Source organism: Triticum urartu, chromosome 5A, assembly GCF_056163025.1.
Source record: "Triticum urartu cultivar PI428250 chromosome 5A, HENAU_Tu73, whole genome shotgun sequence".
NCBI lineage: Eukaryota > Viridiplantae > Streptophyta > Magnoliopsida > Poales > Poaceae > Triticum > Triticum urartu.
In genome coordinates, this window is record NC_141877.1 from 581,465,157 (window position 1) to 581,537,245 (window position 72,089).

The 72,089-nt window shown below is 46.7% G+C and overlaps 3 protein-coding genes and 1 pseudogene across 4 annotated transcripts; 3 read left to right on the forward strand and 1 right to left on the reverse strand.

The window, feature by feature from the left end:
- Positions 1-13,896: 13,896 nt before the first annotated feature.
- LOC147973043 (uncharacterized) lies at positions 13,897-14,925 on the reverse strand (annotated as a pseudogene).
- A 17,088-nt stretch (positions 14,926-32,013) lies between these two features.
- On the forward strand, positions 32,014-32,825 carry LOC125506031 (uncharacterized). 2 transcript variants are annotated; one of them, XM_048670915.2, is made up of 2 exons: positions 32,014-32,169; positions 32,277-32,825. In XM_048670915.2, exon 2 carries the CDS (start codon positions 32,288-32,290, stop codon positions 32,663-32,665), a length of 378 nt encoding a protein of 125 aa, XP_048526872.2. In that variant the 5' UTR covers positions 32,014-32,169; positions 32,277-32,287; the 3' UTR covers positions 32,666-32,825. The 2 variants fall into 2 exon arrangements, with proteins under 2 accessions (XP_048526872.2, XP_048526871.2); XM_048670914.2 differs by having other exon boundaries at positions 32,017-32,169; positions 32,272-32,825.
- A 12,535-nt stretch (positions 32,826-45,360) lies between these two features.
- LOC125510766 (mitochondrial import inner membrane translocase subunit TIM14-3-like) lies at positions 45,361-47,056 on the forward strand. The gene is made up of 3 exons (XM_048676026.2): positions 45,361-45,630; positions 46,337-46,515; positions 46,653-47,056. The coding sequence occupies exons 1-3, from the start codon at positions 45,376-45,378 to the stop codon at positions 46,804-46,806; spliced, it is 588 nt and encodes a 195-aa protein (XP_048531983.2). The 5' UTR covers positions 45,361-45,375; the 3' UTR covers positions 46,807-47,056.
- Positions 47,057-63,913: 16,857 nt separating this feature from the next.
- Positions 63,914-66,004, forward strand: LOC125506032 (transcription factor JUNGBRUNNEN 1-like). Its single transcript, XM_048670916.2, has 3 exons — positions 63,914-64,288; positions 64,410-64,726; positions 64,852-66,004. Exons 1-3 carry the CDS (start codon positions 64,042-64,044, stop codon positions 65,419-65,421), a joined length of 1,134 nt encoding a protein of 377 aa, XP_048526873.1. The 5' UTR covers positions 63,914-64,041; the 3' UTR covers positions 65,422-66,004.
- Positions 66,005-72,089: the final 6,085 nt, after the last annotated feature.

Consider the following 72,089-nt stretch of genomic DNA (forward strand, 5'->3'; position numbering starts at 1 on the left):
ATTATAAAGGAGTACTACAGGTGTCTCCAAAGGTACATGTTGGGTTGGCGTATTTCGAGATTAGGTTTTGTCACTCCGATTGTCGGAGAGGTATCTCTGGGCCCTCTCGGTAATGCACATCACATAAGCCTTGCAAGCATTGCAACTAATGAGTTAGTTGCGGGATGATGTATTACAGAACGAGTAAAGAGACTTGCGGTAACGAGATTGAACTAGGTATTGGATACCGACGATCGAATCTCGGGCAAGTAACATACCGATGACAAAGGGAACAACGTATGTTGTTATGCGGTCTGACCGATAAAGATCTTCGTAGAATATGTAGGAGCCAATATGGGCATCCAGGTCCCGCTATTGGTTATTGACCGGAGACATGTCTCGGTCATGTCTACATTGTTCTCGAACCCGTAGGGTCCGCACGCTTAAGGTTACGATGACAGTTATATTATGAGTTTATGCATTTTGATGTAACGAAGGTTGTTCGGAGTCCCGGATGTGATCACGGACATGACGAGGAGTCTCGAAATGGTCGAGACATAAAGATTTATATATTGGAAGCCTATGTTTGGATATCGGAAGTGTTCCGGGTGAAATCGGGATTTTACCGGAGTACCGGGAGGTTACCGGAAACCCCCGGGAGCTATATGGGCCTTAGTTGGCTTTAGTGGAAAAGAGAAAGGGGCAGCCCAAGGTGGCTGTGCGCCTCCCCCCTTCCCCTAGTCCTATTAGGACTAGGAGAGGTGGCCGGCCCCCTCTCTCTCTTTCCCCCCTCAAGGAGTCCTACTCCAACTAGGATTGGGGGGGGAATCCTACTCCCAGAGGGAGTAGGACTCTCCTGGCGCGCCTCCTATGGCCGGCCAGCCTCCCCCCTCTAGTCCTTTATATACTGAGGTAGAGGCACCCTAGAACACACAAGTTGATCCACGTGATCTATTCCTTAGCCGTGTGCGGTGCCCCCAGCCACCATATTCCTCGATAATACTGTAGCGGAGTTTAGGCGAAGCCCTGCTGCTGTAGTGCATCAAGATCGTCACCACGCCGTCGTGCTGACGGAACTCTTCCCCGACACTTTGCTGGATCGGAGTCCGGGGATCGTCATCGAGCTGAACGTGTGCTCGAACTTGGAGGTGCCGTAGTTTCGGTGCTTGATCGGTTGGATCGTGAAGACGTACGACTACTTCCTCTACGTTGTGTCAACGCTTCCGCAGTCGGTCTGCGTGGGTACGTAGACAACACTCTCCCCTCTCATTGCTATGCATCACATGATCTTGCATGTGTGTAGGAATTTTTTTGAAATTACTACGAAACCCAACAAGAAATGCTACAGAGCTCCCACTCACTTTCTTGTAAATACAGGCTTCTCTGAAAGTCTGTATAAAACCAAATGCTTTGATCACACTATCAAAGCGTTTATACCAACTCCGAGAGGCTTGCACCAGTCCATAAATGGATCGCTGGAGCTTGCACACTTTGTTAGCTCCCTTTGGATCGACAAAACCTTCCGGTTGCATCATATACAACTCTTCTTCCAGAAATCCATTCAGGAATGCAGTTTTGACATCCATTTGCCAAATTTCATAATCATAAAATGCGGCAATTGCTAACATGATTCGGACAGGTTTAAGCATCGCTACGGGTGAGAAGGTCTCATCGTAGTCTACCCCTTGAACTTGTCGAAAACCTTTCGCGACAAGTCGAGCTTTGTAGACAGTAACATTACCGTCAGCGTCAGTCTTCTTCTTGAAGATCCATTTATTCTCAATTGCTTGCCGATCATCGGGCAAGTCAACCAAAGTCCATACTTTGTTCTCATACATGGATCCCATCTCAGATTTCATGGCTTCAAGCCACTTTGCGGAATCTGGGCTCACCATCGCTTCTTCATAGTTCGTAGGTTCATCATGATCTAGTAGCATGACTTCCAGAACTGGATTACCGTACCACTCTGGCGCGGATCTCACTCTGGTTGATCTACGAGGTTCAGTAGTATCTTGATCTGAAGTTTCATGATCATTATCATTAGCTTCCTCACTAGCTGGTGGAGGTGTCACTGAAACAGTTTTCTGTGATGTACTACTTTCCAGTAAGGGAGCAGGTACAGTTACCTCGTCAAGTTCTACTTTCCTCCCACTCACTTCTTTCGAAAGAAACTCCTTCTCTAGAAAGTTCCCGAATTTAGCAACAAAAGTCTTGCCTTCGAATCTGTGATAGAAGGTGTATCCAATAGTTTCCTTTGGATATCCTATGAAGACACGTTTCTCCAATTTGGGTTCGAGTTTATCAGGTTGAAGCTTTTTCACATAAGCATCGCAGCCCCAAACTTTCAGAAACGACAACTTTGATTTCTTGCCAAACCACAGTTCATAAGGCGTCGTCTCAACGGATTTTGATGGTGCCCTATTTAACGTGAATGCGGCCGTCTCTAGAGCGTATCGCCAAAACGATAGCGGTAAATCAGTAAGAGACATCATAGATCGCACCATATCTAGTAAAGTACGATTACGACATTCGGACACACCATTACGCTGTGGTGTTCTGGGTGGCGTGAGTTGCGAAACTATTCCACAATTTTTCAAATGTACACCAAACTCGTAACTCAAATATTCTCCTCCACGATCAGATCGTAGAAACTTTATTTTCTTGTTACGATGATTTTCAACTTCACTCTGAAATTCCTTGAACTTTTCAAATGTTTCAGACTTGTGTTTCATTAAGTAGATATACCCATATCTGCTTAAGTCATCTGTGAAGGTGAGAAAATAACGATATCCGCCACGAGCCTCAATATTCATCGGACCACATACATCTGTATGTACGATTTCCAACAAATCTGTTGCTCTCTCCATAGTACCGGAGAACGGTGTTTTAGTCATCTTGCCCATGAGGCACGGTTCGCAAGTACCAAGTGATTCATAATCAAGTGGTTCCAAAAGTCCATCAGTATGGAGTTTCTTCATGTGCTTTACACCGATATGACCTAAACGGCAGTGCCACAAATAAGTTGCACTCTCATTATCAACTCTGCATCTTTTGGCTTCAACATTATGAATATGTGTATCACTACTGTCGAGATTCAATAAGAATAGACCACTCTTCAAGGGTGCATGACCATAAAAGATATTACTCGTATAAATAGAACAACCATTATTCTCTGATTTAAATGAATAACCGTCTTGCATTGAACAAGATCCAGATATAATGTTCATGCTCAACGCTGGCACCAAATAACAATTATTTAGGTCTAATACTAATCCCGAAGGTAGATGTAGAGGTAGCGTGCCGACCGCGATCACATCGACTTTGGAACCGTTTCCCACGCGCATCGTCACCTCGTCCTTAGTCAATCTTCGCTTAATCCGTAGTCCCTGTTTCGAGTTGCAAATATTAGCAACAGAACCAGTATCAAATACCCAGGTGCTACTGCGAGCATTAGTAAGGTACACATCAATAACATGTATATCACATATACCTTTGTTCACCTTGCCATCCTTCTTATCCGCCAAATACTTGGGGCAGTTCCGCTTCCATTGACCAGTCTGCTTGCAATAGAAGCACTCAGTTTCAGGCTTAGGTCCAGGTTTGGGTTTCTTCTCTTGAGTAGCAACTTGCTTGCTGTTCTTCTTGAAGTTCCCCTTCTTCTTCCCTTTGCCCTTTTTCTTGAAACTAGTGGTCTTGTTGACCATCAACACTTGATGCTCCTTCTTGATTTCTACCTCCGCAGCTTTCAGCATCGCGAAGAGCTCGGGAATAGTCTTGTTCATCCCTTGCATATTATAGTTCATCACGAAGCTCTTGTAGCTTGGTGGCAGTGATTGAAGAATTCTGTCAATGACGCAATCATCTGGAAGATTAACTCCCAATTGAATCAAGTGATTATTATACCCAGACATTTTGAGTATATGCTCACTGACAGAACTGTTCTCCTCCATCTTGCAGCTATAGAACTTATTGGAGACTTCATATCTCTCAATCCGGGCATTTGCTTGAAATATTAACTTCAACTCCTGGAACATCTCATATGCTCCATGACGTTCAAAACGTCATTGAAGTCCCGATTCTAAGCCGTAAAGCATGGCACACTGAACTATCGAGTAGTCATTAGCTTTGCTCTGCCAGACGTTCATAACATCGCGTTGCTCCTGCAGGAGGCCTGGCACCCAGCGGTGCTTCCAGGACGTAATTCTTCTGTGCAGCAATGAGGATAATCCTCAAGTTACGGACCCAGTCCGTGTAATTGCTACCATCATCTTTCAACTTTGCTTTCTCAAGGAACGCATTAAAATTGAACGGAACAACAGCACGAGCCATCTATCTACAATCAAACATAAACAAGCAAGATACTATCAGGTACTAAGTTCATGATAAGTTTAAGTTCAATTAATCAAATTTCTTAAGAACTCCCACTTAGATAGACATCCCTCTAATCCTCTAAGTGATCACGTGATCCAAATCAACTAAACCATGTCCGATCATCACGTGAGATGGAGTAGTTTCATTGGTGAACATCGCTATGTTGATCATATCTACTATATGATTCATGCTCGACCTTTCGGTCTCCGTGTTCCGAGGCCATATCTGTATATGCTTGGCTCGTCAAGTATAACCTGAGTATTCCGCGTGTGCAACTGTTTTGCACCCGTTGTATTTGAACGTAGAGCCTATCACACCTGATCATCACGTGGTGTCTCAGCACGAAGAACTTTCGCAACGGTGCATACTCAGGGAGAACACTTCTTGATAATTTAGTGAGAGATCATCTTATAATGCTACCATCAATCAAAGCAAGATAAGATGCATAAAAGGATAAACATCACATGCAATCAATATAAGTGATATGATATGGCCATCATCATCTTGTGCTTGTGATCTCCATCTCCGAAGCACCGTCATGATCACCATCGTCACCGGCGCGACACCTTGATCTCCATCGTAGCATCGTTGTCGTCTCGCCAATCTTGTGCTTCCACAACTATCGCTACCGCTTAGTGATAAAGTAAAGCATTACAGCGCGATTGCATTGCATACAATAAAGCGACAACCATATGGCTCCTGCCAGTTGCCGATAACTCGGTTACAAAACATGATCATCTCATACAATAAAATTCAACATCATGCCTTGACCATATCACATCACAACATGCCCTGTAAAAACAAGTTAGACGTCCTCTACTTTGTTGTTGCAAGTTTTACGTGGCTGCTACGAGCTTAAGCAAGAACCAATCTCACCTACGCATCAAAACCACAATGATAGTTTGTCAAATAGACTCCGTTTTAACCTTCGCAAGGACCGGGCGTAGCCACACTCGGTTCAACTAAAGTTGAAGAGACAGTCGCCCGCAAGCCACCTATGTGCAAAGCACGTCGGGAGAACCGGTCTCGCGTAAGCGTACGCGTAATGTTGGTCCGGGTCGTCTCGTCCAACAATACCGCCGAACCAAAGTATGACATGCTGGTAGGCAGTATGACTTATATCGCCCACAACTCACTTGTGTTCTACTCGTGCATATAACATCAAACCATAAAACCTAGGCTCGGATGCCACTGTTGGGGAACGCAGTAATTTCAAAAAATTTCCTACGCACACGCAAGATCATGGTGATGCATAGCAACGAGAGGGAAGAGTGTTATCTACATACCCACGCAGACCGACTGCGGAAGCGTTGACGCAACGTAGAGGAAGTAGTCGTACGTCTTCCCGATCCGACCGATCCAAGCACCGTTACTCCGGCACCTCCGAGTTCTTAGCACACGTACAGCTCGATGACGATCCCCGGGCTTCGATCCTCAAAGCGTCGGGGAAGAGTTCCGTCAGCACAACGGCGTGGTGACGATCTTGATGTTCTACCGACGCAGGGCTTCGCCTAAGCACTACAACGATATGATCGAGGTGGAATATGGTGGCAGGGGGCACCGCACACGGCTAAGGACGATCTCAAGGATCAACTTGTGTGTCTAGAGGTGCCCCCTGCCTCCGTGTATAAAGGAGCCAAGGGGGAGGGGTTCGGCCGGCCCTATGGTGCCCCCCCCAATCCTAGTTGGAATAGGAATCCCCGAAGGGGGAGAGAGAGAGAGGGGGGGGGGCGGCCACCTCTCCTAGTCCTAATAGGACTAGGGGAGGGGGGAGGCGCGCGACCACCTTGGGCTGCCCCTTTCTCCTTTCCACTAAAGCCCACTAAGGCCCATATAGTTTCCGGGGGGTTCCGGTAACCTCCCGGTACTCCGGTAAAATCCCGATTTCACCCGGAACACTTCCGATATCCAAACATAGGCTTCCAATATATCAATCTTTATGTATCGAACATTTCGAGACTCCTCGTCATGTCCGTGATCACATCAGGGACTCCGAACTAATTTCGGTACATCAAAATGCATAAACTCATAATAATTGTTATCGTAACGTTAAGCGTGCGGACCCTACGGTTCGAGAACCATGTAGACATGACTGAGACACATCTCTGGTCAATAACCAATAGCGGGACCTGGATGCCCATATTGGCTCCTACATATTCTACGAAGATCTTTATCGATCAGACCGCATAACAACATACGTTGTTCCCTTTGTCATCGGTATGTTACTTGCCCGAGATTCGATCGTCGGTATCCAAAACCTAGTTCAATCTCGTTACCGGCAAGTCTCTTTACTCGTTCTGTAATACATCATCCCGCAACTAACTCATTAGTTGCAATGCTTGCAAGGCTTATGTGATGTGCATTACCGAGAAGGCCCAGAGATACCTCTCCGACAATCGGAGTGACAAATCCTAATCTCGAAATACGCCAACCCAACATCTACCTTTGGAGACACCTGTAGAGCTTCTTTATAATCACCCATTTACTTTGTGACGTTTGGTAGCACACAAAGTGTTCCTCCGGCAAACAGGAGTTGCATAATCTCATAGTCATAGGAACATGTATAAGTCATGAATAAAGCAATAGCAACATACTAAACGATCGGGTGCTAAGCTAATAGAATGGGTCATGTCAATCAGATCATTCAACTAATGATGTGACCTCGTTAATCAAATAACAACTCTTTGTTCATGGTTAGGAAACATAACCATCTTTGATTAACGAGCTAGTCAAGTAGAGGCATACTAGTGACACTCTGTTTGTCTATGTATTCACACATGTATTATGTTTCCGGTTAATACAATTCTAGCATGAATAATAAACATTTATCATGATATAAGGAAATAAATAATAACTTTATTATTGCCTCTAGGACATATTTCCTTCAGCCAGATCCCTTTTCCCTGTGAAAAAAAACGAACAAAAAGCCCACTAACAACAAATTAAATGAAAAGGCCCAGTTTTAGGTTTTTTCTGTACAAATAAAAGCCCAGATTATTCTCAGATACTAAAAAATGCCATAAAAATGCCATCAGCTGCTTTGAAAATAGCAGAAAAATGCCATTCGAGTTTAACCAAACTATTTGCCATTATATTTGTTTTTTAACAATGGCAAAGGTTTATGAACACATATATAATGCCCAAAATGAAATATGGCAAATCTGCCATGACAAGAAAAATCAATATTGCCATGTAAAAAAAATGCAAAAAGTTAAAAAATTCATGTGCAAAGAACACATAAATTTGACAAGACAATAAAGATAAAAATGCAATTGCATTTTTAATTAAAAATGCCATGAAAGTTTAATCAAAATTGCCGTGTTTTGAAGGAGAATTTTGCCGTGTGTGAGAAAAAACACAAAATGTTGAAAATCAAGTATAAACAAAGAGATTTGCCATGGCAGATTGGTATCAAAGAATTGTCGTGTTTTGTATGATGAATTTAATGTGTTGAAAAACACAAAAAATTTGGAATTCAACTATGAACAAGAAACTTGTCATGGAAAATTCGTATCAAAACTTGCCACGACGAAATTCACGTAAACTAAATTTTCCATGAACAAGAAAAATTGCCATGGCAGATTCATATTGAAACTTGCCATGGCAGAAAAAATCATTTAAACTAAATTGCCATGATCAATAAAATAAAATTTCCATAAATTGTAAACTAAGTTTGCCATGAACCAATAAACTAAAATTTGCCATGATCAATAAACCAAATTTGTATCAAAACTAGGCACGGCAGACTTATATCAATAATTGCCATGTTCTGGTATGATGAATTTGCCATGTGTGTAAAAAACAGAAAAGTTAAAAAATCATAAATATGAACAGAAAAAATTGGCACGGCAGAAATTCACGTACACTGATTTTGCCATGACCAAGAAAAATTGCCATGGCAGATTCATATTGAAACTTGCTATGGCAGAAAAGAATCATGTAAACTAAATTGCCCCGATTTGAAAACGTATCAAAACTTGGCATGGCAGATTTGTATCAAGAATTGCCATGTTTTGGTATGATGAATTTGCCTTGTGTGTAAAAAACACAAAAGGTTGAAAATCAAAAAATATGAACGAGAAAATTGCCATGGCAAATTCGTATCAAGAATTGCCGCTTGTTTGTATGATGAATTTGCCGTGTGTGAAAAAAAACACAAAAAAGTTGAAAGTCCAGTATAAACAAGAAAAGTGCCATGGTAGATTCATATCAAAACTTGCCATGGCGAAATTCACGTAAACTAAAATTTGCCACGATTTGAAAACTAAATTCTCCATGACTAGTAAACTAAATTTGCCATGAACCAAATAAACAAAATTTGACATGATCAAATAAAAATCAGTTTGCCATGATCAATAAACTAATTTTGCCATGGCCAATGAACTAAATTTGCCATTATCAACAAACTAAAATTGTCGTGGTTAACTAAGAAACAAAAGCATAAAGATTGTCATGGGCGTGTTTAAAAAAAACTAAATTTGCGATGACTAGTAAACTAAATTTGCCATGAACCAAATAAACTAAATTTGACATGATCAAATAAAATCAGTTTGCCATGATCAATAAACTAAATTTGCCTTGGTCAATAAACTAAATTTGCCATTATCAACAAACTAAATTTGCCGTGGTTAAGTAAGAAACAAAAGCATAAACATTGTCGTGGGCGTGTTAAAAAAACGAAATTTGCCATGACTAGTAAACTAAATTTGCCATGAACCAAGTAAACTAAATTTGCCATGAACCAAATAAACTAAATTTGACATGATCAAATAAAATCAGTTTGCCATGATCAATCAACTAAATTTGCCATGGTCAATAAACTAGATTTGCCATGGTGTTTTGCTTATAAATAGAAATATATGTTATAGAATTGCCATCGATAAAAGTTTAACAACTGCCATGATTTCTGACCTCAATCTGACCACATGTATTCTGTAAATAACAACACCAGATAATTAACAAGCCTCGTGACCTGGGGTACTACTATAGGTACACATGTTTAAGCTATGTGACCAACTTAAAATGCCATGGGTGTTAAATTTGCCATGTCTCTGAAATTTACCATGGCATCATCAAAAATTGCCATGACTCTGAAGTTGCCATCACTGCATGCTCGAAAACTGCCCATGGAAACTACAGACTATCCATCCAATTCTAAACAAAATGCTAAATTATCAGATTCAAAACTGTACTGAGATGATTGGTCAAACAAAAATCATCGCCCTGCTGCCGTGTGCATGAACACACAACACACGAAACTGAGAGAGGGAAAATCAAACCTCCATGGCATCGGGTGCCGGAGGAGCACGGAGCAGATGGGCCTTCCTGAAGATCACATCGAGCACACGGATGTCGCCGTGATTGCAGTAGTTGCTGGGCTGCCGCGACGCCCTGACGAACAAGCCGTTGCCTCCCACGACCACAAACCCATCGATGCTGACGACGAACACGGGGTGGCGCTTGCCCACCGGGTCGAGTAGCTCCGGCCCGCGCCTGCGCCCACCACGGAGGCCGAGCCCCACCAGGGATACCCGCCGGCCCGCCGCCGTCGTTCCCGGGGCAGGAGTTGGCGAGTAGCGCGGCGGCAGCACGCAGATAGACTGGCGCGCGGCGGAGCTCGAACCTCAGAAGTAGCCGCGCGCGCTTGCCTCCTCCGCTTCAGCCATCCGCCCCCCTGACCTCCCCCTCACAGCCGGGAAAACCACGCAACTCTCCCTCAACGCCACCCAAGTCGCCATGGGAGAAGGGGGATCCACCCGGTGCTCACCACCAACGCGCCCCTCACGCCTGCCACCGCCCATCTCGCCGGCCACCTACTGGTCACCACAAAGATACATATGAGAGGGGATTACGAGCAGAGGGGAAGAAGAGGAGCGACACGGGGCGGTGGGAAGAAACCTGGCTGCGCTAGTGTGGGAGAGGCGCCGGGGTCGCTCGGGGTTGAGCTCCTTGGCGCGTGGCCACCGTCGATGCGGGGGAAAGGCTCCGCCACAGCTGCTCTAGCGAGTGGAGTGGGGATGGGGGGCCTGAGGCGAGAGGATAAGGTGCGATGGACTCGGCAGATGCATTAAGATTCGACATTTAACGCGTTCGGGCCGAATTGTCAACTGCCACACGCGTTCGGGCGAGTAGTGTTTCGCCCGCACAACACCGTTTGCTTACGTGGCTTTTGACCCGGATGGTAATTGCTGTAAAATTCGTGCAAACAGATCGAACGGCATCGAGTGCATGTGGGCAGGTTTTTAAATACCACACATGTGGGCGTCAGTATTTTCCATAAAATAAAAACCTATACTGTACCTAGATTAGATTCTCCAAAAACCCTGCCTAGCTAGGCTGGATTACAACAAGCCGACGATGTCGTCCAAACGACGCCGTCGCAAGTGCAGCAGGACGGCGCCGGCGAGGGAACCCCTCCGGGTCGATCTCCTGCTCGAGATAGTCGTGTGCACCGACGCCATAACCGTCGTCCGCTGCGCCGCCACCTGCAGGATCCTCCGCCACGCCATCGTCGACCTGGCCTTCCGCCGCCCCCTGGCGCTCCTGTCTGCGACCGATGGCCGCGGCTTCGACCCCTCCCTCCTCCTCGGTGTTTCCTACCTGCGACGGCGACACATCCCTCGTGTGATCCCCACCCCAACTCCGCCCCAGATCCACATCCGCCCGGGCACCCACAGCCTCCCGGACTCATTCGAGCCCCGGACGTCTCGCGACGGCCTGCTCCTTCTCTGCCGGTACGGGCGGTCAGGTAACCTCCAGCTGCGCGTCTGCAACACCTTCACCGGAGACGTAACCTCCTGTCCCAAATTCGACGAGACGTACGCGCCCGTCTTCCTCAGCGTCGGCGACGCCGGTGGCTCCTACGAGCTGCTCGTCTACAGCAGGAACATGCGGTTCCGGACCTTCTCCTCGAAGCATGGCCAATGGGGCGTCATCCGCCAAGCCTCCGTCGCCGAGCACCACCAAAAGCCGAAACGGCTGCTTGTCTCCCGTCCCGTCGTCATCGGCCGCACCGTCTTCTGCCTCTGCTGCCTCCTAAACGCCCAGATTGGGTACCAGCCGGACGGCATCGTCGCTCTGGACGTCGACGCGGCAGAGGCGACGACCATGAAGCTCCCGCCAGGCTGCACCTCCACAACCACAAGGATCCTCCGTGACGAAGACGAGCACCTCCTCTTGGCCTCCGTGCGTGGCCGTCTGAGCTTGCTCGTCGCCGTGAGAGGTGGGATATCGATGTGGACCTTGACGCCGGCCTCGTCGCCTGAGTCCCTGGCGACCTGGAACTGGCGGCTGGGGATCGGTAGGGTGGAGTTTGAGAAGCAGGTGGATCAGGTCGGCTCGCCTCCTCGATATGTTATTGAGGGGTTCGGAGAGAGGAGCGGCACAGTTATCGTGCGGGGCAGCAGCGACCTCCTCCGGGTTGATCTAGGAACCAAGGTCGTCACCAAGCTCCATTGCTCGCGAAATGCGTTGGTCGCGTACCCGTTTTTGTTATGGCACGAGGAAGATTTGGTCTCTTTGCTTCAAGCCATGAAGTATTTCTGAACATGCATGTAGCTAGGTCATGCGCTCTGTCAATTCCATTATTTACTGCATTATTTGTACTACGTTATTATGGGTATATATAGAGTGCTAATTGAGGTGATGGCCTTTTCTTTCGCAAACCGTGTAATTCGGGAACAGTGATATTCGAATTGTTGCCGAAACTGTGTAATGTTTTAATACCCAATTTTGCACATTCATACACAGTGATGGCCTTTTCTTTCGAAACCCTCAAAGTGGGCTCTACTTTATTAATATCAACATCGCAAACAATGTAGTACAAAAAGGAATGTCCCTAAGGCCTCGTTGGACAAGGGAGGTTTTGCAGCCCCGGAGTGGAGGGGGATCTGAGAGGATTTGGTTAATCCCTCACTTTCACCCAATCCCTTCAATTCCCCATTAATCCCTCCCCCTCATAAACTCCTCTATTTGGTTAAACCTTCTACAACAGCAGCAGCAAAGCAAACGTTGGTTAGCTAGAGATACCTTGGAGAATAGGAATCCTAGAGATACCTTGGTTAGCTAGAGCTTCCATTACCTTAAAAAACGGAAAAACTAACGCCCACACGTGTGGTCGTTTGCACATCACTCACACGCCTTCATCATCATTTATTTTGTCACGTATAATCAGATGACATCAACAAAAATCTTTTTGGTTTTCGACTTAAAAATATTTTATCTCCTAATTTAAAAAGAGAATTAAAAATCCGTTTTCACCATTAAATCAGTCTCGGCGAGATCTTCAAAACTAGACCTCATGTCGAAATATATTTAATGGTGAAAACGGATCTTCAATCAGATTTTCATTTAAAAGATAAAACATTTTAAAAACTAAAACATGCATGTATGCGCTGACATGTCGTAGTCTGTATGTTATATGGCGTGTGGGCGGTTTGGCTCCCACCACACGTGTGGGCTTTAGCGTTGTCCAAAAAAAAGCTACAGCTTCCAATGATCCTAAAAAAAAAGCTAGAGCTTCCAATATTCTACGAGTCATGAGTCGTGACTGCTGGAAGGAAAAAGAGAGTCCAACGATCTCACGCCTAACAAGCCAACGACGATGTCGACCGAACGACGCGCTCGCAGGTGCAGCAGCACGGAGAGCACGACAGCGCCGGTGACAGGAGCCCTCCCGATCGATCTCCTGCTCGAGATCGTCGCGCGCTCCGACCTGACAACCTCGTCCGCTACGCCGCGACCATCAGGATCGACCGTTGCGCCATCCTCGACCCCGCCTTCCGTTGCCGCCTCGCGCTCCGGCTTCGACCCCGCCCTCCTCCTTGGACTCTCCTTCCTTCGGTGGACCAAATACAGCGTGGTGCCCGCCCGTCGCGTGATCCACACCCCGTCTCCATCCAAGCACTGCGTCCACCTCGACACCGACAGCAGCCTCTGGAAACCGTTCGAGTCCCTGGCGGCGCGCGACGGCCTACTCCTCCGCCGCCGCTACAAAGTTCCTTCCATCGACCCCGAGTCTCCCGGCCTCTTAGAGCTGCACGTCTACAATACCGTCACCGGCCGCATCGCCCATCTCCCTCCCACCAGCGTGCGCGACGACTACCACGCGTTCCTCAGCAGCGGCGACGGCGGCAACGCCGGGTTTGGATTTTTAGAACACATGCACCCCGGTTCTGTTATCTTAGACCAACTCCATCGCGCGATCTTAAACGGACGTCCGAATTGGCCTGAATCTGTCCCTTTGGGGCGCCGATGGGTACGCCCGTGTCCGGCTGTGTCCATTGGGTCATGCGTGCGCCCATCGCGCGGCCGCACCCCAAATCATGTCCGGGGTGCACGGGATTAAAAATAATAATTAAATGACTAAAAAAGTAAATAAACGCATTTTAAAAAAACATAAAACATATATATAGGTTGGCCACAAAACGGCCCAGTTTCAACGGCCACTTAAAAGGCCCAGATTCATAATTAACATAAGAAGAAAATAAAAAAAACTCCTCCCGCGCGCTCCTGCCGCGCCCGTCGGTGCCGTGGCCGTGGCCGTCTTCACTGGCCGCCGGTGTCGTCGTCGTCGCTGACGAGGTCGACGTACTCCGGCGGCGTCCAGAGGTGGGCCGGCGGTGCGTGGTGGACGGGGGCGGGCTGGACGGCCGGAGGTGCCTGCACCACCTCCTCCCGCGGCGACGCGTCCCGCTCCGGAGCGGGGCACCAGTTCACGCCCAAGTCGGCGGCCATCTCCGGCGCAGTGCACGACCAGCCCCACTCCTGGACCAGGAGCTTGTCGAACGCGGGCGAGTCCTCCTCCATCGGCTCTTCCTTGGCGGCCGCCGGCTGCAGCTCCGGGAATGCGACGTCCCTGGCGGCAGAGAGGGCCATGGCCTCCTCCAGGCCGTCCCACTGCCGCTCGTCGTGCGTGTTCATGGAGTCGTCCATGACACGCTGCAGGAGGCGGGCCTCCTCCTCCGCTGTCATGCGAGGAGGGGGAGGGGGCGACGGAGACGGGGAAGGCGGCGGCGTGGGCGTCAGGCCACGCACCCGCGTACGCCTGCGCGGCTCTGCACGTGGCCTCCGCGGCCCCGACATGGTGCTGGCGAAGTAGGACGCGCGCCGCACGTCGTGCTCGTCCTAGAGCCATGTGTCCCAGAGCGGCGAGTCGGGGGCATACCTGTGGTCGTAGTACAAATCGTCGGGGAGGAGGCGGCGGCGGCGGTTGATCTCATCACGCCGTGCACGGCCAGTCGCCGGCACTGGCGGGATGGGGACCCGGTCCGCGGAGAGGTGCCACCTGTTGGGGAGGTGGGCGTCGCTCCACGGGACCGGCGTCCTCGTCTCCCAGTACCTCCGGCACACGTCCGCGCAGATGTACTGCCGGTCGCGCTCGCCGGAGGGCCTAGGGGCAATGGTGAAGGGGGCCAGTGCGGGGGCTCGACGGGAGGAGTGCCGCGGTGGCGCGGGGGCCCGACGGGAGGAGCGCGGCGGAGACGCGGGCTCCTCCTTCTTCATGGAGCCGCGGTGGCGCCCCGAGGAGGAGCCGGCCTCGCGGTCGTGCTTACCCTTGCCGTTCCAGAAGCCCATGGCGAGGTGGGCGGCCGGCGAGCTCGAGGAGGAGTCAGGCTAGGGTTTCTGCGCTGTCGGGGTTCGAGGAGGCCGCTGGGTGGCGTGGGGCAGTGTGGACGACGACCCGTCCACGCTTCCTACTTAAAGAAGGACGGCGACCGCTCGACGTGCGGATGACAGGTGGGGCCGCCCGCTCGTGCGCATTGATGTGGGTGGGTGGAAGGTGGGTGGCCGCCTGCCACGTGGCCCCGATGCGGACGAGCGCGCGTCCGTTTGGTGTCCGCCGCGACCCAAACCCGACGCAAGTTTGCGCTCGAAATGGGTCGGCCCGGATACAAAACGGACAAGATGGGTCCGGGCCGTCGCGCGCTGGGCCGCCTCCTTTGTCCCTTTTACCCCAAACGGACGGGGCCGGACAGGATAGGGTCGCGCGGTGGAGTTGGCCTTAGATCTTCAATATCGCTTTAAGATCCGTGCGACACAACTAACTTTCTATATGAATTTTTTCTTTTTTGTTTCTCCCGCATAAATCATATCTTGAAGTTCAAATCTGTGCAGCGTGGCAAAGCTTTCTAAGTAGAATCTAGGATAAATCTTTAAGAATTATTTATTCGACATAAATACTAAAAATATGATTTTTTTTAATCAAACAAAATGTATTTTCTATATTTATGTTTGACAAAAAAATCTGAAAGATTTATCCTAGATTGTACTTAGAAAGATTTGTCACGCTGCATAGGTTTTTACTTTAAGATATGTTTTTGTTGGGGAACGTTGCAGAAAACAAAAATTTTCCTACTCGTTTCACCAAGATCCATCTAGGAGTTCATCTAGCAACGAGTGATCGGATGCATCTACGTACCTTGTAGATCGCGAGCGGAAGCGTTCAAAGAACGGGGATGATGTAGTCGAACACGACGTGATCCAAATCACCGATGACCAAGTGCCGAACGGACGGCACCTCCACGTTCAACACACGTACGGAACGGATGACGTCTCCTCCTTTCTTGATCCAGCAAGGGGGGGGGAGAGGTTGATGAAGATCCAGCAGCACAACGGCGTGGTGGTGGATGCAGGGCGTCACAGTAGCAGGGCTTCGCCTATACTACAAGAGAGAGACGTAACGGGGAGAGAGGGAGGCGCCAGGGGCTGGTGTGTCAAGTCCCTCCTCTCCCCCACTATATATAGGAGGGCCAAGGGGGGGTGGTGTGCAGCCTAGGAGATCCAATCTCCTAGGTGCGGCGGCCAAGGGGAGGTTTCCCTCCCCCCCAAGGCACCTAGGGGTGCCTTCCACTAGTGGGACTCCTCCCTCATGGAAACCCTAGGCGCATGGGCCTAGTAGGGCTGGTGCCCTTGGCCCATGTAGGCCAAGGAGCACCTCCTGCAGCCCATGTGGCCCCCCGGGACAGGTGGCCCCACCCGGTGGGCCCCCGGGACCCCTCTGGTGGTCCCGGTACAATACCGATAACCCCGAAACTTGTCCCGATGGCCGAAACAGCACTTCCTATATATAATTCTTTACCTCCGGACCATTCCGGAACTCCTCGTGACGTCCGGGATCTCATCCGGGACTCCGAACAATATTCGGGTTACTGCATACACATATCTTCATAACCCTAGCGTCACCGAACCTTAAGTGTGTAGACCCTACGGGTTCGGGAGACATGCAGACATGACCGAGACGACTCTCCGGTCAATAACCAACAGCGGGATCTGGATACCCATGTTGGCTCCCACATGCTCCACGATGATCTCATCGGATGAACCACGATGTCGAGGATTTAATCAACCCCGTATACAATTCCCTTTGTCAATCGGTATGTTACTTGCCCGAGACTCGATCGTTGGTATCCCAATACCTTGTTCAGTCTCGTTACCGGCAAGTCACTTTACTCGTACCGTAATGCATGATCCCGTGATCAACCACTTGGTCACCTTGAGCTCATAATGATGATGCATCACCGAGTGGGCCCAGTGATACCTCTCCGTTATATGGAGTGACAAATCCCAGTCTCGATCCGTGTCAACCCAACAGACACTTTCGGAAATACCTGTAATGCACCTTTATAGTCACCCAGTTACGTTGTGACGTTTGATACACCCAAAGCATTCTTACGGTATCCGAGAGTTACACGATCTCATGGTCAAAGGAAAAGATACTTGACATTGGAAAAGCTCTAGCAAACGAACTACACGATCTTGTGCTATGCTTAGGATTAGGTCTTTTCCATCACATCATTCTCCTAATGATGTGATCCCGTTATTAATGACATCCAATGTCCATAGCCAGGAAACCATGACTATCTGTTGATCAACGAGCTAGTCAACTAGAGGCTTACTAGGGACATATTATGGTTTATGTATTCACACGTGTATTACGATTTCCGGATAATACAGTTATAGCATGAATAAAGACAATTATCATGATCAAAGAAATATAATAATAATACTTTTATTATTGCCTCTAGGGCATATTTCCAACAGTCTCCCACTTGCACTAGAGTCAATAATCTAGTTACATTGTGATGAATCAAACACCCATGGAATTCTGGTGTTGATCATGTTTTGCCCTAGGGAGAGGTTTAGTCAACGGATCTGCTATATTCAGATCCGTATGTACTTTACAAATCTCTATGTCTCCATCTTGAACATTTTCACGAATGGAGTTGAAGCGACGCTTGATGTGCCTTGTCTTCTTGTGAAACCTGGGCTCCTTGGCAAGTGCAATAGCCCCAGTGTTGTCACAAAAGAGTTTGATTGGCCCCGACGCATTGGGTATGACTCCTAGGTCGGTGATGAACTCCTTCACCCATATTGCTTCATGTGCTGCCTCCGAGGCTGCCATGTACTCCGCTTCACATGTAGATCCCGCCACGACGCTCTGTTTGCAGCTGCACCAGCTCACTGCTCCACCATTCAACATATACACGTATCCGGTTTGTGACTTAGAGTCATCCAGATCTGTGTCGAAGCTAGCGTCGACGTAACCCTTTATGACGAGCTCTTCGTCACCTCCATAAACGAGAAACATTTCCTTAGTCCTTTTCAGGTACTTCAGGATATTCTTGACCGCTGTCCAGTGTTCCTTACCGGGATTACTTTGGTACCTTCCTACCAAAATTACGGCAAGGTTTACATCAGGTCTGGTACACAGCATGGCATACATAATAGAACCTATGGCTGAGGCATAGGGGATGACACTCATCTCTTCTATATCTTCTGCCGTGGTCGGGCATTGAGCCGAGCTCAATCTCACTCCTTGCAAAACAGGCAAGAACCCTTTCTTGGACTGATCCATTTTGAACTTCTTCAAAATTTTATCAAGGTATGTGCTTTGTGAAAGACCTATGAGGCGTCTTGATCTATCTCTATAGATCTTGATGCCTAATATATAAGCAGCTTCTCCAAGGTCCTTCATTGAAAAACTCTTATTCAAGTAGGCCTTGATGCTGTCCAAGAGTTCTATATCATTTCCCATCAAAAGTATGTCATCTACATATAGTATGAGAAATGCTACAGAGCTCCCACTCACTTTCTTGTAAACGCAGGCTTCTCCATAAGTCTGCGTAAACCCAAACGCTTTGATCATCTCATCAAAGCGAATGTTCCAACTCCGAGATGCTTGCACCAGCCCATAAATCGAGCGTTGGAGCTTGCACACCTTGTTAGCATTCTCAGGATCGACAAAACCTTCCGGCTGCATCATATACAATTCTTCCTTAAGGAAACCATTAAGGAATGCCGTTTTGACGTCCATTTGCCATATTTCATAATCGTAGAATGCGGCAATTGCTAACATGATTCGGACGGACTTTAGCTTCGCTACCGGTGAGAAAGTCTCATCGTAGTCAATTCCTTGAACTTGTCGATAACCCTTAGCAACAAGCCGAGCTTTATAGATGGTCACATTACCATCCGCGTCTGTCTTCTTCTTAAAGATCCATTTATTTTCTATGGCTCGCCGTTCAACGGGCAAGTCAGTCAAAGTCCATACTTCGTTTTCATACATGGATCCTATCTCGGATTTCATGGCTTCTAGCCATTTGTCGGAATCTGGCCCGCCATCGCTTCTTCATAGTTCGAAGGTTCACCGTTGTCTAACAACATGATTTCCAAGACAGGGTTGCCGTACCACTCTGGTGCGGAACGTGTTCTTGTGGACCTTCAAATTTCAGTAGGAGCTTGATCAGAAGTATCTTGATCATCATGAATAACTTCCTCTCTAGTCGGTGCTAGCACCTCAGGAACATTTTCTTGAGTTGCGCCATTTACCGGTTCAAGAGGCAATACTTCATCAAGTTCTACTTTCCTCCCACTTACTTCTTTCGAGAGAAACTCTTTCTCTAGAAAGGATCCATTCCTGGCAACAAAGATCTTGCCTTCGGATCTGAGGTAGAAGGTATACCCAGCAGTTTCTTTAGGGTATCCTATGAAGATGCATTTTTCCGACTTGGGTTCGAGCTTTTCAGGTTGAAGTTTCTTGACATAAGCATCGCATCCCCAAACTTTTAGAAACGACAGCTTAGGTTTCTTCCCAAACCATAATTCATACGGTGTCGTCTCAACGGATTTCGACGGAGCCCTATTTAAAGTGAATGCGGCAGTCTCTAAAGCATAGCCCCAAAAAGATAGCGGTAAATCGGTAAGAGACATCATAGATCGCACCATATCTAATAGAGTGCGATTACGACGTTCGGACACACCATTACGCTGAGGTGTTCCAGGCGGCGTGAGTTGTGAAACTATTCCACATTTTCTTAAGTGTGTGCCAAATTCGTAACTCAAGTATTCTCCTCCACGATCTGATCGTAGAAACTTGATTTTCCTGTCACGTTGATTTTCAACCTCACTCTGAAATTCCTTGAACTTTTCAAAGGCTTCAGACTTGTGTTTCATTAAGTAGACATACCCATATCTACTCAAGTCATCAGTGAGGGTGAGAACATAACGATAGCCACCGCGAGCCTCAACACTCATTGGACCGCACACATCAGTATGTATGATTTCCAATAAGTTGGTTGCTCGCTCCATTGTTCCTGAGAACGGAGTCTTGGTCATTTTTCCCATGAGGCATGGTTCGCACGTGTCAAATGATTCATAATCAAGAGACTCTAAAAGTCCATCTGCATGGAGCTTCTTCATGCGTTTGACACCTATGTGACCAAGGCGGCAGTGCCACAAGTATGTGGGACTATCATTATCAACCTTACATCTTTTGGTACTCACACTATGAACATGTGTAGTAATACGCTCGAGATTCATTAAGAATAAACCATTGACTATCGGAGCATGACCATAAAACATATCTCTCACATAAATAGAACAACCATTATTCTCGGATTTAAATGAGTAGCCATCTCGTATTAAACGAGATCCTGATACAATGTTCATGCTCAAACATGGCACTAAATAACAATTATTGAGGTTTATAACTAATCCCGTAGGTAAATGTAGAGGTAGCGTGCCGACGGCGATCACATCGACCTTGGAACCATTCCCGACGCGCATCGTCACCTCGTCCTTCGCCAGTTTCCGTTTATTCTGCAGCTCCTGCGGTGAGTTACAAATATGAGCAACGGCACCGGTATCAAATACCCAGGAGTTACTACGAGTACTGGTAAGGTACACATCAATTACATGTATATCAAATATACCTTTGGTGTTGCCGGCCTTCTTGTCCGCTAAGTATTTGGGGCAGTTCCGCTTCCAGTGACCCTTCCCTTTGCAATAAAAGCACTCTGTCTCAGGCTTGGGTCCATTCTTTGACTTCTTCCCGACAGCTTGCTTGCCGGGTGCAGCAACTTCCTTGCCGTCCTTCTTGAAGTTCTTTTTACCCTTGCCCTTCTTGAACTTAGTGGTTTTATTCATTATCAACACTTGATGTTCCTTCTTGACTTCTACCTCTGCTGATTTCAGCATAGCAAATACTTCAGGAATGGTCTTTACCATCCCCTACATATTGAAGTTCATCACAAAGCTCTTGTAGCTTGGTGGAAGCGACTGGAGGATTCTGTCAATGACCGCGTCATCCGGGAGATCAACTCCCAGCTGAGTCAAGCGGTTATGTAGCCCAGACATAGTGAGTATGTGCTCACTAACAGAACTATTTTCCTCCATCTTACAGCTGAAGAACTTATCGGAGACTTCATATCTCTCGATCCGGGCATGAGCTTGAAAAACCATTTTTAGCTCTTCGAACATCTCATATGCTCCATGTCTCTCAAAACGCTTTTGGAGCCCCGGCTCTAAGCTGTAAAGCATGCCGCACTGAACGAGGGAGTAGTCATCAGTACGTGTCTGCCAAGCGTTCATAGCGTCTTGGTTCTGTGGGACGGATGGATCACCTAGCGGTGCTTGTAGGACATAATCTTTCTTGGCAGCTATGAGGATGATCCTCAGGTTCCGGACCCAGTCCGTATAGTTGCTGCCATCGTCTTTCAGCTTGGTTTTCTCTAGGAACGCGTTGAAATTGAATACAACGTTGGCCATTTGATCTACAAGACATATTGTAAAGGTTTTAGACTAAGTTCATGATAATTAAGTTCATCTAATCAAATTATTAATGAACTCCCACTCAGATTAGACATCCCTCTAGTCATCTAAGTGTTACACGATCCGAGTCGACTAAGCCGTGTCCGATTAACACGTGAGACGGACTAGTCATCGTCGGTGAACATCTTCACGTTGATCGTATCTTCCATACGACTCGTGTTCGACCTTTCGGTCTCTGTGTTCCGAGGCCATGTCTGTACATGCTAGGCTCGTCAAGTTAACCCTAAGTGTTTTTGCATGTGTAAAACTGTCTTACACCCGTTATATGTGAACGTAAGGATCTATCACACCCGATTAACACGTGGTGCTTCGAAACGACGAACTGTAGCAACGGTGCACAGTTAGGGGAGAACACTTCTTGAAATTGTTGTAAGGGATCATCTTATTCACTACCGTCGTTCTAAGTAAACAAGATGCAAAACATGATAAACATCACATGCAATCAAATAATAATAGTGACATGATATGGCCAATATCACATAGCTCCTTTGATCTCCATCTTGGGGCTGCATGATCATCCTGTCACCGTCATACTCATCGACATGTAAGTCGTGATTCCTATTACAAGAACATGATCAATCTCATACATCACATATATCATTCATCACATCCTTTTGGCCATATCACATCACATAGCATACCCTGCAAAAACAAGTTAGACGTCCTCTAATTGTTGTTTGCATGTTTTACGTGGCTGCTATGGGTTTCTAGCAAGAACGTTTCTTACCTACGCAAAGACCACAACGTGATATGCCAATTGCTATTTACCCTTCATAAGGACCCTTTTCATCGAATCCGATCCGACTAAAGTAGGAGAGACAGACACCCGCTAGCCACCTTATGCAACTAGTGCATGTCAGTCGGTGGAACCTGTCTCACGTAAGAGTACGTGTAAGGTCGGTCCGGTCCGCTTCATCCCACGATGCCACCGAATCAAGATAAGACTAGTAACGGCAAGCATATTGAACAAAATCAACGCCCACAACTACTTTGTGTTCTACTCGTGCAAGAGAACTACGCATAAACCTAGCTCATGATGCCACTGTTGGGGAACGTTGCAGAAAACAAAAATTTTCCTACTCGTTTCACCAAGATCCATCTAGGAGTTCATCTAGCAACGAGTGATCGGATGCATCTACGTACCTTGTAGATCGCGAGCGGAAGCGTTCAAAGAACGGGGATGATGTAGTCGAACACGACGTGATCCAAATCACCGATGACCAAGTGCCGAACGGACGGCACCTCCGCGTTCAACACACGTACGGAACGGATGACGTCTCCTCCTTTCTTGATCCAGCAAGGGGGGGGAGAGGTTGATGAAGATCCAGCAGCACGACGGCGAGGTGGTGGATGCAGGGCGTCACAGTAGCAGGGCTTCGCCTATACTACAAGAGAGAGACGTAACGGGGAGAGAGGGAGGCGCCAGGGGCTGGTGTGTCAAGTCCCTCCTCTCCCCCACTATATATAGGAGGGCCAAGGGGGGGTGCGCAGCCTAGGAGATCCAATCTCCTAGGTGCGGCGGCCAAGGGGAGGTTTCCCTCCCCCCCAAGGCACCTAGGGGTGCCTTCCACTAGTGGGACTCCTCCCCCATGGAAACCCTAGGCGCATGGGCCTAGTAGGGCTGGTGCCCTTGGCCCATGTAGGCCAAGGCGCACCCCCTGCAGCCCATGTGGCCCCCCGGGACAGGTGGCCCCACCCGGTGGGCCCCCGGGACCCCTCCGGTGGTCCCGGTACAATACCGATAACCCCGAAACTTGTCCCGATGGCCGAAATAGCACTTCCTATATATAATTCTTTGCCTCCGGACCATTCCAGAACTCCTCGTGACGTCCGAGATCTCATCCGGGACTCCGAACAATATTCGGGTTACTGCATACACATATCTTCATAACCCTAGCGTCACCGAACCTTAAGTGTGTAGACCCTACCGGTTCGGGAGACATGCAGACATGACCGAGGCAACTCTCCGGTCAATAACCAACAGCGGGATCTGGATACCCATGTTGGCTCCCACATGCTCCACGATGATCTCATCGGATGAACCACGATGTCGAGGATTTAATCAACCCCGTATACAATTCCCTTTGTCAATCGGTATGTTACTTGCCCGAGACTCGATCGTTGGTATCCCAATACCTTGTTCAGTCTTGTTACCGGCAAGTCACTTTACTCGTACCGTAATGCATGATCCCGTGATCAACCACTTGGTCACCTTGAGCTCATAATGATGATGCATCACCGAGTGGGCCCAGTGATACCTCTCCGTTATATGGAGTGACAAATCCCAGTCTCGATCCGTGTCAACCCAACAGACACTTTCGGAAATACCTGTAATGCACCTTTATAGTCACCCAGTTACGTTGTGACGTTTGATGCACCCAAAGCATTCTTACGGTATCCGGGAGTTACGCGATCTCATGGTCAAAGGAAAAGATACTTGACATTGGAAAAGCTCTAGCAAACGAACTACACGATCTTGTGCTATGCTTAGGATTAGGTCTTGTCCATCACATCATTCTCCTAATGATGTGATCCCGTTATCAATGACATCCAATGTCCATAGCCAGGAAACCATGACTATCTGTTGATCAACGAGCTAGTCAACTAGAGGCTTACTAGGGACATATTATGGTCTATGTATTCACACGTGTATTACGATTTCCGGATAATACAGTTATAGCATGAATAAAGACAATTATCATGATCAAAGAAATATAATAATAATACTTTTATTATTGCCTCTAGGGCATATTTCCAACAGTTTTGTGTGGGAGAAATAAAAAATAAAAATATACTTGCACGAATTACAATGCGAAAAATGGATGGCTAGGGTGCAGGTGCTCTATTATATATTTTTCCAACGTCGGGAGCTCCTATGAGCTGCTCCTCACGGACAATCACATGAAGTTCTAGATCTTCTCCTCGAAGAACTTCTTCGAGGGTCAATGGGGAGCTGTCCGAGAAGCCCCCCTCCCTAAGCAGTGCCCCGCCCCATCTGCGTGCCTCCTCCCGCCTGGTCGTCGTCATTGGCCGCACCGTCTACTGGCTCTGCCCTGCCAACTTCTAAGAATGGGAGGGGTCCTACGGGATCTTCGCTTGCGCTCTGGACGTCGACGCGGCGGAGGAGACGACTATACAGCTCCCGCCAGGCTGCTTGTCCAGAAATTCTGAATCAGAATGATGCTTCACAAGAAAGACAAGCACCTCCTCTTGGCCTCCGTGCGTGGCCGTCTTAGAGCATCTCCAATAGCATGTGCATATTTGGATGTCTATATATTCATATAGATAATGGTCTAAAAAGATCCCCTCATATACACGTCTAGTTTTGCATCAGAACGTCTATATACAGGGACTATGACAGGTGGACCGTTGCCGGGGAGAGAAAAAAAATCACGACTGCAGCTGAGTTTAGACCACGCCTTCACATTGTCCAGGCATGGACATTGTCACTGTCGATTTAGAGGATGTGTATATTTGGACGACCATATAGACAAGCTATTGGACGTCTGTTTTGGGCTCACATCGTGAAAAACGAGTATAGACAAGCTAGCAGCTGCTAGTCAGAGATCGAGAAGGCGGTGGGGCTGGTCAGCTCAACTCTGCCATTCGTTCTCGAGGGGTTCGGGGAGAGGAGCGGAGCTCAACCTGGCAGTCGGGTCAGGTTTGACCAGATCGGATCTCAAATTAGTCCCATACCCGAACCCATCAAGTTACCAGACCTAATCAGGCACCCATCGGGCAGGACTAAAATTATTATTAGTTTAAACTAACAAAAATGCCCGTGCGTTGCAACGGGAGAGAAAAAATTGCACGCTCCTGTTTCAAGACCCCATAGGTCAAATCCTTTTCTCAACATGACGCCCATCCGTGACAATGGACGTCCTCCTTCCCACTGTCACCGACAATGGTTGCAGTGCCCGAGACTACACCCATGCTTTGGTACAGAGCAAAGCAAATACTGCTAACCATATGTTTATTAACATAACTTCCTATCATTAATAATAAGCACAAAGATTATTAATAGTACATACCATCAAATTTATGACCTTTTAATGTAACTAACAAATTAGGCTAGCTAACAAAATCACTTTAAGATTATTAAGAAAATTAATAAATTTCCTCAGTAAAGAATCAAATCATTACATGAGCATTTGGATTTGTCTATTATATAGTTGAATTACTATTACTAATTTTAATCCACTGTACATTTTTTCCATATTTATTAATCAAAGTGCATGTGTTAATTCTTTACTTTAACTGGCAATGCATTATCTTTTAATCTTTGCGAGTGACCAATTTTTTGGCACCGGTGTAGCCATAAGCTCCACTTATTATATTTGTGCTTATAAAAAATAACATGGTATTTTACCTCATAAATATATATTGTTGTAAACTGAAACAAAGTCCAGTGAAGACATTGCCACACGATGGAGTTTGGAGACATGTACTAACTTTTCTTCTGAATGGTCGTACCTTCAAAATTCGGGGTCTTCTGCAAAATCAAAATTAGGCCCTATATTTAAAAATATAAATTAAAATATCTGTATAAATTATTGCGGTGCTACATATTTTTTCAGGGAGTTCACATTTTATCTTAAAATTTAAATCTACCCAAATTAATGATGTATCAGAAAGAACAAAAATTATGACAGTAGAAACTTTAGAGGGGTGAAAGGTTGGAGACCATGAATGGCAGGCATCACATGGGATGGGGTCGCTCTACTAAGAACCATGCAGTGAATGAGAAACAAAAATACAGGGAGAGAGAGAGAGACGTGAGGTTGGCCTGTATTTTAGGGCGAGTCCTTTTCATTTATTTCGCTCTTAAAAGCCGATTAGCACCTAATCACTTGACCAGTAGTTGTTTTTCTTTGAACAATATGTCTTGACCTAGTAATATCAATCTCTGATTTTGGCACCCCTGGAATTTGGATGGGGTCCGTCTCGCGTGCATGCAGTCTCAGCAGCTAGCTTGCCAAGGCTCATTTCACCATTACAGAGGCTATAAAATAAATAATTAACACATGATATAACTTCAGATGCAATGCATCAAGTGTCTATATTATCTTGTACCTATATTTGCATATTAATTCCCCACAAAAATATGTTTCATGTCTACTGTTTTATAGTATTATGTTTTAGAAGTGCCTGCCGCTCATTTCCTTAGGAATGCCAACTTCTTTTTTATTTCCCTACCTATTGGTGTGTGCGATCTATTATTAAGAGCATGGCCGGATGGGTGTAAAAGGTTGGCCCTGGTGGATGCCTTTGATTTCTTTCTTGCATGTTTCCTTGGATCCGTTTATAGCCGACCACATATATAGAATGCGAATTAGCTTCTATTTTCTTTCCCGTTTATAATATAGCCCATCACATATATAGAATGCCAATTAGTCTCTCTTTCCTTCCTTATTCCCTGAGCTACTTTTTCCTTCCTTATTTTGATCACGTTGGAAATCCTCTTTTAAATGGGCGTGCAGTAATAATTAGCCTCTCTTTCTTTTGTAATATCTTTCTCATGATTCACCGCTTCCTAATACCCAAAAAACTCAAAGACATATTTAAATTGGGTGAGTTGGATGTAAAGCAGCGAGGCGGTACTATTTAGTAGGAAAGTAAACTTTGGATTGAACATGCAAGGTGTGCTGGATGGGTTGGTCGCTACAATATTTATCAAACTGCAGGTCCCGAGTTCGAACTCTGGTAACCTGCATGTTTTTTACCTCGTTTCCTTTGTATTACAACCGGGCTTGCATGGGCCTATTTTGGAGTGCGGATGGGCTGCATGATATGGCCTAGCCGGGATGGGTGAGCGTAATGATGCCACTTTATGTACAAATATTTTAATAGGTTTGAAGAAGTTAGTACAGAAAATTAGTACCACCTTGGTTAGAAACTTAGAGTCCAAACTGAAAGCGTAAATTCACATGAAGAAAGCGTATTGTGACGGTGAACCCACGGAGTCAATCCGTGCTTTATTATTATTAGGGATAGATTTTCGCTTACAGTAATATTCTTATAGTGGCGAACCAAGCTCGCGTATAGTACTACGTATATTGACACGGCAGAGCGCAAGGAACCAGGTGTCCACCTGCTACCTTTATAGTGATGCCGAAGCCGCACTTCTCCTTAGCTAGGCGAGGTGATACTAAACTTGGATGCATCTATCCACTTTTGCCAATGCTAACCCATGGGTGAATATAGCAAACCATACCTTACTCATTCGGGTCGGATGCCCATAAGCATGATCACCTATGGATCGGATTGCCGGGTTGAAGCGGAGCTGTTATTCTGCGGGTGGACGGAAGCAAGCTCGTCCGGCTCGACCTAGGAACCAAGTCCGTCACCAGGATCCCTAACTGGACGGATGGGTCCATCACGTGCGTCTTCTTGCCCATAATGATAGGGTTATAGTCCAGTGGCAGTGGTGCCTCAATACACGGAGGACCACGGTGTAGCCATACAACAGTAGTATATTCATATCGACTATAACTAGCCAAACGATCTGCTATCCTATTTTGTTCACGGGAAATTTTTGGGGAATAAACTCCCTATCAATTATCAAAAACTTTATCTCAGCAACTAGATGACATACGCAGAGTGATCCAGATTATCGCCTTTGAGAGAAGCCAATGCTGTCGAGGAATCAGACTGCACAATGATCGGGCCTTCTAAGTGTTGTTTCGCTAGTTCCATACCTTGCATCAAAGTGTGAATCTCAGCCTCCAACGCATCATTACAGTTAAATAAAAACATGTATGCCGCGAAAATAACACTCCCGTCATGTCTTCGTAGGACCATACTGGCGGCCGCCGACCCGTCAGCCTCTGAAAATGCTCCGCCACCGAGAGGGCCACATGATCTACAGGGGGTTGTAGCCATAGCGGGGGGCGGCGGTGAGACCTTGATTACAGGAGATGGAAGTAAATCTTCACATATCATTTTCCCCTTAATGATTTCCTCTATAGTATATATCCTTGACAGCCGCAACGAATTAAAGCAACTATGTAAAAAATCAACAGATATTTGAGTGGAGGAGCTTCTTTACCATGAACCATGTCTATACGTAAGTTCAAGATCCTCCAAATCAACATGATTATCATATCCCGAACGGTGCCGTTGCATGAAGAAAGCAAACTCAGAAGCCAATCTCCTCCCGTATTAATCAACAAGTCGCGGCCGGGCAGCGGCCAGATCCTACGCATTAAGTCCCATAGTACTGCAGCGTGATTGCATGTAACAAGTGCGTGGAATGATGTCTCCACCTCCAGGGCACAATCGAACATGAACTACGCATGGGCAAGTGCCGATAGGATTTGCATTGATTTGTTGCCAGCGCCCTTGATACAGTTTTCCACGTCATTATTTTCATTTTTTGTGGTACTGATGAACTCCAAATGCAGCGCCATAAAGAGCGGTCTCCCTCTGGAAAATTGCTCGATGCGCCCCCAACAAATAGATCATCATGTTCAGTAGATGCTAGCTTGTACGCACTCTTAACAATGAAACAACCGTTCCTCTCAGGGAACCAAGCCAAGAAATCCTGCCGGTTTCTTGGGGAGGTTCTGATTTTTACAATTTCCAGTATATCCATATGCCAAAAATGTTCTTGGAGCCGTTGCATATTCCAGGCGCCATGTTCGTCTAGGAAATCCACAACCCAATTAAATCAACAATTTCTCTTAGGAGTAATAGGATGACAGCCTTTACCACGAGGAATCCATGGGTCTCTTCAAATACGGATCAGAGACCCATCACCCACTCGCCATATTAATCCTTTTTTGACAAGATCAAGGCCATGCTCAATTCCCTTCCACACCGCTGACGCATTACCAGAGAAAACCGTGTCAAGCAGGTTACCTCGGGGATAGTATCTAGCCTTCAGTAAACGTGCACATAAACTGTCTGGGCTGTCAATTAATCGCCACGCCTGCTTAGCAAGCAAGGCCTGGTTAAATGCCCTCATATCTTTGAATCCTATGCCACCCTTCGACTTAGGAAGCCTCATTTTATCCCAGCTCAGCCAAGCCATTTCTATTTCTACTAAACCACGGGTAAGAATCATTCAATAGAGATCATGTTTGTTTGGACTTTTACTTCTGCTTTTGCAGCTTTTTTACTTTGACAAAAAAACAAAAAGCTTCTAAATAGGTGTTTTTTGCTTCGGCTTCTGGCATATATACCATCATATAATAATATTGATTCATAAGCCAAACAACCTTTGACAAAAGGTGCCCTCTTCTAGGAGTAATAATTTTTCTATTTGCACAATTAGGGATCCATGCATCTCTTCGAATATCAATATTTTATTCATTTTCAACTCGCCAGATATAGCCATTTCTTAAGGAGTTGACTCCCGCCATAATGCTTTGCCAAGTAAAAGAGGACCCCTTCTTTAAACTAGCATTCATCAAATCGCCCTTAGCGAAATACTTAGCTCTCAAGATAGTGGCACGTAAAGAATCAGGATTATCAAGAAGATGGCACGCTTGTTTAGCTAACAATGCCAGATTGAAACAATGTACATCTCAGAAGCCCATACCTCCTTCATCTTTTGGAACACACATCTTCCATCATGCCATCCAATCCATCCTCTTCTGATTGTCCTCCTCACCCCATCAAAATCGCGACATCATGTGAATAATTCCTTTGCAAATTTTTTAGGCATTTTAAAGACGAACATGGCATAGGAGGGGATGGCTTGTACAACATATTTGAGCAAAATTTACTTCCATCCACTAGATAACAATTTTTCTTCCATCCACTAAATTTCATAATAATTGCTTTTGTCCATACCCACATTGGCGGGCAAGCCCAAGTAATTTTCATTGAGGACTTCAGTCATATAACATTTAGAATTATACATATGTGTGCCTTGTCTTCCACTTTTGTATTGGGACTAAAAAATATATTAGATTTTTCAACACTTGTCATTTTCCCCGAGGCGGCACAATAAGAATACAAAACTGATTTCAAAGCCTCCACACTCATGGAATTGGTTCGCATAAGGATCAAGAATCAACAACAAAGAGGAGATTAGAAATTGATGGGGCATATCTGGTAACATGTATACCGGAAATGCTTCCATTCTCCTTTGCATTAGCTAAAAGGGCAATCAGGCCCTCTATACATAACAAGAATAAGTAGGCAGAGATGGGATCTCCCTGCCTCAATCCTCTAGTAGGTTTAACACTCTTAGTCTCTTCGTCATTAAAACAGATTCGATACTCCACAAGGATACACTTTGCATAATTAAATTCACTCAATTCTCTTTAAATCCCAGTTTCAACATAATTTCCTTTAAGAAAGACCACTCAACTCGATTATATGCTTTTTGCAAGTCTAATTTGATGGCACACAGACCATCTTTACCCACCCTTTATTCTTTATTGTATGGAAACACTCATATGCCACTAAGATATTGTGTGCAATCATTTTTTCTGGGCACAAAAGCACTTTGAGTTGGGCTGATAATATCTAATAGGATTATCTTTAGACGAGCAGCAATCATTTTTGAAATAACCTTATACACCCCATTGCACAAACTGATTGGTCTAAATTGAGTTAGCGTTTCCAGAGAAGTAATCTTTGAGATCATTACAATTGCAGTACCAATCCACCCAGGCGGTATACAAGAAGTATTTACCGCCTGAAGAACCTCTTCATCAGGTCATCCCCCTACATGGACCAAAATCTTTTGTAAAAAATAAAATTGAGGCCATCAGGGCCCGACGCTTTTAAATCATCTATCAAATAGGGCTTTCCGAACCTCCTCGACCGTATAGGGGGCGAGAAGAGCATTATTCATTTCATCGGTCACTTTTCATTGGACAAGAGATTTTGTCCCAAGTCCAACTTTATAAGAGCCTTTCTAGCAGATTCCTTATGCTAAAAGTCCAAAATCTTCTCCCGATCCCATTTTCCTGAGAAACTAGTGAAATGATGGCAGCTAGTAGATCCCCTATCCTAATTTTTTATTTAAATTCTTCAAAAAATTTGCTCAGATAATTTTGACAAATTTATCACATTTTCATAGCTAACACCACCACAACGTTCCCACACGTGTCTCCTCCCTCTGCGCCAAGATCCATGCCGTCATCCAACGGCAGCTAGTACGTTCGCTGGAGATTGTTAAAAACCGACGTCAGCCATATAGCGCTTTCAATGGTGAAAACTCTTGTCTAATCAAGTACGCCCACTGACATTTCAAGTGAAAGTAACAGAAACTTTTTTGGATTTCCCACCAATCTAGAAGGTAGTAATTTGGATGAAAAAGTATCTTAGAAATTGCACTTTTTCATCAGAAGAAAACTGGGTGAAAGCTGGCCCCCTTTATTACCCAAGAGTTTCGTCAATTTTGTTTTTTTTGTGAAATAAGAGTTTAGTCAATAGAAATTGAAAATACAAGTCCTACTTTTAATGGGCTCGGTATTCTTCACAGCCCTATCCACAACGCTCCCACACGCTGGGCTTTCGTACGGGCCTTGTGGGCCTTCGCGCGCGTGCGTTCCAGAAACGTCTGGTGTCCCTTAGTAAAAAGAAAAGCGTCCCCACGACGAGAAGGATAAATAATTCCGCCGCATCTTCTTGTCCACCCCCTCCTCCACATCGCCGCCGTTTCATTGTTGCAGAACCCGGCGAGTTCGTCGACGGACCGTTCCGGCCGCATCGCTCGCCGCCGTCTCGCCCCGCGGCTTCGGTAAAATCGCGGTACGCTCTCCTTCCGCCCCTATCGTTCTAGCCTCCAGGGAAAGGTTCAGTGTCGCCGCTCAGGCACAGAGGCACTCATCCGGCTCCCACGCTTTGGCACAGCACAGACGCGCACGGCATGCTCCGCCGCGCGGCCTCCTTGCTACGCGGGCGCGCGGCCTGGCCCCCTCGCCGGCCAGTGACGGCCGCGGCGACACTGGCCCGACGCCGCCCGGAGCCGGAGGCCCGCCCCCGCGCCGTCGACGGCCGGGGCTACGCGCGCATGGCGCGGCGGATGCCGCCCACGAGGCCTGACGGGTACTCCACCTCCGACGGCGAGGCCGACGCCTACGGAGACGTCGAGCACCTGGAGGACGTGGAGCCGGCGGCCGCCGCGGACAGCGAGGAGGACGCCTCCGATGGGGAGGGGTGGGACGGGTTCACGCTGGACATGGGCGCCGGATCCATCGTGGACAATGACGATGAGGAGGAGGAGGAAGAGGAAGTAGATAAGTAATGCGAGGGTCGCCGGCGAGCCGGAAGCGCACGCAAGGTGTTTGCTGAAATGACCAAGGCCATTGTTTGCATGCTCGTTGCTCCAATACCCATGTACTCGTAGCATGGTAGTATTTGAAGAGTTGAACTGTCAAATAATCCGTGTACTACTCCCGGTTCTAGTAGTTGGTTTTCACCTGGGATTGGGAATTCACCGTTCGGTTGCAGCAGCTCTCCTAACCGTGCCTCTCATTGCTTTTTTATTTACGGCAGACTCCTAGCTACTGCTCCTACAAGATGCGAGAGTCCCTGGATCGCGCGCTCAGGTACCTCGCGCTCGCGGTGGATCTCCTTCTCGACATCATCGCTCCCGCCTCCCGGTGGATCAAGACAATGTGGAAACGTTGGTGCGGCCGGACAGCGGCGGCGCCGTCGTCGGAGGCCCTCCCGGTGGATCTCCTTCTAGAAATCATTGCTCGCGCCGACGTCACAGCCATCGTCCGCTGTGCCGCGACCAGCAGGATCCTTCGGCGCGGCATCCTCGACCGGGCCTTCCGGCGCAGCATCATGGCCCGCCACCACGGCGGCTTCGATCGCGCCCTCCTCCTCGGCGTCTCCTACCGGGAACGCGGCGATGTCACGACCCACCGCGTCATCCACACCCCAGGGCCAACAAAGCTCGCTGCCCGCCTCGACGAACTTAGCTTCCCGGACCCGCTCAGGGCCGTGGCCTCGCGGGCCGGGGCAGCCTGCTCGTCCTCTGCCGGCACCCCCAAGGCCTTGATGTCAAGCTGCGGGTGACGCATTCACCGGTCATGTCACCTCACTCCCACCCGCCAGTTTGCCGGACCCGTGCCTCCACGTCGTGCTCAGCATCGGTGACGCCGGCAGCTCCTTCGAGCTGCTCGTCGCTGACAAGAACATACAATTCCACCAGACATTCTCGTCCAAGAGCGGTCAATGGAGCGCCGTCCACCAGGTCTCCGTCCCCCACCCAGACAAACATGTCGGCTCTTACTGCTCTGCCGTCATCGGTCGCACCGTCTACTGTCCCTGTCATGTCCACGCCGTCTCCTATTGGGACCATGTCCTCGCTCTGGACCTCGACGCGCGGGAGGCGACGATGATTAAGCTCCCACGGGGCTGCTTCTCCAGAATGGCGACCAGTAAGAAAAACGAGCACCTCCACCTGGCCTCAGTGCACGGTCGGTTGTGCTTGCTAGTCGCCGAGAGCTGCGGCATAGCGATGTGGACGTTGACAGCGGCGACATGGAGCCAGCGGGTGGTTATCAACACTCTAGAGATCGCGAGGCAGGTGTGGTTCTCTCCCTACGAATATGCCCTTGCGCCGTTGAGAATCGAGGGGTTCGGGGAGAGGAGCGGTGCCGTCATCCTATCCCAGCCAAGGTCTGGTATAAACAGCGGTGAGTTACTCCGGCTCGACCTTGGAACTATGAAGAAAGTGCCTGTCGTCACGAGTCTCAGTGGTCCTGGAAACGTAGTGCGGGTCGCGCGCGCTTGTTCTTGCACGAGGTTGATCTACTCTCTGTACTGGATTTACTGGAAGCCATGAAGCATTTCTAAGCATGCACTACTTTCTCCTTTGTTATGCAAGATGCGTGTATTAGTTTTAGCTCTATTATTACGTTGTACTAGGAAATGACTATTGTTCAAAGATTTTCTTTAATCAGTGACTTACGTACTATTACAGTAGATAATGCATTTTAGAAGGAAATGGGTATTGTTTATCGGGTGATGATGCTTAAAACATATTGCATTTACTCCGGCCATTCACGCATAAGTAAACCTAGAAGTAAGTACACACTTTGTTGTGTGGTTTCCTTTATAGGGTTTATTTCATGCATGGCGGTTCCTTTGGTGGTGGTTGTTTTCGTGGTTTTAGTGGGGATGAACTAAGATGTGGTATCGCTCGAAAGCATAGGTATGGTTGAAGAGTCCATACTTTCACACGTAGAAGGTTGTCACCAGCCTCGATAAAGTAAACACTGCTTATTTAACCCGAGAAACTCTATACAAATGATGGCGCTGTGTCCTCTTCCAGAAGATCTAGTCACCCCTAGTTCTTCGGTCCATGACAATGGCACCTTACCTGCATGCCAATCTCTAACATAACTATTGTGGATACCGATCCAACGGTACTATCAAAGGCGAGCACCTAGCACAAGAAACATAGACAACACTCAACATGTACTAGTGTTTCCTCCCTTCATCGATCTATGACATGATGATATGACAACATGCGGCCCAAAACGCCTCTAATGAATTACATGAGTAACCGAGGTGTTGGCCCAGGCGGTGAAAAACATTGCTTAGTCGACGACATGTGTGGCCAGCCGTGAATCCACATCCCAGAATGCTAAGAGCTCGTTATTTCTATGGAGAGAACAATCGTATAAATTATGTAGGTTGGGTAGTAATCAGTTACAACCTTAATAAAAGGATACACACTTGTTTGTTTGCCAAACTCATTTCGATACAATACCCCATCACCGCAGGCGGGTCTACCGCCCCTCTTACTTGGCCGGTAGTTGTCTGAGCTTGTCATAGGTTTTTTTTAGGCAATCTCGCGAAGCTTTTATTTCAAATTGTTATAATGTTTACAAGGACGAAAGGAATTCCCTCTGGCTGGCGTAGCCAAACATGACGACCAGGCCCTAACTTTAAAGCATGCTTCGCTAAATTGTGAGCCTCCTTATTGGAGCTCCTAAATTCATGAACTATATTACATGAAGTAAAAGATGTAGCCGTCATCTTGATCTCTTCGATGATAGCTCCGTAGGCTGATCCACTCCCCTTCTTGATTTCTGACACAACACCTTGGCAATCTGAAGCTAGATGTACATAGTTTAAATTCAGATCTTGGGCTAGTGCCAAGCCTTCCCTGATAGCAAGCGCTTCAAGGGTAGCTGCATCATTTTGATTTCTGAAAACATAGGCCGACGCGCCAAGGAAAGTGCCTTTGCTGTTTCTGCAGATAGTACCCACCGTTCCGTGGTTTCCTCCCCTACTCACTGCTGCATCAGCATTAAGTTTCGTAATATTCTCGGGCGGTGCTAGCCAACCCGACCGCCCAGCTACTGCACTCCCGTGGGGCTCACCCTTTTGAGATAGCTGAAGAAGTTCTCCTAGGTAAGAGTTAACGAAACCATGAACTGCATATGGGCTTTTGAATATATCTTAATATATTGCCTTGCGCCTCGCACCCCAGATGGCCCATAGAGTTATTGCAAACCTGGTGAACTCCTCCGGTTCCAATGTTCTACCCATGACAAAAATCCAGTCCTTAGCACAATCATGTTGGTTAATGCTCAGTTGATCCAGGATGGCTTCGGATGACAGCGCCCACGTGCTCCTTGACATAGGACAGTCCAACAATGCATGCCTCCATGAGTCATGAACACCACACAAACTGCATGCTGCAGATGTCGCCATGTTTCTCTTATGTAACACTGCAGCTGATGGGATCGAGTTCTTTGCCAATCTCCACATGAAGACCCTGATCTTCGATGGGACCTGTACCTTCCACAACGACTTCCAATCAGCTCCTTCTGCTTCTACTCTTGATGTACCCCCGCGACCCTCTAGCCACACTTCTCTGTTCAGCTTTGTGCGGGTGAGCATATGATAAGTTGAGCTGACTGAAAAGTGGCCCCGAGGCTCCTCACTCCAAGCCCAAAAATCAGAGATCCTACGAGTACATAAAGGTATCTTGACAATTGCTTCCGCATCAAACAGTGTGAAGACAGCCCGCACCAACTCTTCTCTCCAAGTTGCTGTTGATGTTTCTATGAGCTCTGAGACACGTCGAGGTGGGTTCGGAACCAAGGAAGCAATCGGTCTTCTGAAACTCTCTCTTGGGATCCAGTTATGATTCCATATATCTATCTCTTCTCCATCACCTATGCGCCGAATAATTCCTTGAGCAACTACATCTCTTCCATCAAGTATCCCTCTCCAGATTTGGGAGGGGTGAGAGCCCAACTCTGCATTCAAAAGGGATCGATCTGGGAAGTATATTGCCTTCAAAATTCTTGCACTCAACGACTCTGGGTCATACATCACCCTCCATGCTTGCCTTGCCAAGAGAGACAAGTTGAACAGTTCCAGATCACGAAATCCCATACCCACCACATATTTTGGCATAGTCATTATATCCCATGCAACCCATGCTGGTTTCCTTCTGCCTCCCTTGCTTCCCCACCAAAACTGCCGAATTATAGTTGTAACACTATCACACAGCCCTCTTGGGAGCCTGAAACAAGACATAGAATAGACCGGTATAGCCTGAGCCACCGCTTTTATTAGCACCTCCTTTCCAGCTGCCGACAGTAATTTGCCCATCCATCCTCTCACTTTCTCCCAGACTCTATCCCTCAGATATTTGAAAGTGTCGTTCTTTGAGTGTCCAACCTCAGTTGGCATACCCAGGTAACGATCACTGAGAGACTCATTGTACACATGAAGTCCTTCACCCCGTCCCTTATTGTTTGAGGACAACCCTTACTAAAGAAGATGGATGACTTTGCATTGTTTATTTTCTGTCCGGAAGCCCCACAATAGGAAGTTAGTAGGTTTGATACCTTCTCCGCACCCTCCATAGTAGTTTTGAAAAGCAACAGGCTATCATCTGCAAATAGAAGATGGTTAACGGCTGGTGTCGTGGGTGCCACCTTGATACCTGCCAACAATGATGACTGAGAACTGAATTTCAGGAGACACGAAAGGCCCTCTGCTGTAATCAAGAAAAGGTAAGGGGAGATAGGATCTCCCTGCCGAAGCCCTCTAGATGGGTGGAAATTCTCAAGTTTCTCGCCATTGAATAACACTGAAAAAGATACACTGGATACCATAGACATGACGGTGTCAATCCAAGCCTGAGCAAAACCCAGCTTTGCCATGATGGCTTTGAAGTAATCCCACTCCAGTCTGTCACAAGCTTTCATCATATCCAGTTTTAGAGCACAAAAACTATTATTTTTTTGACTTTTTCCTCTTCATAAAATGCAAACACTCATAAACACATATGATATTGTCTGTTATCAGTCTCCCTGGCACAAAGGCTGACTGTTCTTGAGATATGATATCTGGTAGAATTTGCTTCAATCTGTTGGCCACTACCTTTGATGCTATCTTGTACAAGACGTTGCATAAACTTATCGGTCTGAATTGCGAGAGGAGATTGGGATTGTTCACCTTTGGGATGAGTACCAAGATGGTATTATTAATGCATTCAGGGCTCTCCTCCCCTCTCACAATCCTTAGAACAACATTGGTCACATCATCTCCACACACATCCCAGTGTTTTTGGTAGAACTGAGCAGGAAAACCGTTAGGACCCGGAGCCTTAGTAGGGAACATATGGAAGAGTGCAATTTTGACCTCTTCACGGGTATACGGAGCACAAAGATGTGCATTCGTTGCTGCTGTTACTTTACTCAGTACATGTTCAAGTACATCCTCAACACCCTGCACCCCCTCTGATGTGTAAAGATTTTGATAAAAGCATTCACCATCGACTTCAACTCAGTTGGATCGCTTACCCCCACACCCAGAGAATTTTCAAGGGCCCTTATCATATTCTTCTTTCTTCTCAAACTAGCTCGAAGGTGGAAGAATTTTGTGTTCTTGTCTCCCGAAGAAAGCCATTCAGCCCTCGCACGTTGCCTCCACATGATCTCCTCTCGGTGGTAGAGCTCCACCAGCCTTTCATCGATTTTGAGCTCCACATGTGATGGTGCCGAACGAAGAGGGTCCCCTTTTAGTTCCTTCAATCTCAGTTTAAGGTCCCTGATCTCCCGTCTCAGGTTTCCAAAAGATTGCCTGCTCCATCTCGTTATCCCTTTGGAAACAGTGGCCAATTTATCATGCAGCTGTTGTACAGTCACACACGGTTCCGAGGCTGCCCATTCAGTACTCACAGCCCCTCCAAATCCTTCATGTTTTTCCCACATCGCCTCGTACCGAAAGGATCTCGTTGGTGTTTCTGCTTGTACTCGGCCAAAATATAAAACAATTGGGCCATGATCTGAGGTAGCCGCTGCATGGTTCTCCAGGCTCGCAAGAGGAAAACGAGCCAGCCACTGAGGATTAACCAACGCTCTGTCCAATCTACACCGCATATAGGTTCCGCCAGTTACCTTCTTTTCAAACGTCCAAAATCTTCCTTTATGTCCAATGTCCATCAGCATGCAAACATCCGTAGCCTTGCGAAAAGCTTGGATTTGTGCGTTGCTGCGTTGTCCAATCCCCTCATGTTCGTTTGGACGTAAAACCTCGTTGAAGTCACCCATACATAGCCATGGTAACGAGCTCAAAGTACTTATGTTTTTTAACACTGTCCACGTCTGATGCTGCAAATGAGTTTGGGACTCGCCATATACACACGTCAATCTCCATATCTCTTGCCCCGGTTCCTCCACAGACACATCAAGATGATAACAAGAGTAACCCAAAACTTCAATCTTTATTTCATTATTCCAGAACAAACCTAACCCACCACTTCTACCTTGACTATCAACTGCATAAGCATTATCATACCCCAACGTATTTGCTAATTTTTCTACCCTAGATCCTTCGATTTGTGTTTCAACAATGCATAAGAGGGTAGGGGCAAACTTCTTCGCAAACTCGCGAAGTTCTTGGACCGTCGCGGCGTTGCCCACACCACGACAGTTCCAACATAATGCACTCATTGGGCCCGGCGGCGCTCCTTGAAGGAGCCCGCCAAATTCTTTACTGCAGTGCTTGAGTTTTCCTTTTCCTCGCCTTCTGTCCTCGACCGCTTCGGGTCTCTGATCAGAGGTGGGCTAACCATGTTGGTACCGGCAGGCACGATAGCTAGTGCCTTTGGATCTGCCTTCTACTGCTCTGTGAACTTATTGCTTCTGCTCAGGTCGTCCCGTTCAGCCCTCTTCCTGCTTTGATTGTCCAGTGTCATATCATCCATCCCCGGGTATACCTCTTCATCAAAACCATCTTCTCTGCCAAGATCCTCCCTTGCTGCACCTCTGTTTCCCCTACCACGGCCTCCTCTTCGGCCTCCACGGCGGCCCCTTTCACCTCCAGGACCTCGTCCTCTCCTCATGGACCATGATGCGCGCAAATCCTTGAACACCAGTGCAGACTTTGGGTGGATACCATCACCGTGCTCCTTGAAAGTATGTCCTAAATGACCACAAACCGCACACCAATCTGGCAACCGTTCGTACTTCACCCTGTAGATCTGTCTCCTTGTATCCCTTATTAATGACACAGCGTTCTTTAGGGGCCCTGTGTACATTGATCTTAACCCATACATGGTAAAAATTACCCGTGAAATCATGTGAGCCTTTCTCAAAAAACATAACTTCCCCTACTTTGGTCGCCATTGAAGGTACCAAATGTGCATACAGATTCGGGACATCGTGTATCTGAATCCATATATCCAAAGTGTCAAGCTTAACCTGAGATGGTTGAGTCACCCCGTCATAGGGAGTGATGATCACATCATGACCCCTAAAGTTCCACGTCCCTTCCTGCATCACTCTTTCCCAGTCGCCCAGGCAACTAAACTGAATTGTATACAAATTCTCCTCCAGGGGTTTGAAGTTCACTTCCTGCGCAAGATCCCAAGCTGCTCGCATGTTTCTAAAGAACCAGCCTTGACTGTAGGGTTTATCGATATGAACCCTAGCCACCGCCATCCACCTAGCCTCATCCTGAGGAATAGATCCCTCATCGACCACGACATCATCCATATCATCCTCACGCAGCCCAAGCTCCGCCATCATCCTCTCCAACTCTGGCGCAGATGAGGAGGCATCTGCCGACGCCGTTCCAACTCCCATCTTCGCCGCCATACTACAAACCCTAGCCCGCAGATGTGGATCGCCGGGCCTTCTTGAAAAAACCAGTGGTGCCCTACACCGGGCCAACTCCTAGGGGAGGGACGACAGGGACTAGAAGCCCCGGCCACGCCTAACAGGGAGATCGGCAGGAGGGAACAAGGTAGGAACTCAACGGCGGCTGTGATCGCCTCCGAGAGCAGTAAACCCTAGCAAGAGGGAAAAAAGGCTTGTCATAGGTGTGACACCTTGCGCCGCAAAAAATATCTTATAAGCACCTTAATTAATTAGTGTTTTGCCAACTTCGGAGTTCGCAGCTAGGGATAGGTCTTGCCTAACCTATTGACATTTTGAGTGAAACCGACTCAAACTTTTTGGTTTTCTTTTTTTACCTTTTTAAGAGGTTATTCTCTTTTTGCTAGAACTTGTTCTGTTCCACTTGGGTATAGTCAGTGAAAAAAGGATATGAACATCTCACAAAAAAGGGATATGAACATGTTTGGCTCGGCCTTGCACAAGTGTTTCACAACTATCGTCGCTGCCCCTTTTTTGCGAAAAAACTTTCAATCTATTCATCTTCAATCATGGCAGTACAATGAACATCAAAAATAATAAAAATTAGAAGGAATCTCCTATTCCGTGTGCAACACGTCCAAGGATGACCAAACACACATCACAAGGCACTCGCTTCGGCTGGTTGGCTAGTCAACCTAGTTGCGCCTCAGCACATTTGTAGAAGTGAAGGTAAAGAAATAGAGGCAGAAAACCGAGAGAATATATATCATGCCCCCCAAAAAATGAAAAATGTTCGCAATTTTTTTTAAACATTCGTAAAAGGTAAAAAAAAGTACTTGAAGTAAAAGTCATGTTTATGGATTTGAAAATATATTTATAAATTTTAAATATATTTACAAACATTATAAAATGATTGTGAGTTCAAATTTAAAAATGATGACAACTTTTTGTATTTGAAAATTACTTTTTGGTTTTAAAAAATAATTAACTCAAAATTTCCATAAATTTGGAACGAATTTGTAAATGTTAATATTTATTAAAATGTTCTCTAATTTCAGAAAAATAAACAAAGATGTTTACCAAATTTCAAACGATATTAATCAATTTTAAAACTGTTAACAGATGTGAAAAAAATTATGGATATAAATAGATGTTCATAATTTTCAAAACAGTAAAAAAAATAAAACAAGAAAATGAAAGAAGAAAATTCAGAAATATGGAAAACCAATAAAACAAAAGAAAACACATAAAAAGGAAAATGAAGAAATTCGAAACCGGAAGATAAGGCGTGAAGCGAGCTCAGTAGTTTTTTTTTTTGATAAATACCTTTGATTTTTTTTCATACTCATAATAATTACAGGTAATCTGACTGTCATTTTTTTACAGGTACATTGATTTGGACCTAAGATTTAAGAAAATACAAAGTAGTAACTCCTATGACTAAGAATTACAACACTCTCTCTTTTTTTTAGAAAAGGAGGATGTACCCCGGCCTGTGCATGCATGCAGCCATATTATTAATTATTCACAAAGACCATACAAGGTGATACATCAATAAGTCTGAAGTCACCATCTTGGCAACACTGTTGCTACTTCTATCCCCTTGATGAAGGCGTGCCGAATGTCCGAAGGCCTAATACCAAACAGACATCCAACCAAAGCCTAACATCTAAAGCCGGGTGTCCCATCCAAGCCACTACCTGGATTGGGTCCCACACTGGTTTGGCACACTCCCAGTGAGCACCGCACGCCGCAAGGGCCATCACCTCCATCATCCCTCTGTCCATCCTCAGAGCAGAACTGAAGCACCGACCTTGCCAGGCCTCTCTGTCATCGACGCCACCATGACACCAGACAACTTCCTCCTCCTGCGCGAGTTCATCTCCACGTATCAGACGCCGAGTCTCCACAGCGCCACGCTGCCGAGATCCGCCACCATCAATGTGTAAGATGAAGTACCGCTCCACCAAAGACACCGTCCTCCGGTCCCTCTAGCCCGTGTGCACCTTCAAGAATGACGCCCTAAGGGGGAAACGACATCAGAGAGCCGCCGTCATCCGATCTATTGATCTAGGGTTTCCCCCGGAGGTAGCAAAGAGTGGCCTTGAACTTCTCCACAGCGATGCCTTCAGGAAGGGAACGACGCAGACAGCGTCGCCATCACCGGCCTTGGCAATAGCCAATAGCAGGTTTTCACCCAGATCTGATCGAAGACCTCCATCTCATGTGCACAGGTCGCCGCCATCCTTGCCGGGATCTGGATGATCCAGGCCGCCGCTGCCATATCTCAGCAAGGAGAAGTCCCCCCACCGAGACCCGCCGGCCGAGCAGGGGAGGCCGAGACCGCGCCCGTAGGACCAGATCTGTGATGGATCCGTGCCCGCGCCGCTGCCCCGGAGCCACCCCCGTGCGCAGCCGCCATGGCCTGGCCGCTGCTTGCGCCGTCGTCTGGCCGCCGCGCCGCCCGATGCGCCCTCGCTGCATCAACACCAAGACTTCGATAAACGTACCAATGGAAGCGCCTTGAGTTGTCCATCCAAAAAGATGGTAAGCCTTGGTCGATGGACGTACTTCGGCCGGGGATGATCCCCTAGAAGTGCAGGTCGTCGAATCACTATATCTTCACCATGATGTCGATAAAAGATTTCACCTCCATAAAGAATCAGACCAACCAAAAAAGCTTGACACAAAAAAACTCATCATATTAGAATAATCGAATCTACAAGGACATAAAACTCTCTAATCTCATGACATCGCCAGAAAAACAAAAGGAAATTAATTCTTACAAAACTATGATGATCACTAGAAGTTGGTGAAGAACATAAAAGTCTTGAAGATCCAAGATCCCCCACCTTTGAGAGCCAAGATGATACAGAGGCGAGGGAACCTAAATTTCTCAAATCGCGGCAGCCACGTGGCGCGAGAAAACCCTCATACAGGAGCAGACTATCGCTGATGCGAGCTTAGTAGCTAGCCTACCTGTGCAGAACCGATAGGAAAAGGGCGCGAGACTATATCTCATTTCAAGCTAGACAGACCGGGACTGGCCGGCCTGGTTACACCGTTACTTCTTTTCAGATTTCATTATTTGGCTTACTCGATTTTGTTTATTTTTTTCGAAAACAACATAATATGTATATCAATAAATATTTAGTTCGAAAAAAAGTTTTTGTGTAGTCTTAAAAATGTTGGTGCAACTTCTGAAAAATGTTGATAGTGTCCAGAAAAAAATGTTTCAAGAATTATTAAAACAATATTTAACACATATTTTAACAACAAATATTCAAATATGTATGTTTGAAAAATGTAAATAACACGTTTAAGAAATGTTAAAAATATATAAAAAATATTTCTAATATATATGAATATGTATAATGTGTATGAATAAGTGTTAATCACGTGTTAATTTTTTAAGGGTGTATAAAAATAATCCTTATGTATACAAAAATTATAGAACGTGTATTAAAAATATTGGTCATGTATTAAAACTATTAATTATATACTTAAAAATATTAAAAATGTATTAAAAATGTCCTGGTATATATAAAAATGTAAAATATGTATAACGAAAGTAGTTCTCAAAAATAAAATTTTAAAAGATGTTAATCATGCAGTTGAAAAATTGTTACACATATACAAATAATGTTCCTGACGCAGAGAAAAATGTACACATATGTACCAAAAAATTTAGACATGTGATGAAGAATAAAAGAAAAAACAAAGAAAGATGGTGAAAACCTAAGAAACAGAAGAAAGGAGCAAGAAAAAAAGAAAACCGATGAAAACCAAGAAAGAAACAAGAAAAAAAGGAAAGGAGTAAAAACCAGTGAAAAAGGAAGAGAGAAACAAAGAAAAACAATGAAAAAGGAAATAAAAAACCATGAAAGAAGTGAAGAAACCCGATGTAAAAAAAATAGAAAACTGATGAAGAAAAAGAGAGAACCGAATAAGTGAACAGAAGAAAAAAAATGACCCCCCCTCCCCTCCTAGAATCACCCCCTCCCCAACTTCTTCCAGAATCGCCTCTCTATATTTTTCTTTACAGTCATATCTAGTTAAGGTCTAATTAGCTAGGATTGAAAAAAATATATGAAGTAGCAATTCTGGTAGAAACCGAGGAAGGGAGGGGGGGGGGGGGGCAATTCTGAGAGAATCGTCCAAAAAAACTGGCCCATTGTTTTGGTGGTGGGAAAGAATCTTAGAAAATCCTATGGGACGTCCGCCTGAATCATATAGGTGCGCCAGAAACGTGAGGCAAGATGGGTTGGCTCACTCGGCACGTCTGCGCATTTTTGTTTTTTTTGTTTTTGTGTGTGTGGTTTTGCTCTTGGCTTTCTGTTTTGTTTTTGTTTGCTTTTTGAGATTCTGGGTTTTCTTTTATTTTTTTTCATTGTTTACATTTTATTGATTTTTAAGTTTTTTTGTAATATATGGTGAACATTTAATAATAATATAGAAGAAATATTTCTAGTATATGATTAATATTTTATTTTTTATATACAATAGATCTTTTTAAAAATTATACGATTTATTTATAACACACACCAAACATTCATTGAATATAGATTAAGCTTCTTTATTTATGTACACTGGACTTTTGTATAGTATGTAACACATACTGATTGTTTTATAAAACTACTTTTCAGAGGTTTTATAAAACCGAAGAAAAAAAGAGAAACCCGTGTGACGGGCAGAGCGGGCCGGCCCGTTTGAGTCGGCTTTCCGCAATGAGGCTCCCCTATTTCTTGATGTCCTCGTGGGCCTTCTCGAACGACCGGGGGCGTGCGTGTTCCGGACTTCTCCGGAAGCGTCCCGCCGCGTGCCCTCCGCCGCCGCCGCATATTCTTTTCTTTTCTTCTTCTTCTTCCCCAAGATGAACCGACCGATTTCTCATCTTACAACGAAAAGGAAAAAAAATAAAAAAGAGAAGGAAACCGACCCCTCCTCCCTTTCCCACTCGATTCTTTCTTGCTGCACAAGAAGAGCGCGCCTTAATCCGCAACGAACCCGCCCACAGAGGCACCCAAACCCCGCCCGCCGCCTCCGCCCCCTCGGTTCCGCAGAATCCCCCGAGCTCGTCGGCGGAGCTGCTCCGGCCGCCTCGCTCGCTCGCCGCCGTTGCGCCATGGTACGCCCTCCTCCCCGCCCCGGCCCTTCGTTCTCGCGTCGTTCCAGTGAAGATCCGGCGTCGCTGTCCTGTGTCGTTCCTCCTGCCGTGCCCCGCGGCTCCGGCCTCTGTCGCTAGGTAGATAGATAAGAGAGATATAGGCCCCTCCCGAGCCGGGTCCGGCGGCTGGGCGAGAGTTACGGCGGGACAGCGACAGTGCCTGGGAAACTTCCTGCGTGTCAGTCCCCCCAATTCGGGATGGGGTTTACTGTTCCGCCGTCGGCGACGGCGACCGGGCCGGTACTGGCGGGGCTGCTAGCGTGCCTGGTGGGTTGGTTGAATCGGGCCATCGCAGGGTCCCGGCGGCGAGCGTGGTCCGCTGGTCCGGAGAGGCGGCAGCAGTCGCTCACTGCAGCTGCCGTAATCCCCTGCACCACGCTGGTCCAGACGAACAGTGCTGGACAACGATTGCAGTCTGCCTGGCTGGGTTCGTGTACCTGGCATGGATTTAGGAATTTGTGGTTGAACTAAATCATTTGGGTCCAATTTGCAGTTATATCAGGATGAATTTCTTCTCTATTATTGTGTAGTATCTGTTGGAATGCATAACTGAACCTGAACGCAATTCACAAGCCTACTCATGTGATGTTCAGAGTATGATTCTGATTTTTTAGCTCTGTCATCGATCGATCTAATCAGTGTGCTGGAACATTCTCTGGTACCACAGGCTACGCCGCTGGTAGCTGGGCTGTCGGTAGCTGCTGCTGCCATGGGAAGCAGATTCATGATTCAGGCATGGCAGGCCTTTCGAATCCGGGCGGCGATGCCACGTGTGCGTAAATTCTATCCTGGCGGATTTGAGAGGGAGATGAGCAGAAGAGAAGCGGCACTGATCCTTGGCGTAAGGTGATGTTTCTTCTCCAGCCTGTCCTTGTTAACCTGTATCTTGATAATGTCGCTGAAATCCTGTGCGACTGAAATGATGTACAGTTGTTTTTTGAGTTACATTGAGATGCTGAAAATATGAAACTGTCATTGTTCAGAGAACGTGCTGCACTGGACAAGATAAAGGAGGCCCACAAGAGGGTGATGGTAGCCAACCACCCTGATGGTGGCGGCAGCCATTACATTGCTTCCAAGATAAACGAGGCCAAGGACATGCTCATGGGGAAGGGCAAATCCGGGTCCATTTTTTAGCCAGTGCATACGAGATGGAGGTTATTTTGCATTGTTCGCGATGAGGTAGTGATTCGCTTTCCGTTGACATCATTAACAGTGTTGTGCTGATACCGTGCATCTGAACAAAGATGCACGTTATGGAAACAGAGTAACTTGATTATGTGGCTGATGTAAGTTTACCCAGCGGCTCCAGATATTATGCTAACCTTCTGTTGTGACCATTGGGCTGTCTTACTTGAAAGATTGTATATTTGGGGCTTGTTGCTTACTGATGTGTGTGTATGCTATCAGTTTGTTTCTCATTGTTTAATGTCATTGCTGATAAAAGCATAAACTGTTTATGATCATATCGTCAGTAAATGTTTCATGCATCAGGTTGATCTTATCTCTGTTGTAACAATTGTCCAGCTTTTTGTTTCTTCTATTCTAGGAAGCTCCTAGTAATTCATAAAAGACCACAGCACCCCACCCCGAAATGTCCAATTCAGCACACAGTGATGAATATATTGTTGCACTGTCAAAGCTACCAATAAATGCATAGCATGGAGAGGAGCAGTGGACATTCTTTGTCGAAAAGTCTGCACTGAATCTCTTTGATGCACAATCCACATCAAACATTTAAGCTCCAGTTGAAAGCTTCATTGGAGATTTGCAGTGTTCTGTAAAAAGAAGCATAGATATTGTTCCAGTTCAGGCTATATCCTCTTTTTGTGGGGGAGTTCAGGCTATATCTTGACCAAAATGACAGCTGTTTGTCAAATATTCATCCACAGTGCGACTTATAGCAGTTAAATATGCACTTTATACTATCCTAAATCCATCAGCCCCTGTTCATGCAAATTGACAACACAGATTTTGTGCCCAAAAATCAAACTTCTGTGGACGCAAGTTTGAAAATTTCAGAGAACGATTCAATTACGTGGGCATCGAAAAAAGGATTGTCGCATTCTATTGGAATAATTCATGCAATTCATATCATCTACTCGTTTACCTTTTTGGGAACGCTGAAGAATTCATTACCTTTTTGTTTGAAATCCTGTTTGCGCAAATTGACGACAGCAAGTTTATGCCCAAAAATTCAAACTCTTGTCATCAGCCAGGTGAAAATAACTGATGCTGAAGGCAGGAAGTCAGAAACTTCAAGGAAGAATTCAGTTCAAGCAACTCATACCGTCTAATACTCATCTTCTTGTGGGCACACAGATGTATTTATTACGCTGTTCTAAAAAATGAAGAATGTTCAAATGGAACTCTTGAACAGCACCCCAACTATTTTTGTCGATCAGTTAGTCGATGACTGCGGAAATGGTCCAGACCAATTCATAATTGACATTGTTGCAGTGTCAAAATCTCGTGTATGAGCCATCATCATGTGGTAGCAGACATTCTTCACGCAGTGCAGCTTGCATTAACTTCGTTCAACTCTTAGAAAGACCCCAAACCATTGTGGTAATGTTTGAAGTTCGTTGAACATTCAAACTGTCATTGATAATGTTTGAAGTTTGTCGAACTTTCTAACAATGGATAGATCGCAAGTTGCAAAACATTGTGGTAACAGTGTAATTTTGTAATAATATCTGACGAAGATGACGACCAACGCAGTTCCTCTGTTCAGTCAAATGCATCAAGGCAGTCCGAAATCCTAATACAGGCATATAGAACTGTTACCTTAAGTTTTCACTTTTGGGGTAATTTTTATGTCATGAAAGAACCCTGAATCATGGCCTTGACATTATCCTGGGAGTAAATCAGCACGTGATTAACATGCAGCTGGCTTAAGTAATTAACCATCGTTAGTTCAAGTTGATGACCAGATCATGTAACTCACGGGGTCGATTTTCTTGACCAAACCACAGATCTCTCTGAGGACACCTTTTGATGTTAAGGTTTCATCACAGGACCGAATCGTAGTAATCTGTCCCAGGCGGAATGGTCAATCCGAGCATACGGTGACCTAGAAGTCACCATAACAAATGTAATATTCTGCCGGCAGTCCAAATTTGACAACACAAACATCTTATAGTAGTACAAAATATTCAACCCTGGGCCATTTGTCCAGTCAAAAGTAGAACTATTGGGTGGTCATCTGCATTTGCTCCTCCTGAGTCCTGAATACTCAGCCATCATCTTGTCCGTGGGACCAGCAGAAGAACTTCCAAAAAACAGGGGGCCCTCCCCTCATCTTGATCTCTTTGCTTGCAGCCTAGTTCCTCTCACTGTACTTGGGTTGGGATCGACGGCGGCGAAGAATTCGCAAGAAACAAGGAACAGAACATGCATGCATAACACGACTGACAGCGACGAGGATTTATGTAGCTTGAGCAGACCTGAAAACAGTCACATAGTTATCTCACATTTCCCTTGGCTCATGGAAGGATGCTGCCGGCCAACCTGAAAGGAACAATTCTGTCACTGGACATCGAATGCGATGGTTGGAATGCATTGTGGCTGCTTGACCTTGTAGATCATTTCAAATTTGAGCTGGCTTCCCGCCTATTCCTTCTGTCCTGGACCAGGTACAATTGTTCGTTACATATGCTATATCACACTATGCTTATACTGCTGCTATAAATTTGCAGCAGTTCCTCTTCTGACCTAACAGTCGGATTTTGGTTGAAAGCAAGAGAGCACAACCATAATTGCACTGAACCACTCAATGTCATATCAGTTGTGGTGAGTCAGGGGTCATCAGATGTAGGCCTGTTGCCACATTTGACAGTATCAGCAGCATTACTATGCAGCATTTGTGAGTGTCTCTAATCTCTGAAAGAATGTTGCTAAGAACTAGTACAGTCTTCAATGAATTATTAGGTACAAAAGTACATTTTCGTCTGTTGATGGTGAATTCATTGGCCCTGATCTTTGCTTCATTTTCCCTATAAGTTGGCTGGACCGGAAGGGCCGAATGTACTGTTTCAGGACAGAATACCGAAAACTGCTGCACCGAAAGAAGTGAGCAATTCAACTTCTACTGATGTATACGTATGATTCAGAGGGGTGATAATATGCCCATCTTTTTGACAAGATAGGCAACACAGAATTCCACAAGGCATCAGAATATTTTTTTAAAGATCTGAAGCCACATCAGAAACGCAACCAGATACCTAATACTCCCTCCGTTCCTAAATACTTGCCTTTCTAGGCATTTCAATAAATGACTACATACGGAGCAAAATAAGTGAATCTACACTCTAAAATATGTCTACACACATCCGTATGTAGTAGTCATTTGAAATGTCTAGAAAGACAAATATTTAGGAACGGAGGGAGTACATTCGCATGCATTTCAGAGCCCACTGTACTGTTTCATGACAAAATACAAGAAACTGCTGTACCGAAAGAAGTGAGCAACTCAACTTCTACTGATGTATACGTATGGTTCACAAGGAAGATAATATGACGATCTTTTTGACAAGATAGGTAACAAAGAATTCCACGAGGCGTCAGAATATTTTTAAAAGAAAACCTCATACATTTGCGATTTTGCTACTCGTCAGTCGTCTGAATAGTAATAGTCTGGGATATAATTTTGGTATAGCTTATGTAGCTTTCTGTACGTCCATCAATTCAAGTCTCTGAAGAAAGAAGAGATACATTTCAGAGCTCACCAAACATCTGTGGCCAGGCTAATATAATAACCAACGTGCTTAAAAAAACTTTTCTCCTTGGATGATCACATGTTTTTTGTCTGTTTGGGTTTCAGTCTGAAATCTAGCATGACAATTCCAGAGCCTCGATATCACATCCCAGAAGATAGCTGACACTTGCCTCTGGTCAGTGCTACGTGACAGAAACAAAAGATATGCATTTTTATTTTGCGGGATGATATGCATCTTCTTACCTAGTCTTGGTTCCCAAGTGCAATCGAACTCTAGCACGTTAACTATGGATTAGCACGGACCGATTAAGCTAATCTACTGTTTTTTAACAGCCAAGATGGGCAATCTTGGAACGACTCCTGCGCTTGATAAACTGTCACGGCCGACAGATCCTGTCAATAACCCTACCATTCACTTGCCTCGGACCTTGGTTAACCTAAAAAGGGTGAAAAGTGTCGCTTATGTTAGGAAAAATGAAGCGCCAATATGCTGCTTCCAGTTACATTTCACACTAGCTAGTTATTACTCAGTCATCTCAAACATAAAAAATGAACATACCCACTGACTTTGCTTAATTGTGTCTATACAAACATGCATGACCGTGTGACAAATCTGCAGCACCCTAGTTAAAAACTCGCCAGGGGTACACGCAACCATTTTCTTGTGTGCCAGTTCCTGTTTTTTGTGTTGAGAAGTGGAGCATCGACCCGACGTCGCCTCTTGACTAGAGGACAAGAGCCGTTCAAAGGCGCCGTTTTTCTTTCTCTCCCTCGGAAGGTCCAGAAGGATGACATGGGGCTTCGGCAAATGCATGGAAAAGTGAATGATGAAAGATCAGAGGGAGGGAGAAGTATTCTTTGCTCTTGTTGGTGCAGTATATAGGTGTTTTTACTGGTGGAGGCGTGCGTGGTGATGTGTATGTCCATGGGAAACGCCGAAACGGTCGAGGTTCCAAAAGCTTCCAAAGTTTCGCTTGGTTAACCGCACCTTCCGAGAAGAAACGAAACGGATGCCAATGGTCACGGTCATGTGGATGTTATCTTCATGCATGGACATGGAAGTCAAACCGTTGGACATGGCGCTGTGTTTTACCATCCATCCAGATTTATTAGTATTTTTGTATTTTGTGCTAAACTTTGACCTTAGATTTAACTAGCAAAATATAAATTGTATGCCATAAAAATTATGTTGATAGATTAGCATTTAAAATAAATTTTCAATGATAATTTTTTTGTAACTCGATTCATACAACTTTATACTAAACCTGCGACCAATAATATGGATTGGAGGGAGTACATACACATTATATTTTGCTAGTTGAATCTATGGTCAATTTTGACCCAAAATGCGAGGGGGACTAATAAACACGATGGAGGTAATACGACCTACGGGCAAGCATGATTTAGACAAACCGATGTCTATAATGTTCTTTCCTGCCGGTTGGCCGGTTTGAGGTTCGTGGTTGCAGGTGTTGGTTGTTTTTAACCGAGGCTGCTGGTGTTCGTGATGGCTGGTCCTAGTTCTTCTTGCTTCTGGTGTAGGTCCATACTGAGGTGTGTGTCTGTTTGTCTCGCCATTTGACCAGTTTTGTGCAAGAGCCCGATGGTCTCATCTGCCGGATTAGCGAGTCTGTGAATCACCTTACAATGCCGCATTTCCTTTCAACAGTCCTCCCCCTCTTTTGAGGAGTGTTGTTGGGGACAACCGGACGTCAAGCTCAAAGCGCTCTCGCCTTACTTGGTAAGTGAGGATGAAAGTTGAAAATGATTGAGAAAAATAGCATTGCTACATTTTTTCAAAACTATATTATTTGTTGATTGATTGCTTAAATACAACCTTTACAATTTGTGAGTGTAAATTAAGATGATATCATATACAACAGAAAAATAACCACAATATGTAAATTGGCTACAAAAATCTTACATATGGTTTTTACAAGCAAGTGACATTATCTCACTTTGTTATCTTTTAGTGCCAAAAAAGTCAATGTGGCACCTCTTGCGGAGAACTGAAATCACATTGTTATAGTGGCTGGAGCAGTCCCACCCCCCTTCCCTACTCTCCACCATATTAATTTAGTATTTTCAACAAAAAATAAGCAAGCCCAACCCTCTCCCTACTCAACTCACCTCCAATCCTCCTGCCATTGTACCACCCAAAACCAGCTGCCACCAACCGCCATGAAATTTCCCTTCAGCTACCAACCACTGATGTCATGTGATGTCTTTAGCTACAACTTGTGGAGCTTATCCAATTCTAGGGAGCCACCCTAAAAGGGCTTTAGAGAGGCAAATTTAGTGGAGTTGATTAGAGTTGCTCTTAGGCATTGTCAAAATTTTGCCAAGTTACATGACAATATTTATTTAGACATCACTAGGGCATCGTGTTGCCAATGACGGAGTAAAGAATGATATTGGTGTCGAGTTCTGTTCTACTGATGAAATCTAGATAATAGTGGAGTTATGTATACATTTTTTGACTGGAAGTTATCCATATACATGTGTGCCCTAGCCCTAATTTTATATTATGCCTTATGGGGGGTTCAAATTGGTACCCAAATAGGACTCAAATAATGGAACCCAAAACCGCGCGTGCACGCCAAGAGGGGGGCGGGCGGATGGTGAGAGGTAAATTAAATTGACTTGACTAGGGCAGGACCAACTCACGTCGCAGCAACATACTAGGTGCATGGGCCCCACTGATGGTGGTTTCTACATAATCTCCCTTAGGTCTTGTTTGGTAGAGAGCTATTAGAGGGATTACGTGGATAATCCCGATCGATCATGAAAATCCAAAATGGTTGTTTGGTAGGGTGGTATTGGATTATTTGAACCCTGATAATCCCCACAAAAACCCGAGAAGCTTATATTAATTGTTCAATCCACTACCCCGACCTATTGTTTTCTCCAGGATTGAGGGAATTGGATGAAGGGATAGGTTTCACCCAATCACTTTGGGGATAATCCCCACTTATCCCCCTCTAACCCCTATGCCAAACAAGCCTTTAGGCATTTCTCACAATATGTCCAAGCTCTCATAAACCTGCAAGATAAATTACTTATCATACTTATGGTGTATTTGCATGTGTTTTCTCGTAAAAAACATGTCATGTTTGTCCCTCGAAAAAATACATACCATGTTTGGAAAGCGGACTTGTAGGGAATTTCTACAAGACACTATTGGTGCCTGTCCGACCACCTGGAGGGAGGGAGGGAGGAGGGGGGGGGGGGGGGGGGTTACGGTGATACACTCACTTTCGGTGCTACAATTGTTAGCGATGGATGGTAGCACCTATAAATTATTATGAAACTATTTTGAAACAAATGAGTGAGTCAATAGGAAGTGTCTACAATCCCACATTTTTTTAATCCAAATTCAATTTAAACACAGATAAGCAAAAAAAAAGGAAGACGAATCAAGATATAAATAGTGCATGGAAGACGAACATAGGACACTAATCACAATTGATTTGCGCTCTTCATTTTGTAATGTGCAGTTGAAACCTGGATTTTAATTTTTGTATAAGACTATAGATGCCATATTGTCAACCCACTCGATTTTTTTTTTCCCAAAATGGCCAACAATTTTCTAGGGGTACAAGTACAACCTCACATGCATTGATAGCACCGTAAGTAAACAGGTTGTTTCATCAATTTGAATATGTGATGCCGGCTCACTATTTCGGAGATGCTCATAGGGGTAGGTCATGTATGCATGCGTTTATAGAGATGGATGTATCTGCGTAGATATGAGGTTCTGCAATTGTACAATGTTAAAAAAAAGTTTGCCCTTTCAACGGTTCAACTTTTTTCTCCACAAAGGCCTACGTGTGTCTGCCACATCCGTGGAATCATGCTATAGTCAGAACTTAATATGTTGTACAATGTCGGTACATAGTTGTGATAGTCAAGAAGACATTTTCTTTCTTTCTTTTATACCCTTTCAGCGGTTCATCTTTTTTTTCCACGAGGGCCTACGTGTATCTCCCACATCCGTGGAATCATGCTATAGTTGGAACTTAATGCGTTATACAATGTTGGTACATAGTTGTGATAGTCAAGACGACCGTGTAATCGTACAGAGGTCAATTTTGCATCCCGAAGATGAACAACGACACATACAGTAGAATGTACGTACGGAAATTTGAATGATTTGAAAATTGTTCACCACACCTGCTGCGGATTGTACGTACGAAGATGGATCGGTCTATTCTGGTGATTAATAATGTACGGCACGATAGCGAAAACCTTGTAGTAATAAGCACGAACCTAATTAGTTAGGCGTGGAAAAAACACAGCCGGCTCAATCAGGATTAGCTGAAAGCTCTGCTTAGCCGCAGCAGTAATCCTGCTAGGTCTGTTTTTGTTTTCTCCCGAAATGCATCGCGTCGCCCCTTTATTTCTTGACGTTCCAACTTTCTTCTTCCCTAAAAAGAAAGAGCTCCAACATCTTCAACCGGTTAAATGTTTTCCACGCGTACGGCCATTTCAGTCGAGACCCCATGTTGTAGGAGCCTATTGTCCCGGGGAAAATAACCAGCCTTTTGTTCAATCTGAAATGGTTCCTTGACCTTTGGTTGCGAAGGGAGACATAATTTTTTTTTTGGCCCCAAGACTGGACACTGATATGACTTTGTAATGCCTGAACAACAGCCACCGGTTCGCGGCTGTTACGTCTGGCTACTACCTGTGATCTACACTAGCCTATATCAACATGGTGTTTTCTGTGTACTTTATGCTCACTCATGTACATTTAGGATCAACTTCCTGATCGGTCACCAGTCGTCAAATTACCCCAAGATCAAGCACACTTCACATGGAGGTTGTTTGGAGATGAGTTTCCGAAAAGTAAGGTGAACATTATCGATATATCGATGGTCTACTAATCCTATTAATCAAGATGTCACATACAACTCCCCCCCCCCCCCCCCCCTAAAAGATCCGACGTCCTCATCGGCGCAACAGGAACCTTCCCTCTTGGCACACACATATTTGTCCAGTGTCGGCACATGTGCCATGCTATATGCCTTGACAGAACACACGCGCCATACGCCACATGTGGGAGCCCATGATGCACACACGCCCGTGTAATCATGAGAGTCGACTCTGATACACTTTTGTAACACATCGACCATAGCCACCGGTTCCCGAACGTTAGGCTTAGCTACCACTTTGGATATACACTAGACCATACCAACACCGGTCTTTCCTCCACAATTTTCCCTCACCCGTGTGGACTTGCATTCAACTTCTTGGTTGGTCACCCATCCTCACGCTTAACCTGGATGTTCTCTGGAGGCAAGCTTCCGGAAAAGAAGGTGCACATTATCAATATGAATAGTCTATCAATCTTAATGACCAGGATGCCACCCTCCCTTCCGAAGGATCCGACGTCCTCATCGGCGCAACATGAACCTTCCCTCTTGGCACACTTTTGTCGTCCAGTGTCGACACATGTGCCATCTCGTGTGCCTTGACGGGGCATGCTTGGCATGCGCCACATGCCCACACCCCTAACCCACACACACCCGTGTAACCATGAGAGTCGACTCTGATACAATTTTTTAATGCCCTGGACATAGCCACCGGTTCTAGCTATTACAACTGGCTACCACCTAGGATCTACACTGGCCCCACAGACCAACGCTGGTTTGTTTGTGAACACTTTGTCCTCATTTTGCGCACCCTGAGATCAACTTCCTGATCAGTCACCCATCCTCAAATTACCTCAAGGCCAAGCACGCTTAACCAGATGTTCTTTGGAGACGAGCTTTCAGAAAATAAGTGCACTTTATTGATATGAGTAGTCTATCAAGCCTATTAACCCAGATGTCACACTCCAAGAGAAAAACTTACTGCCTGGACCGAGCGGAATGAGTGTATTGTATCGACCCATTGTTTGTTGTTGGCTCTAAGCTATGTTTGGAGGTGATAACTCCAAATATGGCCTCTCTTGGCTGTTGGGATCTCATCTTAAAGGGTTTTTTAGTACCGTGTTCTCTACCGGTTCGTGTGTCGTGGTGGTGGTGAATGTTGATCCCTATCGATATGATTATTATAATATTTTGCTTGTCATTTTTTCTATTTTGGAAACAGACTCCTTCATCCCTAATGCATGTTATCTTTTGCAATAAAATTATGCTTGTGCACACCCAAGGATGTCATGTGTCGTGGTTTCAGTCACCAAGGCCTGCTTATTTTTCCTTGAGCTAGGGTACTAAGTTCATACTCAACCATTCAGGTAGATTTCGATATGAACTAGATGATCTTTAGACTTTTACAAACAGGTTGGCTCCTTCAGCTAGTATATAGATACATGTTACTGGCGAGTGAAAACATGTCTACAATGCAGGCCCATCAGTTATACCCAAAATTTCCTCAAAATGCATAATTGAGCGTTGGCATTTCGAAAGATCTAGGAGGCAAATCAGAAGGAGAAATAAAAACTGCTTACTACATGATTCACACTAGGCATGAATTTTGCGCTAGGAGTGACATGGTCGTGCTCCTGTTTAGCTTTGGTGGCACCAGACGCCATTCCGTTGTTATCGACCCAAAAGAGGAGCGAGAGGGCACATCAGTGTGGGTGTGGGTGGGTGGGGGGGGGGGGGGGGGAGCTGGAACCCTGAAGGCCCTCTAGCTCCTCCTACCATCCTAGTTTCCCACATTTAGGCGAATACTAACTGGCTTCCGTGTCGCAAAGAAGGCATAAGCACCAACCGACTTGTCCAACACTCACAGATGTATGGGAAACTGAAGAAATGAGTTTTTCTTGTAAATATTTGAGGGACTCTGATGACTTTGGCAAAATGCTCAACCCTCGTTCCACGTCAAGTCCCCCTCTTATATCTTAATAGTATAACTTTTTATATGAGGCGTTTGCGTGTCTATATTATAAGACAACACATTATATACTTGGCACAACTCTAGCAGAGTCGTCAAAAGCGCAGCCACCATAATTATTGTGAAGTGCATTCCTCCCCCCAAAATATTATGGATGCTTGAGAGGTAACACGCAAGCTCAGAATCTCGATATTTGCCGCCTCCATAATTGTAGGTCCCACTCGTCAATGGGACATCCTTTTCCCTCAAGTTTCCCGCCATCCCACGTGAGGTGGGTGACCACTTGATGCTTCCTTTGTGCCACATGCGACCTACATGTAACTGCTATATGAAGTGTGGCACAAAAGGCAGCCCCGAGACGCTAATATGGCGACTGAGAGACCAGATATGGAGGGTACTTCGTAACCCTCACAAAATGGCGTCTCTGCTTAGATGAATTTCTTTTTTGCCAAAATCGCTATAATAGCTATTTATGTTTTTTTTTGGAAAAGGGGTGATTCCCCGGCCTCTGCATCAAAAAGATGCATACGGCCATCTTATTAACCAAAAAAAAGTACATGGTTCCAAAGGTCTTCACAAAAAAACATAAACAGCTCACACAGAGCCGAGGAAAAAAACGCCACAACCGGCTGGCTAAAAGATAGATAGGAAATCTAAATGCCTATCCTATTACATGACCGCCATCCAAACCGGTTGAATATATCCCGAGCTACCGTCTCCCAGCGGAAAGACCCAGTAACCAAATGCTCCCTGGCCTCCGTCTGGGTGAGTAGCGACCATGAACGGATCAGTGCCGTAGTACGGAATATGACCTGCAAAAAATGTATACATGATATTCTGCTAGAGTTGCTCTTAGCCAGAACCGATGCTAACCGCCTTCTAAGAGAACCTCTAACATAAATGTGTAGGTGTAACCGCAGCATTGCTCACATTAGCTCCACCTCCACGGTCAACGAAGGCTACATACATATCCTGCTCCTCCACGATCCATTCCATGCTGGTTCTTTTTAGTGTGTGGCAAAACGACTTACTGAACCCACCATACTTAGGTTCAAAAAACACAATGTTTTACTTTTTCTTACACTAACCTACTTTACTTTTGTTGCTCTATTCCACCAGTGTCCCCCCAAAGGTTTAATTCTTCTCCTTTTCTTGCCCGATCCATCTCCGTACGTACGATTGTTTCCAGTTGAAATGCACAAACTGGGCACAACATCCTTTAAACCAGGTCAGGCAGACTGAGAGAGTACAGTTGGTCCGTACCTTAGCCCGGTGGTAATTAGCACTTTGCACCATCGCATGCGTCATCACAAAGAAATTGCCAGGAAAGAAGTCATCCAACCAAGATCTCTCTTTGTGTCTCTAGAGTCTAGACTAGATCTCGATCTTTACCCTTGACAACAACAAAACCGAATATGTTCGCAAATATTCCTTTCTCTTTGTGCAGGGACCAGTCAAGGGCTGTGTACTGTGTATGAGCTCATGCCCTTTGATTAGTTTCTCTTCTAACCTATGCTATGCACACGCGCGTGCGGCCGACTACTGTTCTTGCATGTGACTAACCTATGCATGCTTTCCCATGAGCACTGAAAAATTGACACTCATTTTAACTCCTTGTATGCCTTCTTAGGGCATCTCCAACGTCAACCCGTAAATTCTCTCCGGCATCCGTCCATGGACATTGATGCCGGAGACCGCCATCCGTCCACGGACATTGATGCCGGAGACCGTCATCTTATACCGTCCCCATACATTTTAAACAAATTTTCAACTAACCGAACGAAATTCATGCAAACACAACGGATTTTCATATAAACTGGACGAGATTCATGCAAACACGATGAATTTTCATTACATTTCGAACATTTAGAATAATAAAATAAAGAAACATACTCTAAACCCATCCTATGGCGGTGGCCGTCGTCCACTTCCTCTCTATTCCGCATTGGTGACCATCTGCTCCATCTGCCGTCTCCATGAGCGGCGACGGTAAGACCCGTGAAGTGAAGGTGCGGTCCTCAGCGAGAAATAGTAGAACATGGAAGACGGATCAGCCCACTTAGGACACAATGCCCCGCAGCCTCCCATGCCCTACTCATCCACGAAGGAGTCCGCGATCTTTCTGTCGCCGACGTCGGTGGACGTAAGGTCGATGATGGACGTGGATGGTCCGTCACTATCCACCTGCCACGTGCAACCCCGATAGTTCGACGGTGGCGCATAGGAGGCACAACTGGCGGCCGTGTTTGCGTCCGGCTGCGGCGAAACTTCGTTGTGGGCGACGCGCGTGGCCTCGTAGATCGTGCGCTGCTCCACAATGAAGTTCCGGTTCGTTGCCGCCATGGCGTCCATAGCCTCCTCACTTGCAGGCTCGCCGTAGATTTGGCCCTCCACTAGCGGATGCTGCTCGAGGAGGAACATGTTGTACCTCTGCTCCTCCTGACCCTACCGGAATGCCAACAGAAGAGTCGGCGCAAGTTGCAACTCCTCCGCCGCCATGACAGTGTCGTAGTGCGCTTGCGCCTACTCCATGGTTAGGCCGGCTTGCACCGACATGGATTCGGGCAACGTGTCATCATCGGAGGCCATGAGGTCGTTGTCAGAGACCTCGGGCGAGTTGGCCGGCATGCCTTGCTAGATTCGCCTGGCACGAAGAGACTGCCAGGCGTCTACAAGGGCAACCACCTCGTGTTTCATCTCCGGCGATAGATTATCCCATAGAGCATTCCTACTCGTGGTCGTCGCAGATGTGAAGCAAAGGGAGGCGGATGTGTTGTGGTGTGGAGATAGCCGTGTGTGGCCGTCTTTAAATAGAGAATTCCGGTGAGGCCAAGCATCTGGGTGCGTCAATGCACGACGTCGGAGTTGGTTCCTTGGCCGGCAAGCCTGCTTAATGGCGGGATACAGACAGACGGGCACTGAACGGACGTGGTAGATATCCGTCGCACCCCGTACAGCAAACACCGCTCCGACATTGAACATGCATGGACACCGAGGACGCGGCGAGGGCGGCTCCCTCGGCCGACGCGATACTTCAATGCCGGCGCCAGTGAGAGGTCGCGTCCGCTCTGGGCCAGTGTCATTGCTGAGTGACCGCTCTACAACGGCATGGAGGCGGGCAGTTGGCGCCAGGTGGGAACGCACACGGGCGAGGGAGGAGGGTTTTTTTGTGTACCAGGGCGGTCAGGAGCGGGCGTGTCAGCAGTCCAGACGCCCATAACCCCCCTCCCCCCAGTTTGTTTCCGGTTAACGGGAAAAAGCACGCCCGAAAAGCCCGGAGGACCGATACAGGCCCACGTTGGGTGGCAAAACATATCCGGACATATGCGGACGGTTTGAGGGTTGATGTTGGAGATGTTTATATACTTGGCTTCTTAAAAGTTTGCTCCATTTAAGATGACGGAACCAAGCCGAACCCGTATATTTAACTCTCTAATTTTTTGTAGACAAATTCTTCTAGCCTTTATCACATACATTTTGTACAACTGATGATATTTCATCAATCATTCAAATTCAACATACACAACAAAAACCATAAACATGCATATAGTTTATCTAATAGAGCAATTTAAATTAAAACATGCATATAGTTCATCCTACTTTTTTGTTCCCAACCTCTTCGTTGGCGCGGACAGCGGTAGAGGGGTCGATTCTGACGGCGTTGCAGTCGGCGTGGTAGCGGAGGAGCCTTCCAGTTCCATTCCATTTGGAATTGGGGCTGCGGTGTCCGCGGCGGTGAAATTGGATGGTGGTGGCGAGAAGTGGTGACGGCTCGCGTAGGAGGATGAGAGGCCATTTGTATCTGCTTACAAGTGTTGCCAATATCTTTGGTCACTGGTTGGACGGCATTTCAAATAGGTTCAAAATGCTAGTTCGGGTGGGAGCATATGCCTTATTATGGGCACTCTGGCTATGTAGAAATGATTTGGTTTTCGAGGGCAAAAACACCTCTCCTTTGCAGGTTATTTTCCGTTGTACGCACTCGCTTCATACGTGGTGTGTACGCACTCGCTTATTTACCGGCAAGTCTCTTTACTATACCGAACGAAGTATCAACCGATATTCAAGGCGGTGTGTACGCGGTTGGAGCGGGTGGCTAGGAAGGTCTTTGCCCAGCATGGGTGACAGCATAATCTACGGATAGCCGTACCAACTCCTTTGACATAGGCGGACCGCCGGTCCTATATGATCCTATTGTTGTTGATATGTCGCCCTTTTTATTTTCTTTTAATTTATTTTTGTTTGGCTGTGTGTATCTTAGTTATGCAGAGGCCGGATGATGCTTATTATGTTTTATATCCGCTTAATGCTACATTTTAAATCAATAATAATGCTCTTTATCGAAAAAAGGAGGATGAGAGGCCAAAATTATCTGAGAAGTGGCACCGGAAGAATAAAAATGTGAGAGTTGGGCTGCCTTGCAGGGATAACTCCTTAATTTTTTCAAAAATGCTACACACCTACATAATTTTATCACGTAAAGCTACGTTTCGAGTTTTCTTAACCAATCAACCACTTGATTTTCACGGGGTCGGCCTGGGCCTTCTTAATTTCCAACCATCTCGTTCGTAATTTAAGTAACAATGTTTTCGTATGTGTAGCAAAGCCGTAATTTTTTACTCTCTAACTGTTTAAGAGTTAAGCTAGATGCGGCTAGCTCTTAAATTTGCTTCTCTGAGAGCAACTCCAACAGGCCGACCCAAACGGATGGCAATTTTGTTTGCTTTTTGTCCATTTGAGTTGGCCAGACGAACACGAACGTCCGCTTTCGCGTTTGGGTCGGGGTATGCGTCCAACGCTCGCCCGACCCATTTTGATAGCACCGACAAAAAAAACAATGTATGCATATTTAATATAAAAACAACTTAATTAAACATTAAAGCCGGCGAGGAAGGCCGGCGAGAGTCCACGCGTCCACATTAGCATTAAATAAAACTAAAAGCAAACTAAACTACGAGGCGGCGCGCTACCTTAGGCGGCGGCGTCGTCGTCCTCGGGGTCGGTGAGGTCGATGAGCGTCGGCGTAGGGCCAGCCTAAGGGAATGCCGTGTTCCAGGCGGCGGCGATGTCGGTCGCGGGCAGCTGTGCCGCCACGGGGGGCTGTGCGGCCACCTGTGCAGCCGCGGCCTGGCGCGCCTCCTCCTCGGCCTCGCGCTCCTTCTCCTCGAGATCGCGCTCAAGCATCTCCTCATACTCGCCGCGACATCGCTCCTCGGCCAGCCATTGCTGGCGCCACATCTCGAGGTACGCCGCGTCCTGCGCCGGCGTCACCTCCATCCAAACCGGTGACGCGGAGACCCACTCGTGCAATACTCCTGTCCAGGAGTAGTGCTCGATGGCAGACGGCTCGGGCTCGGGCTCCAGCTGCGGCTCCGGCTCGGCCTTGACATGGCGTCGGGGAGGGGATGGCGGGGCCACCGGCGGCAGCACGCAGTCGCCCGCCGCGGAGAGGGCAATGGCCTGCGCCATGGCCGCCTCATACCGAGCCTCCTCTTCCTCCACCGCCTCCACCCTGTGCCGCTCGTCCTCCTCGCTCTCCCGGTAGATCGCCGCAAGGGCCGCATGGTCCTCCTCGCGGACGACGAGCGGCGGCGGCGGCACACTGCGGTCAACGTCGCGCACGCCGTGTTGCCTCGCCTCCTCGTGCTTGAAGGCGAACCACCTCGTTCAGTTGGGCGAGTCGGTTGCGTAGGCGGGGTCGCGGCGCTGCTCCGGCGTCAGCAGCGCCCGCCGGCGCAGCACCTCCTTCGCGTGCGCCCTAGCTGACCGCGGCGCCGTCGGCACTGGGTTCCTCTCCGGATCCAGATGCCAGTCGTGCGACAGGGTGACGTCGGGGTATAGGAGAGGCATGTGGTGCTGCCAGTGCCACTCCGCCTGGAGCACTGGCACGTTCACGCGCTGCCTCTGCCGGCGAGCCGGCGTCAGCGGAGGCGGGAAGAACTCCAAGGGGAAAGGGATGGTGGGGGCCTTGCCCTTGGCCTTGCTGCTACTGGCGCCGGAGAAGAGCCCCATCTCGCTGTGGTGGTGGTGGTGGCTAGGGTTTGCCGGCGACGGGGAAGCAAAGCTTGCTAGATGTGGACGACGATTCGGATGAGGACGGCCCCGCCACACGGTCGGCTTAAAAAAACAATGACCGCCGTCGCTGACGCGTGGGCTCGAGGTCATAAATTAAGCTGACTAGGTTGGCCGCGGGCGGTTGGACGACCGTTAGGTGGGGCCGCGGTGGACACTGAGAAGGCGCACATGGCGTCTGTTCCGCGTCCGCGCTGATGCATTTGAGACGCAAATTTGGGGTACAAATGCGTCGGCGCGGACGCGAAGCGGACAAGATTTGGGTTTGGGTCGGCGCGTTGGGCCATCATTTTTGCCCGCATCGATTCAAACGGATGCAGACGGACGAAATGGATGGCCTCATTGAAGTTGCTATAAAGATTCAAGGGATTGGCTAGAAATGTTATTAGATGGTACACATGCAAGCACAATACGTAAATGAGAAGCTGCTGTGAAGAAGATTCGTCAAGATCGACTGTGGCGAGAGAAGTCAGACCAAGCGACTTAGACTGGAATTATGTCACCTCCTTACCTTCTTGCAGAGCCCTCGCCTCGGTAGCTTTCACCTTAATTTTCTTAACTCCAAGGCCACCAAGAGCTTCCTACCCTATATATACAACGCATATTCTCAACACAAGGAAGAAGATCCATACAAGTGTAGAACTAGGCAGAGTAGAAACAGCAGCAAGCAAGACGTATAAACGAGAACAAAGGCAAGATCGCAGGAGAAGCTTTGCTAGATAGCTAGCTGAGATTGATTTATGATGGTGGCCAAGGCGGAGATGAGCGCCATAGAGATGGAGAAGGCGACGAGCGACGGGGAGGTGGTGCTCGGCGCCGGAGACGAGGAGGATGACGACGACGTGGTGCTGCCGGGGTACCGGTTCCACCCCACCGACGAGGAGCTGGTCACCTTCTACCTCCGCCGCAAGGTGGCCAGGAAGTCGCTCCGCATCGAGGTCATCCGGGAGATGGACATCTACAAGCACGACCCGTGGGATCTCCCCAGTAAGCTCCTTCTCTCCATGCATCATTCATCGTGCGCCGTGGCTCGATCAAGTGCAATTTCTTTTCTGGGACAAAGATTTTCTATCTTACAAGTGCAATCGTCCACTTGCAAAATACGCAGAGGCGAGCACGGTTGGTGGGGAGAAAGAGTGGTACTTCTTCTGCCTGAGAGGGAGGAAGTACCGGAACAGCATCCGGCCCAACAGGGTGACCGGCTCTGGCTTCTGGAAGGCCACCGGCATCGACCGGCCAATCTACTCCGCTGCCTCCGGCGGTGCCTCGGGTTCCAGCGTGTCCATCGGGCTGAAGAAGTCGCTCGTCTACTACCGTGGCAGTGCCGGCAAGGGCACCAAGACCGACTGGATGATGCATGAGTTCCGCCTCCCGCCGGTCGCCGCCGCCGCGGCCACCAACTCCTCCCCGAGCATGCAGGAAGCCGTAAGTGGTCCACGCGTGCATTCCATTTCCACACAAAGTCACGGTGCGGCTACCTTACCGGGCACGTGTGATGTGGTGCTGGTGAGTGTAAGATTGACCCTCTGACGTGTGACCTGAAAATGCAGGAGGTGTGGACCATCTGCAGGATCTTCAGGAGGACCATCACCTACCGGAAGCAGCAGCAGCCGTGGAGGCCGGCGCCCACGCCATCCGCCGCCATCACCACCGCCGACTCGAACTCCAATACAGGGAGCTTCGAGTCGTCGGAGGGCGGCGACGAGTACATGAACTGCCTGCAGGCTCCGGCAGCCGCCGCTCCTTGCATCCCCCAGCAGCAGCAGCACCAGTACGTCAGTCAGACGGGCACCAGCACCAGCAATTTCTTCTACAGGGACACCATGCACAACCAACATTTCCAGGGCCAATGGAACGCTCCGCTGGCCGGGCCGATACCGGAGCAGAAACCGCAAAATCCATTGTCGACGGCCGACTCCTTCCACCAGAATGACCATAGCCTCGCCGTCGCCACCAACGATTTCCACAAGGTCGAGGCCCTCGACGGGTATTTGGAGGAGATCGCGAGGATGATGGAGGTGACGGATCCGGCAGGGTTTTACGACTACAGATCATACGGTTCATCAGCAGCAAACAGAGGGCCTAGCTTCGTACGCACCCTCCACTCCCCGGCTCCGTAGGCTCCCGCGAGTTCGCCGACGGTCCGGTCCGGCCGCCTCGTTCGCCGCCGTCGCCCGGCGGCTTCGGTAACACCATGGTTCGCCCTCCTTCCCACACCGGCCGTTCTCGCGTCGTTCTAGAGAAGTTCAGTATCGATGATCTTCAGGGAAGCTGAAAGGTGGCGGAACAGCGACGGTGTGGAAGCTTCCTGCCGATCCGTCTGCCCAATTCGGGATGGGGTTTACTGTTCCGACGTCGACAAGGTAGTAGTACTCGGCTGCTACCCTCTGGTGGTGTCTAGTGGATTGGTTGAATCGGGTCATCGGAAGGTCTTGAAGTGGAGTCCCGGCGGCGAGGATGGTCCGGGGAAGCAGCGGCAGTCACTGACGGCAGCAGCCGTAATCCCCTGTGCCGCGCTGGTCGAGACGAACAGTATACAAGAGAACGATAGCTGTTTTGCCTGGCTGGGCTCATGTATCTGACATGAATTGAGGAACTTGTGGTTGAACTAAATCATTTGGTTGGGTCCATCTTGTCCTTGTGAACATGTATCTTCATAATGTCACTGAAATCCTAATCATGTGCAATTGGAATGACGTTTGATAGTTTTTTGAGTTAGGCAAAGTGTAATAAGGGGCTCCCAAAACTGATCCTCGATCCCCTGAAGATCCTTTAGGGGGCATTTCTAACCGATCCCTGATCCGGCGTTAGAGAAGTAATTTCGGTTTTACTCATCTAATCGGCACCCGGCCAAGCCCCTGAACCAAATTGAGAAGGATAATTTATCCTCCACTACTTATCCCGCCCCTATATTTGCTCGGCCGCTACTGTTTGGAGGAAAAAATCCCCTCCCCTCCATTGCCTCATCCACCCACTCTCGCGCCGCTTCTACGTCGGCACCATGCCCCCCCCCCCACGCCGGCCACTACCCGCCCCCACGCCGCCCACCACCCGCCAACAGGGACACTCCGTAGGCCCCGCCGCGGTCCTTGCCCACCCGGATTTGTGCCTCCCCACGCTGTCACCGCCATAGAATCGGTATATCTGCTACTGCCGTCGTTGTGGCCGGATTTGACACATCCGGCGTCGGCAACGACGCCTTTGTCATAGATTGGCCAGGTACCGAATCGCACATCCCCGACAATGCCTCTACGCCGCATGCAGGTATGGCCTCCGCCTCTAGCCGCTCGGAACTCACTCGTCGATGGTTCGTCTGGAAAGACATGCCCGGCCGTCGGCCGGGCTCGGCATTGACCCAGCAGCTCGCCGGCTCCCTGTTGCCGGTCATTAAGTGTGATGACTGCCCGCGGCAGGTGGTGCACCACGTTTCCACCACGCCGAAACACCTCGGAGGGTTGTTCTTCAAGTGCAAAAAAGATGGGATGAGTGCTTCTTTTGATTCGGTTGTTCACCGGATTCTGCGCCGTTTCTAGCTCATTGTTTGCTTAAATATGTGTGTAGGATGGATGCATGTTTTGGTATTGGGAAGAAGATTACATCGATCTATTGATGGAGAGAAATTTGATAGATGTTCACGCATTTCTCTCTAGAGTAGAGACTGGAGATGAGACTAGATGCGACGCAATATCGAATTTGTCGGAACCGAAGAAGAAAAAAGTGTGCAAGTTTGAGAAGCCAATACAAAGAATCAACAATGAAGACATCAAGAAAATATCAATCCAACTAGCGGGACCACTTATGGAAGTTGGATATATATTAAAGTGTCTAATTGTGGTTCTTGTTTTTTTTTGGTTTCATTCTAGTAGCAAAGAATTGGTAAATTATGTGCTCCAATGTATCAAAATGTCGTTCAATGACATAAAGATGCAATGAAATTTGTTTTAGTGGACGAAAATGAAATGCGATGATTTTTTTGCTCCGTTATATTTAAGGAATCGGTTAGGTCCGATCAAAACTTAATGGAGTAAATATACTCCACGAAAGAATTACTCGGCCGTATCCTCCTTTATTTATAGGGGACCGGTTAGAGTTAGCCTAAGCATTAGTTAGCGGACCCCCTAAAACCAAATTTACTAAAATTATAAGTTTTTCTCCCTAAAAACCATCCCCAAATAACTATATATGGTCCAAATAGCATCCCTGGAGCAGCTCTCAACTCACAGTTGACTAATACTCCCTCCATCAAGTAAAGAGTGTACATCTAGGTTCAAAATTTGTCCACAAAAGAGTGTACTTCTATCTTCCCAATGCACTTTAAAGTAGAAAAAAAATACTTCTCTCTTATCACACAGTAATCAAGACCAATAGCAATCTACACATGGCCCCCTTAATTTCTAGATGCACTTAGCTCATTGAGGGTTGGGTAATTAAAGAGGAGAGAGATGGTGTCTTGCACCTTTCCAATGCATTTTTTTACTTAACCTCATAATTTTTCCTAAAATCTCTAGATGTACACTCTTCACCGGACGAAGGGAGTAGTTCATAAAAGACCAGAAAGGCTTCCCCAGATTACTGGGAACATCAATTCAATACACAACAATGATTTAAGTCGTTGCAGTGTGAAAGCTACCATTGAATGCATAGCATGGAGACGAGCAATGGATATTCTTTGTCGAAAAGTCTGCACTGGATTTCTTTGCTGCAATCCACATCAAACATTTAAACTCCTTTAAGCTTCATTGGAGATTTGTAGTGTTATGTAAAAAGAAGCATATATACTATAAGCTCATTAACTACTTGACTTCCCATCTAGTTCGACCTAGAACATGACCATCTATTCATCCATATTAATTCATATCATGGGCAAAGCCCTCCTCCCCTCTATCCCCTTTGGCGAGCCCGTGCATTCACCTCCCCTCTGCCTGCTGCTACGGCGGGCAATGGCGGGGAGGAGAATCCTACTGTCTCGGCTCTGTCTAGTAGATAGGCTAGGGTTTTAGTCCTCAAGGGGTGTCGCTCGAACGGATGGCGATATTTCTTCTTTGAGTCAGTCTTTTGGGCTCTGAGCTCCCCAAGTTAGTCTGCCGGGACAGATTAGAAGAAGCTCTAACATAGATTTCTGCCAGCTCCTCAGGGCGGCGAGGTTAGAACTTATCGCCGGGGTAAGCGGCAGAAAGATTTGATGTCAGGTGTTCTGATCGATTCAAGGGTTCAACAACAATGATTGTGGCTCTGGGGCGCTGGCCTATAGGGGTAGCTGCACGAAGATTTTCCGAATGTCATCGACAAGGCCAGGGCATCATCAACCCTTCCCTATTAGGAACATAACATGCATGCATAACACGACTGGCAGCGATGAGGATTTTAGCTCGAGCAGACCTGAAAACAGTCACATAGTTATCTCACATATCCCTTGGTTCCCCTGTGGCAGGATACTACTCATGGAAAGATACTGTCGGCCAACCTAAAAGGAACAATTCTGATCTGAACCTCGAACGCGATGGTTGGAAAATGGATTGTGGCTGCTTGACCTTGTCGATTGTACCGAGCGCTTCCTAGGTATCCTCTCCGTTCAAGACTAGGTACGATCTTTAGTTACATATACTGCATCACACTATGGTTATGTTGCTCCTATTAGTTTGCATTATGTAACGCCCTCGATGCGGCTATAACTCCTACATGTCGAGGCACGACTTAGAGGCATAACCGCATTGAAAGCAATGTCGCAAGTTAGGCAATCTTCACAACATCCCATGTAGTATAGATAACAAAAGGCGAGAAACATAGTTGGCTTACACTTGCCACGTCAATCAAAGTACATAAATAGCATTACAACATTCAAACACTTATGGCCCGACTACGGCGCCAAAAATAAAAGATAACCTAACATGCGACACGGTCCCGATCGCCCCAACTGGGCACCACTACTGATCATCAGGGAAACACACGTAGTATCGGCGTGAGTCCTCGTCAAACTCCCACTTGAGCTCAAGCGCGTCATCTGGAACGGAATCATCAGGCCCTGCATCTGGTTTGGAAGTAATCTGTGAGCCACAGGGACTCAGCAATCTCGCACCTTCGCGATCAAGACTATTTAAGCTTAATAGGTAAGGCAAGGTACAATATGTGGAGCTGCAGCAAGCGACTAGCATGTATGGTGGCTAACCTGTTCGCAAAAGAGAGCGAGAAGAGAGGTCAAAGCGCGAACGAGTAACTAGAGGACAACCTGCGACAAGCATTACTCCAACACCGTGTTCACTTCCCGGACTCCGCCGAGAAGAGATCATCACGGTAACTCACACGGTTGATTCATTTTAATTAGGTTAAGGTTCAAGTTATCTACAACCGGACATTAACAAATTCCCATCTGCCCATAACCACGGGCACGACTTTCGAAAGTTCAGATCCCTGCAGGGGAGTCCCAACTTAGCCCATGACAAGCTCTCACGGTCAACGAAGGAATAGACCTCCTCCCGAGACATTTCGATCAGACTCGGTATCCCGGTTCTACAAGACACCTCGACAAGTTAAAACAAATCCAGCAACACCGCCCGAATGTGCCGACAAATCCCGATAGGAGCTGCACATATCTCGTTCTCAGGGCACACTCAGATTGTCCAAACTTCCGGTAGGCCAGCCCAGAGTTGCCCCTGGTGGCCACCGGCGGCTGACGAGGTGGACCAACACTCAGAGGAGCACTGGCCCGGGGGGGTTTAAAATAAGATGACCCTCGGGCTCTAGAAACCCAATGGAAAAAGAGGCTAGGTGGAAAATGGTAAAACCAAGGTTGGGCATTGATGGAAAAGCTTTAATCAAGGCAAACTATCAAGGGGTTCCCATTATCACCCAACCGCGTAAGGAACGCAAAAATCCGGGAACATAACACCGATATGACGGAAACTAGGGCGGCAAGAGTGGAACAAAACACTAGGCGAGAGGCCGAGCCTTCCACCCTTTACCAAGTATATAGATGCATTAAGATAACAAGGCAATATAATGATATCCCAACAAGTAAATAATGTTCCAACAAGGAACGGTCTCCAATCTTCACCTGCAACTAGCAACGCTATAAGAGGGGCTGAGCAAAGCGGTAACATAGCCAATCAACGGTTTGCTAGGACATGGTGGGTTAGAGGTTGGACATGGCAATTTGGGAGGCATGATAAGCAAGTTGTAGGCATCGTAGCATAGGCATAGCAAAAGAGCGAGCATCTAGCAAAGCAAAGATAGTAGTGATTTCGAGGGTATGATCATCTTGCCTGCAAAGTTGTCAGAGTTGACTGGATCCTCGAAAGCAAACTCAACGGGTTCCTCGTTAGCGAACTCGTCTCCCGACTCTACCCAAACAAGACAAACAAGCAATAAGGACACAATCAACCACGTGCAAAGCTCAAACAATATGATGCAAAGATGGTATGCTATGCGGGATGCGATATGTGATGCATATACAAGATTTGACAAGGAATGAATGAACCTGGCCTCAACTTGGAAATCCAAGTGTTCCACTGGAAAGGTGAGATGAAATCGCTTGAACACGATATAAAGATCACCGGAATCGGAGTTACGGTTTGGGAATGGCAAGCATTTCAAATATGGCACCGGTCTGCGATAAACAACAAGTAGCCATCTAAATGCAACAAGATGAATATGCTACAGCACCCAAACATGGCATCAAAATACATGGCAGGGATTCATTCATGATGATTAACAAAAGATGAACACTGAGCAACGTCTAATTCATCCATTAACAGGTTCAAACAAGCATGGCAAAAATGCATTTGGTAAACAGATTTCAGACTTAGTGAAATTAACACTTGTCTGGAATTTCAGGTCAGGTAGCACAGTTTGGAGCATGAAAACTATATGCTACAGGAACTGAACATGGCAAAGTAAAGCATGGCATGGAGCTACTCAAAGAGCTTAACAAAAGTCCCTTAATGACCTTGAGCCGAAAGGGATCAGAAAATACATTTGCAAGCATGTGAACATGGCAAAAACATAATCAGATCACAAACTTAGTGAAAACTGGAGCATGTAAAATCAGATATCAAGTAGGCATGTTTACGAGCTCGATGCACTCACTGCAGAGCATGTCATGACAATCTAAGCATACACCCATCAAGAATACACATTATGCAAGCTATACATGACAAGAACAATAACATAGCATGCACGGATCAACTACAACATCCTCGGCAAAATCGCTAACAAGTAGACAATCTGCCCAGATTCACGAAATAGCAAAAGTAGAGCTCGATTGACTCAAGCTAGGGTGCTCCATAATTGCAAACAAAAACATGGATGGATAAAGCACTACAAGATTAACAAAACATCCTTACCGACCATCCTCAAAAGAGGCACGGATCACTAGAAAACAACATGAACATATGGCATAATGAAATAACCAGATCAAGGACTTAGTGGAATTGCTAAGTCCCTGAAATCAGCATTAATGAATGCACCACTTTGCAAGCTTGTGCTAGTCACCACACACATCACAAAAATACATGGGTTGTACCTATGGAAAGATGGCAAAACATATAACAAAACACATGTAGAGCTCAGGGGCATATCATGCACACAATAATCATGGCAAAAATGACAAATATCTAATTGGAGCAGCAGATCTGGCAATTATCTCAAATAGCACTCTTCCAACAGCATTTCGGGCATCAAGATGAACTCAAATGAAAATGATGCAATGAGATGAAATGATGTACTCTCTGAGATGAACATTTTGATATGCTATATGCCCAAAACGGAGTTACGGATGCAGAGTTACGATGCA

What these genes read in the sequence shown, in the direction of transcription:
- LOC125506032 (XM_048670916.2), top strand. Translation starts at nt 64,042, where the DNA reads ATGATGGTGGCCAAGGCGGAGATGAGCGCCATAGAGATGGAGAAGGCG. An exon ending in CGACCCGTGGGATCTCCCCA is followed by an intron (nt 64,289 to 64,409) that starts GTAAGCTCCTTC and finishes CAAAATACGCAG; the next exon opens with AGGCGAGCACGGTTGGTGGG. An exon ending in CCCCGAGCATGCAGGAAGCC is followed by an intron (nt 64,727 to 64,851) that starts GTAAGTGGTCCA and finishes CTGAAAATGCAG; the next exon opens with GAGGTGTGGACCATCTGCAG.
- LOC125510766 (XM_048676026.2), top strand. Translation starts at nt 45,376, where the DNA reads ATGAACCGACCGATTTCTCATCTTACAACGAAAAGGAAAAAAAATAAA. An exon ending in CTCGCCGCCGTTGCGCCATG is followed by an intron (nt 45,631 to 46,336) that starts GTACGCCCTCCT and finishes CTGGTACCACAG; the next exon opens with GCTACGCCGCTGGTAGCTGG. An exon ending in GCACTGATCCTTGGCGTAAG is followed by an intron (nt 46,516 to 46,652) that starts GTGATGTTTCTT and finishes GTCATTGTTCAG; the next exon opens with AGAACGTGCTGCACTGGACA.
- LOC125506031 (XM_048670915.2), top strand. Translation starts at nt 32,288, where the DNA reads ATGCTCCGCCGCGCGGCCTCCTTGCTACGCGGGCGCGCGGCCTGGCCC.